The sequence below is a fragment of the Rhinoderma darwinii genome, chromosome 12 (assembly GCF_050947455.1).
Source record: "Rhinoderma darwinii isolate aRhiDar2 chromosome 12, aRhiDar2.hap1, whole genome shotgun sequence".
NCBI classification, from domain to species: Eukaryota; Metazoa; Chordata; class Amphibia; order Anura; family Rhinodermatidae; genus Rhinoderma; species Rhinoderma darwinii.
In genome coordinates, this window is record NC_134698.1 from 73,785,465 (window position 1) to 73,847,293 (window position 61,829).

The following is a 61,829-nucleotide window of genomic DNA, read 5'->3' on the forward strand; positions in this document are numbered from 1 at the left end:
TCATAGGTATGGGGGTTCCTGGTGTGACTCACCGGTTACGCTATTCACTGCACTTAGGTATATAGGTCTTAGGGATGCGCTATTTGTGCAGGACATTGTCTGATCATGTTATAGTGTTCACACGTATGCCACATATTGTTTGTACTGTATGTACCACCATTAAAAAATTTTATGTCGTTTTCTTTTTCCGGATGCTTGACTCTGTGATATGTATGTCTGCTCTTGTATATTCCTAGAGATTTGTATGCTAAACTGATGTAATACTAGCAAAATAACAACATTTTTATTTGTGCAATTATGTATGTACATGACATCTGTGTATGGACTTGTTAACTTTCAATAACACGAGTTTAAAAAAAAATAAATCACGAAAATCAGAGGGTCCAATTTCCTATAACAGGAGGCAGGCAGGGGTGAATTGTGTGCCATTGAAACTGCCCCCCATTCTAGGAATTAGGGTACTGTTTTTTTTAAGGAATGTGTCATATATTTCATTTTCGTTTTATTAATTCAATTTAAATATATAGACCATAAATAAAATATTTGGTCTTTTATAAAAATGGTTTCAACTATATATTTTCTATTTTTAAAACCTTCACTGGGGCGGCCATATTGGAGACACACACTTCCTTCCTGTACTTCCTGTGTAGGAAGTCCAGCAGGATGTATGAGCTTTACTGTCAATAAGTAGAAAAATCTCATAGATAAAAGTAACACCCCAAAATAATTTCTGACAACACATTCCCTTTAAGATTTTTTTTATTTTCCTGAATTCATTAAATCCCTATATGTTCTTTTATATTTTACATTGCAGATTCAAATTTCCTCCTCTTCTTTTTTCGTTCTTGTTTAAATAGGGCTGACCTGCAATACCATACACAGCCCATGAACAAAAGTGGCACTGTTTCCGAAAATACAGCCGACCCTTTTTAATAATCTCAGACAAATTTAATAAAACAGACTGTATTATTTGGGTATTTGGGTGCAGTCACACGCGGCAAATCATGTTGCAGAAAATTTCTGCGACTGGAAATCAGTTCCATTCATCTAAGTGATACTTGAAAAAATCCATATACCTGCTGCAGAAAAAAACAACCACATTCAGATGAATAGAACTGATTTTCAGCCGCATAAATTTCTGCAACAATATCTGCCGCGTGTGACTGCGCCCTAAGGCCTCAAGCACACTTCAGTGAAATGCTCGAATGTGCTATCCGTTTTTTCATTCCTATGGGGCCATGCACACTTCCATTTTTTTTAACTGAACCATGTGGCCGTTCCTCCAAAATTAGAACAGGTCCTGTCCGTTTTCTTTGCGGATCAGTCTCCGGCATTCTATTCATTTGGTCCGTTAAAACAACGGACTGCACACGGAAGCCATCCGTGTGCGGTCCGTGTTTCATGGATCTGTGATTCACTTCCGTATATTTGGCAATGGATGTGTGCTTGAGGCCTAAGGCCTTGTTCACACAGTGCAGATTGGCTGCAGATTCTGTATGTATTTTTTAAGTCTAAACCAGGAATGAAACCTAAACAGAAGAATATTATAAACATTGACCTTATAGATCTGCTGTTCTGGATCCACTTCTGGTTTTGGTCCAAAAAATGCATGCAAAATCTGCGGCAAATCTGCACTGTGTGAACAAGGTCTATTGGTGAATAGCCTATATTTAATGCATACCTAGAAATAATATAGATACCTAGTCTATACCTATAGATACCTACAGGTGTACATATTTAGATATTTAAACCATTGTAATACAGCAGAAAGCAAAGCATCCTTCAGTAGATTTCCTTGCCTACACCCTGAATATTGTCCAGTGCATTTGCATTTGAATATCTGAAACTGGATACGTTCTATATGAATGGGGTCATTATTGCAGCGTGTGTGGCTGGCATTATTCAGCGCCTTTACATATGCAAATTATATCATGTAAATCAGATAGTGACATCATAAGGTCTTGAGCTCATAAAGGAAAACCTCTATAGCAAATTTGTATGTTACCCCTTATAAACAAGCCTCTCTGATTTTTGTGCCTAATTCTTTTTAAATATGTTTCCCTTTTATTTTTTACGTTATTTATCTCATTTTGTATAAATTTGGATTATTTATTTGTATGTTTAGATTAATTTTGTTTCACATCCAGGGAATACAGGGATGTTTATTCTTTGAACCTTACGATAAGGTTTGACGTTCATTTAAAGGCTATGTAAACCTGGTTTTTTTTGTTTGTTTTTTTACTAAAACTATGTATTTTAGTATTTTGTGCAACTTTGTAAATTATGTTTATTAAAAATGATTTTTACTTTTTCAGATACAGCTTCTATGTATCCTGGATACATAGAAGCTGTATCGTGCGCTGAAACCTGAATCTGTCAGGTCAGTGGGACTGATGGCTTCAGTGACAGCAGATCCTGAGTGTCTCTGTGGATTTCTGTGGGCTGTACCCTAAATATTGCTTTTTACATCGTGGGCTTCCAGAGCAATAGGTACTGAATTTCTTGGTGGGATTAGAGGCATGGCTTAAAATTGTACAAAATTGGCGTGACGCGCTGCACGTGTGCCGCATCTGTTGTCCCTCTTTGTGATACTAGAAAGTTGGGAGGTGTGGGAGCGGCTGTGCTTGAGATTGCAGTTCTGGTCCCATTCAAGTGGATGGGACTGAGCTGCAATCCCAGGCACAGCCACTACCCGTGTGTACAGCGCTGTTCCTGGTAAACGATGAATGATCAACACCACAGCCTCTTCAGTCAGCTGATCGGCGGGGGTGCCGGGAGTCGGACCACCACCGATCTACCACCACCGATCTGATATTGATGCCCTATCCTCAATAAAAAAAATGTCCGGACAACCCCTTTAAGTCTTTATCCATATCCGGTGCCTTGGAAATTATTTTCTTCTTTACATCTGTGTTTGTAATGCTACATTACAATGAGAAAACAGTGTAGCAATAAAGACAACCAGAATTTCAAAATTGTTGCAATACATGCCTCATTCTGTCTAGGAAAAATTCATACATTAGATACACTGAGTTTCTTTATGTGTCGGGCCTCAGCCCAAGAATGTGAAAAACACTTCCCTGTTCTTCTGGGGGTGGGGCGCTATGACTTATTGTGCAGCCTGCAGTTCCCAGCTTGGATTCTAGTAATATCTCAAACAGCCTCTGTCCTGTTTCGATACTCAGCTCGGTAGAAGAAGAAGAAATGGGGGTGTGGAATTTCATCACTGAAGCTTTTATTCTGCTCTTGATTCTGGTTGTCATTTGTTTCCTTCTTTACTGTGGATACATCCACTACACCCACATGAAGTATGACCACATCCCTGGTCCCCCCAGAGACAGGTAAGGAGTTCGGAGGTGGTGTACAGAGGAACAGTATTGCATTGGCCGCATCAATAACTTGCAATTCTGCAATATGCTATTGTTTTAGTTTTCATGGGTGCAGCTGTCACATCTCCGTCTCCAATAGTGTAGCAGCAGAGCTTACAATCAAACTGGGCCCCTGTATCTGGGGGAAACACAAGCTTCTTTGCCACATAAGAGCTCTGTAAGTGGATGATCCCAGTTATAGCCTTTGCATTGGGACCCAGGAGCTTCAAGTGACACCTCTGCTTATCTCAAGTACAAAGTAGCAGTAGCAAAACTCAACTGCGAAAAGTATTAGGCTTGTATGGGTTTTTCGCTTCTGAATGTAAAGAAGAATTTTCTTATTCACTGACAGCATGCAGAGATCTTTGTGGAGTATTGATACACAAAAGTATTCTTGAAAGTGGCATAACTGTTCATTGTACAATCAAACTTCTGAAATCAAATATTAACAGCAAGAAATGTTATATAACAACAAAAAAAACTTCTCCAATCCCCAGCCGATCCAGCTGGGACGCTTCAGCGGTCTCCCGGGTTATAGTTTACAAGCCCGGCATTACCGCTTATCGATGGGAGTTATTATGCAAGCAGTACGGCAAGTGACAGCTAAAGCTACTGATTGGCTGCAGCGGTCACATGCTGGCTGCTTGTAAACAAAGAGTGGGGGGCACTACCGCTTCTGCGCTGCGTGGCGGTTATAGAGGTGAGTATTGGTTTTTATTTGGTATTTTATAACATTCGCTGCCGTTAACATTTTTTTTCAGAAGTTGGGTATCCCCTTTAAGTTTTAAGCAATGGAAACTCAGCCCCTAGCAGTTTTATGTATATTAAGAAGTAACTTTCAACAGAGTGGTATTTAAGAATATGAGTATCACAGATTGCTCAGTGTCATTATCCCGTGATAATAGTGCTCCGCCTTCTCTCTATTCACTGTAATAGCAGACCGGCTCCCAATCAGTCATTATATGTACATTGGTGTGTGAAAGGTCAACTGAGTTTTTTTCAAGACATTTAAAAAAATAAAATAAATGTTTCCTCTAAACAATAAAACTAGTCGTCCTGGTTCTAGCAGCTCTAACCAGCTACTGGTAGAAAGAAAAGGTGTAACACAATGTCCTTGAGCTGTTTCATACATTATAATATATCGGGTTTAGGGTATATTTTCTAACCAGTGCAGGTTTCATGGCATTTTTTAAAGTGCTTGTCAGGGTATGTTCACACACACTAATTACGGACGTAAATCGGGCGTATTAACCCCCGAATTACGTCCGAAATTACGGCTTGAAAGCGTTGACAAACATCTGCCCATTGAAAGCAATGGGCTGACATTTGTCTGTTCCCACGAGGCGTATATTTACGCGCCGCTGTCAAATGACGGCGCGTAAATAGACGCCCGCGTAGAAGAAGTGACCTGTCACTTCTTGGGGCGTAATTGGAGCCGTTATTCATTGACCCCAATGAAAAGCAGCGCCAATTACGTCCGTAATGGACGCGGCGTTCAAGCGCCTGCACATGCCGTTACGGCTGACATTACGGGGATGTTTTCTCCTGAAATTTCAGCCGTTATATATAGAATTTCTATGTATCCTGGATACATAAAAGCTGTTTCTTGCGCTCGAATTCGTCAGGTCAGCGGGACTGACAGCTTTGGTGACAACAGGTGGATCGACCTGTTATCGATCACATCTAACTGAGATGTGATCGATAAGAGGTGGATCCTGCGTGTCAGAGAAACACAGGACCTGCTGTCATCGAAGCCGTCAGTCCCGCTGACCTCACGGATTCGGCTCTGAGTGCAAGATACAGCGTCTTTGTGTCCAGGAAATATAGAATGTGTATCTGAAAAGTACATATTTTTTTAAATAAAAAACAATTAAAAAGTTGCTTAAAACTCCATAATACATAAAAAAAAAAAAAAAAAGTGTTCAAAGGTTTACATATCCTTTAAGTTGCAGCATCAATGAAAGAAATAATTACATTATATATAATGTAGGTTGTTGTTGTTTTTTTCAGTTTTCTCTTTGGTCACTCACCCACAATAATTAAGCTGATGAAGAATAATATGGTCATATATGACACCTTTTTGGAATGGTAAGTTATCACCAGACATGTACGTTGGCTGCTATATGATTTGATTTATTATTATGAGGGGCTTTAGGCGTTTTTTTTTACGTCTTCTATGGAGAATGCTATTAGAACAGGAGTCTGGTCAGTGGGGGCTTATCTAATCGACTACATTTCTTATCTCAGGATAAGGGAAGTTCTGCAGTTTCTAGCAGAAAATGACTGAGCAGTCTGACAGATAATAGCCTAGGGCACTTTACATTTTTTTCCTACCTTCCTCTGTTATTTAGATATCGGTGCCGTTATATTTGAGGAGGGTAGGAAAAAAATGTAAAGTGCCCCAGGGTTTGTGCAGCCCTGCCCATTACATGCTGCACTCAGGTGCACATGTATGGGTAAAGGCTGGGTTCACACGACCATATTAACGTCCGTAATGGACGGGAGTATTTCGGCCGGAAGTCCGGGACCGAACTCATTGCAGGGAGCCGGGCTCCAAGCATCATAGTTATGTACGATTCTAGGAGTCCCTGCCTCTCTGCAGGACAACTGTCCCGTACTGTAATCATGTTTTCAGTACGGGACAGTAGTTCCACGGAGAGGCAGGGACTCCTAGCATCGTACATAAGTATGATGCTAGGAGCCCGGCTCCCTGCACTGTGTTCGGTCCGCGACTTCCGGCCGAAATACATCCGTCCATTACGGACGTTAATGTGGTCGTGTGAACCCAGCCTAAGTGAAAGCTTTTTTTTAATTAAAGGGGTAGTTACATGATAAGAAAGGTGTGATCTCACATTGCAGTCTATGCTACATTGTGTTGCAGTTTTGCAAAAATCCACCTAAGTAATGGCATATCCCTAGGCTATGCCATCACTTTTGATCTATGGGCGCAGACTGCCATAACCTCCAGTATCTTCAGAACCAGTATACACCTACATAGTATATACCTGACGCTCCCGTTCACCCTCTGTGCAGGGAACGGCAACACAGCCTCCCTAAGGCATCATTTACACGACCCTGATATACGTCCGTGCGACGCGCGTGCTTTTCACGCGGGTCGCACGGACCTATACAAGTCTATGGGCCAGTGCAGACAGTCCGTGAGTTTTGCGCAGCGTGAGTCCGCTGCGTAAAACTCACGACATGTTTTATATTTCGCCGCTTTTCGTGCATCACGCACCCATTGAAGTCAATGGGTGCGTGAAAACCACGCCTGCCGCACGGAAGCACTTCCGTGCGAACTGCGTGATTCGCGCAACAGCTGTCAAACTCTGAATGTAAACAGAAAAGCACCACGTGCTTTTCTGTTTACAAACATCCAAACGGAGTGTCATAATGATGGTGGCTGCGCGAAAATCACGCAGCCGCGCATCATACACTGATGACACACGCAGCTGTTAAGTGCCTTTTGCGCACGCAAAATGCAGCGTTTTTTGCGTGTGCAAAACGCACACGCCCTTGTAAATCAGGCCTACGGCTGGGTTCACACGACCAAGTTTCAGACGTAATTACACCCCGAATTACGTCTGAAAAAACGGCTCCAGTACGGCGACAAACATCTGCCCATTACTATCAATGGGTTTTACGATGTACTGTGCCGACAAGCTGTCATTTTACGCGTCGCTGTCAAAAGACTCTTGAAAAACGGCTCCAATTACGTCCGTAATGGACGCCGCGAAAAACGCGTGTACAAGCAATTACGTCTGAAATTCAGGAGCTGTTTTCTCCTGAAAATAGCTCCGTAATTTCAGACGTATTTGCCGTTATCGTGTGCACATACCCTAAGGGTTTTCACAGTTCTCTGCACGTCAAGTGGTTGGGTTCATAGCTGTGGAGGAATGAGACAAAGGGACCGAGGTCCCTTTTTTCCCATGATCAGGGGGGGTCCCAGTGGATGAATCCCCACTGATCATAATGGTATGACATATACTAGTGAGCAATGCATGCATTATAAGATGGGAATGCCACTTTTAGGCTGGGTTCACACGACCTATTTTCAGACGTAAATGAGGCGTATTATGCCTCGATTTACGCCTGAAAACACGTCTACAATACGTCGGCAAACATCTGCCCATTCATTTGAATGGGTTTGCCAACGTACTGCGCCGACGACCTGTCATTTACACGTCGTCGTTTGACAGCTGTCAAACGACGACGCGTAAAATGACTGCCTCGTCAAAGAAGTGCAGGACACTTATGTACATTATATGCCGGACACTTATATACATTATATGCAGGACACTTATATACATTATATGCGGGACACTTATATACATTATATGCCGGACACTTATATACATTATATGCAGGACACTTATATACATTATATGCGGGACACTTATATACATTATATGCAGGACACTTATATACATTATATGCAGGACACTTCTATACATTATATGCGGGACACTTATATACATTATATGCGGGACACTTCTATACATTATATGCAGGACACTTATATACATTATATGCGGGACACTTCTATACATTATATGCGGGGCACTTATATACATTATATGCGGGACACTTATATACATTATATGCGGGACACTTATATACATTATATGCGGGACACTTCTATACATTATATGCGGGACACTTATATACATTATATGCGGGACACTTCTATACATTATATGCGGGACACTTATATACATTATATGCGGGACACTTCTATACATTATATGCAGGACACTTATATACATTATATGCGGGACACTTCTATACATTATATGCGGGACACTTATATACATTATATGCGGGACACTTATATACATTATATGCAGGGCACTTATATACATTATATGCGGGGCACTTATATACATTATATGCGGGGCACTTATATACATTATATGCGGGACACTTATATACATTATATGCGGGACACTTATATACATTATATGCAGGACACTTATATACATTATATGCAGGACACTTATATACATTATATGCGGGACACTTATATACATTATATGCGGGACACTTATATACATTATATGCGGGACACTTATATACAATATATGCAGGACACTTATATACATTATATGCAGGACACTTATATACATTATATGCAGGACACTTATATATATTATATGCAGGACACTTATATACATTATATGCAGGACACTTATATACATTATATGCAGGACACTTATATACATTATATGCAGGACACTTATATACATTATATGCAGGACACTTATATACATTATGTGCGGGACACTTCTATACATTATATGCAGGACACTTATATACATTATATGCCGGACACTTATATACATTATATGCAGGACACTTATATACATTATATGCAGGACACTTATATACATTATATGCTGGACACTTATATACATTATATGCAGGACACTTATATACATTATATGCGGGACACTTATATACATTATATGCAGGACACTTATATACATTATATGCGGGACACTTATATACATTATATGCAGGACACTTATATACATTATATGCAGGACACTTATATACATTATATGCGGGGCACTTATATACATTATATGCGGGGCACTTATATACATTATATGCGGGGCACTTATATACATTATATGCGGGACACTTATATACATTATATGCAGGACACTTATATACATTATATGCAGGACACTTATATACATTATATGCGGGACACTTATATACATTATATGCGGGACACTTATATACATTATATGCGGGACACTTATATACAATATATGCAGGACACTTATATACATTATATGCAGGACACTTATATACATTATATGCAGGACACTTATATATATTATATGCAGGACACTTATATACATTATATGCAGGACACTTATATACATTATATGCAGGACACTTATATACATTATATGCAGGACACTTATATACATTATATGCAGGACACTTATATACATTATGTGCGGGACACTTCTATACATTATATGCAGGACACTTATATACATTATATGCCGGACACTTATATACATTATATGCAGGACACTTATATACATTATATGCAGGACACTTATATACATTATATGCTGGACACTTATATACATTATATGCAGGACACTTATATACATTATATGCGGGACACTTATATACATTATATGCAGGACACTTATATACATTATATGCGGGACACTTATATACATTATATGCAGGACACTTATATACATTATATGCAGGACACTTATATACATTATATGCGGGACACTTATATACATTACATGCAGGACACTTATATACATTATATGCAGGACACTTATATACATTATATGCAGGACACTTATATACATTATATGCAGGACACTTATATACATTATATGCAGGACACTTATATACATTATATGCAGGACACTTATATACATTATATGCGGGACACTTATATACATTATATGCAGGACACTTATATACATTATATGCAGGACACTTATATACATTATATGCAGGGCACTTATATACATTATATGCAGGGCACTTATATACATTATATGCAGGACACTTATATACATTATATGCAGGACACTTCTTTAAAACGTAATTTGAGCCGTTTTTCATTGAATTCAATGAAGAACAGCTCAAATGTTCGGCCGTCAAAGACGCCTCGCATAATGCGAGGAGGAGCTTTTACGTCTGAAACGACGCAGCTGTTTTCTCCTGAAAACAGTCTGTCTTTTCAGACGTAAAAGCCAGTTCTCGTGTGCACATACCCTAAAAATTACATCACCAGTTTGTATTGTCCTGCAAAAATTCAGACAGAAATGTTCAGGTTCGGATGGAGAACGTTTGTCGTTCTATACAAGAATTATATCAATTTAAAAAAAAAAACACCTTTTCATATACCCTATGGCCCTGTTCACACAGTTTTCAGGAATTTTGAGGCAGATTTTGAATTGCCTGCGCTTTTTTCCCCTGCGTTTTTCGCCCGCAGCATTGAAGCTAATGCAAGGACCGCAAGCAAAAAAACGCCAGAAGAAATGACCTGCTGCTTTTTTTCCCCACGAGCGGCCACAAGTCGCCTGGGAAACAAACGCCTCTACATCCCATTGAAATAATTTTCTAACAAATTTTGGTGCTGATTCCGACGCGGTTTCCACATCAAAATCAGTGCCCAAAAATTCTGTGTCAATAGGGCCTATTAGCGCTTCACCCTCTATTAACCAAAATGGAGAGCGACTAGCATCAAATTTGTCGCACATAATTTTTTGCAACTTTTTTGGGCCGCAGACTAAGTAAAAAATTGTGTAAATGGTGTAAACTGGTGTAAACTTTACACAGTATATCATTTTCCGATGGCTTTCGCTTGCGTTTATAACCCTGTAGGACTCAGCCCGTCCACCTAGTACATGGTCAGCAATTCATTCAAATACCGCAGTGGAAATCTGTAACCAGCTCATTGCCAGGGTTTCAACAGCCGGAACTGTAGCAATCAGCTGATTTATGGACCATTATAAAAGTGTTTTTTAGATGAGGAAATCTACAGTTTGTTATTAGTCTTCGGCCATTCACATGTATCTATTCAGGTTTCAATGCCATTAGAGTATATTCAGACGGTGCGATCATGTCACAGTTTTTTTACTACGACTGCCACACTAAATCACAGCAAAATGGCAAAGTTTTTTCAAAATTACAGCAAAAACAGGAATAAAACGGCACTTGGCCGCACCGTCTGAATATACCCTAAGGGTATGTTCACACGACCTCTTTTCAGCCGTAATGGAGGCGTTTTACGCCTCGAATTACGCCTGCAAAGACGGCTCCAATACGTCGGCAAACATCTGCCCATTGCTTGCAATGGGTCTTACGATGTTCTGTGCAGACGAGCTGTCATTTTACGCGTCGCTGTCAAAAGACGGCGCGTAAAATTACGACCCGCGGCAAAGAAGTGCAGGACACTTCTTGGGACGTAAGTGGAGCCGTTTTTCATTGACTCCAATGAAAACCAGCTCCAATTACGTCCGTAAAAGACGCCGCGAAAAACGCGTGCACTTGTAAAAACGTCTGAAATTCAGGAGCTGTTTTCTCCTGAAAACAGCTCCGTAATTTCAGACTTATTTGGCGTTGTCGTGTGCACATACCCTAATAGTGTTTTTTTCCTAGGGTTGAGAAGTACGGTCCAGTGATTCGTATTAATGGATTGCACAGTACATTCGTCCTTGTTGCTAGCCCAGAAGGAGTTAAGGCAAGTAACCACACATGTCTATATAGTCCATTTCCCTCTATTTCTGTATTCTCTTGATCTATGTGAATTCTGCATATGAGAAATTCATTGCTTTCCTGGGACTGTGAAAACAACTAATGGGCAGACTCAAATCAGTGCATTCTGCCCCTCATTAGTTCATATCCTGTATTTTCCTATCTCTAAACACACATCTACCCCAATATGACCGTGTATATTTGTAACCTCACACCTTATCTTGGCATACATACACAAATGGTACTTTGTGCACCTATGTATCTCCGCTGCTAGAACCGGATATATTTTGATAATACATTTCTGTTAATTTTCCCTTTATAACCAGCAGTGTAAATGTCTGATCAATACCTTTTTTTTTATCCTATCTTGTATTACAGTTTTGTTTTGTTTCACAGGAATTCTTGATGTCACCTAAATACACCAAAGATGAATTTTATAAACGTATTGAAACTATGTTTGGAGCAAGGTAAAATTGTCTTAAAGCGTATGTTCACCTTTCCAGCCAATGATTTTTTTAACTTTATGTACATATTTTTTTTTATCAACTTTGCAAATAGTTTCCATTGAAAATATCCTGCCATTTGTGTATACAGCTCCTAGGCAGACATGAAGACCTATGTGTCTCCATGGTTACAGACTGCAAACAAACCCTGTGTAGTCTGATCCTGCATTTATACTCGTTTTCTTCTGTTCCTTACTTCTTGCCAACATGCATTCGGTAGGTTAGCATGAAGTAGGGAACAGATAGAAGGAAGTATGACTGCAAGATCAGACTACACAGGATTTATTTGTAGTCTGTAACCACAGTGATGTATAGGTCTGAACAAAAGCTGTAGATATAAAATGGTAGGATATTTAAATGCAAGACTATTTGAACAGCTGCTTAATTTTTTATTTGAGATGCATCGGAACATTAAAAAAACATTGTTTCCAGTTTCCAGTCCACATTCGACTAGCAGAATTGACCGGCCAGGCTATTTTGACACCAAAGGCAAACCTGGCAAATCATGAACCCACTTATAATTCACAATATGGTTTCCGTTTGTTTCAGTCAGTGCTCCATTCTGACGGAAAGCTCGGACGGAACGCCAGAATAGAGCCCTGACGGATATGTGAACGAAGCCTTAGCGGCATCTGGTCTAGTTCCTGGTGTGTCAGTGGAATGCTGTTCAGTCCAGGGAGACTCAGTGGGCAAGTGTACAGTCATTGGTGTTAGTACTGGCTTAGTGTCCAGTCCATGGGGATCCGGTATATAATGGCCCAGATTTACAAAGACTGGCGGTTTTAGAAAAGTTGATAGTTGGCGTGATTGGCACCATATTTATGAAAAAGCACCTTTTAAACAAGCAGAAAATGATATCTACGCCTGCTACGAGGCCAAAATTTTTGGCATTTTCACTTAGTTTTACATTAAAACATGCGGCCCAAACTATCTCTCCTTGAGGACTTCATCCACTTTTCACATTGCGTTCAAAATTTGGCAAGTGAATGGAAACGTTGCATATTTTACAGCAAATTTGTCGTACGTCATTGTTTGCAATTTTTTTGTGGGGAGTTTATGAAAAAAAATTTGCTTTGTAAATGTGGGCCAATGTCTATATAGTATGTAATGTATATATACAGTATATCATTTTCCGGTGGCTTTCCTTTGCTTCTATAACCCTTGAATCAAAACTTGTACATTGACCTTAGTATTTATTTTTAAATTGTCATCTAGTGCAGTGTTTTACACTTTTTTATCATTTTTCCCCTTTATAGATTCATGGGGAAGGGTTTAGTGACAGATCGAGATTATGACCACTGGCACAAACAGAGAAGGATTATGGATCCAGCATTCAGCAGAACGTAAGAACCTTTGTTTAACGCTATCAATATCAATACCAACACTGTTGTTTCGCCACACCCTTTAAAAAAGTCACCCCAATCATAAAGCGACTTTAGCAAACCAGATACGTTCCTGGTGGTCCCCTTCCGGTGGTACAAGTTGGACGTCCATTGAAACACAATTAAATGGAGGGGTGTCCCTTCGTAGTCTAATCTTGGCGTGTGCGCATGATCCAAGCTTACCTCTCCCAAAAATCCCTACCATCAAAGCAACTATTCCTTGAGGTTCTGGATCTAATGATTCCCAAGTTAGGTATACAAGACTGGGTCCCAGGAGGTCTACATCATTTGTCTGATCTCTTGTCAGGGTCACAACTTCGCACATTTTTGCATTTAATGGAGACATATCAAGTACTAGAGAAAGTTTTTTTTATTTGTAGCAGTCTATCTTGGGGCCACCCTGGTGGTTACACTGAGATTACCCTTATTTATTTCTTCTACTATTGCGAATACATCCAAAGGGGTATTAAAAACCTTTTATGACCTATTTTAGATTTATACTAATTACTTTCTTAATGCCCAACTGGGCGTGTTTTTACTTTTTGACCAAGTGGGCATTGTGGAGAGAAGTGTATGGCGCTGACCAATCAGCATCATACACTTCTCTCCATTCATTTACTCTGCACATAGTGATCTTGCTAGATCACGATGTGCTGTCACTTACTCACACATTAACGTTACTGAAGTGTCTTGACAGTAAATAGACATCACTTCCAGCCAGGACGCGATGTCTATTCACAATTCCGACACTTCGGTAACGTTTGTGTGGGACTTACAGCACAGCAAGTGTGATCTCGCTGTAAGCTGTCATTTACAGTGTGATCTCGCGAGCTGTGCTGTAAGTCCGACACAAACGTTACCGAAGTGTCAGGATTGTGAATAGACATCACGTCCTGGCTGGAAGCGATGTCTATTTACTGTCAAGACACTACAGTAACGTTAATGTGTGAGTATGTGACTGCACATCATGATCTAGCAAGATCACTATGTGCAGAGTAAATGAATGGAGAGAAGTGTATGACGCTGATTGGTCAGCGTCATACACTTCTCTCCACAACGCCCACTTGGTCAAAAAGTAAAAATACGCCCAGTTGTCTATTAAGAAAGTAATTAGCATAAATCTAAAATAGGTCATAACTTTTTTAACTAAATAAAAAACACTGCTGTAATCTACATTACAGCGCCGATCACATTATGTAGAAGATAGGGCACTTATAATGTGGTGACAGAGCCTTTTTAAAATCAATTGGCTGTCCGTGTAATTCATGGATGTGCTGGTGTCCTCCAGAGTTAGGGTATGTGCACACGTAGTGTTTTCAGTAGTTTTTCGGGCTGTAAACGTCCCGAAAAATGGCTGAAAAATCGGAAGCAGAATGCCTACAAACATCTGCCCATTGATTTCAATTGGAAATATGGCGTTCTGTTCAGACAGGGTGTGTTTTTACATCTCGTTTTCCAATAACGGCACGTAAAAAGACGATCGCGAAAAAGAAGTGCATGTCACTTCTTGGGCCGTTTTTGGAGCCATTTTTCATTGACTAGAAAAACAGCTCCAAACACGCCGCCAAAAATGTGAGTTGCTAAAAAACCGGCTGAAAATCAGGAGCTGTTCTCCATTGAAAACAGCTCCGTATTTTCAGACGTTTTTGGTTAAGTGTGTGAACATACCCTTAGAGACACGCTTTGTATCATTCTCCACTCTGGCTAATATTTCACTAAACCCGACATCCCATTCTAAGAACTCAACAGGGTATTTGAAGTTTCCATTACATCACTGTTGTTACCTTCTTTTCCAGCTACCTGATAGGATTAATGGGTACTTTCAATGAAAAAGCAGAAGACCTGGTGGACCTGCTGGCAGATAAGGCCGATGGAAAATGTCAGGTTGGAATGCACGAGGTGCTGAGTAGAGTCACACTGGACGTCATTGCCAAGGTAACTATGAATGATAACTATTTATATTAGCCAGTAGTTCTACACAATGCTAAGGTTATGTTCAGACGCAGTGACTAAAAATGTCTGAAAATACGGAGCTGTTTTCAGGCGAAAACAGCTCCTGATTTTAAGACGTTTTTTTATCAACTCGCGTTTTTCGCTGCGTATTTTACGGACGTTTTTGGAGCTGTTTTTCAATGGAGTCAATGAAAAACACCTCCAAAAACGTCCCAAGAAGTGTCCTGCACTTCTTTTCACGAGCCGTCATTTTACACGCCGTATTTTGACAGCAACGTCTAAAATTAAGGCTCGTGGGAACAGAACACCGTAAAACCCATTGAAAGCAATGGGCAGATGTTTGTAGGCGTATTAGGGGTGTTTTTTCAGGCGTAATTTGAGGCGTAAAATGCCCGAATTACGTCTGAAAACACTGCGTGTGAACATACCCTCATAATACACCCACCTGCACCAAATACATCAGCTCTTATATAACAAAGATTGAGCAATTTTCTCAGGTGTCTGAACACCCTCTCGCTGCAGCCATTTTTCAGAATTTCACTTTAGTTTTTTGCTCCCCACCTTCCAAAAGCCATAACTTTTTATTTTTCCATCAATATTGCTGTATGAGGGCTTGTTTTTTACGGGACGAGTTGTAGATTTTCACAGCATCATTTATTGTACCATATAATATAGTGGGAAACTGGGAAAAAATATTTGTGGGGTGGAATAGGAAAAAAACAGCAATTCCTTAATCTTTTGGGTGGTTTTATTTTTACTGCGTTCACCATGTGGTAAAAACGACATCTTAACTTTATTCTGCGGGTCAAAATCATTACAGCGATACCAAATTTATATAGTTTTTTTATGTTTAACTACTTTTACAAGGAAAAAACTGATAGTTAAAAATGACATTTTAGTTTTGTCGCCATATTCTTTTTTATTTTTCCGTCGATTTAGCGGTATGAGGGCTTCTTATTTAGCGGGGCGAGCTCTAGTTTATACTGGTATAATTTTAGGGTATATGAGTGTTAGGGGAATCTTGTTATTCTTATCAATAATCATTCAAGGATTCATCTGAATAAGTTGAGAAGGCGCTTCTTTTATTCTTGCGGCAAGGACACAAGTGGCAGATCAGCAGTTGTCTGGCCTTCATTACATAAGCACAGGTTTATATACACATATCAAGGCGTATTGCAGTTTGTGGCTTTCCTGTCATATGAAATGTTTTACACCTCAGAATGAGATTAGGCCACAGTTGGACTTCCTCTGGAGATTGCAATCTTTATTCAGAAGTTCAACCGTCTCACACACTTGGTAAGTTAAAAAGTAAAGCATATTTAACACTTTGTCTGACTAAAGCATTTTCTGAGAAGCTTGCATAGCTTAATGCATATTTTAATATCTATTATATGAAGTAAAAATAAATTTAGAATAAAACTTTCCTAACATTCCCCCCTGTTGTAAATTTATCAAGAAATGTTCTGTGAGACATCCAGAAAAAGTTCTCTTAAGTTTTCACCAGCCCTTTCATACTTCAGAATCTTGGTAGTCGTCATGGGGTGTTTCTAAATCATCGTATACGTCCTTACTTGGAATCTCTTGATATATAGTCTTTGTCACTGAGGTCTCAATGAACCTTTGGATCAATCCTCTTATGCAGGGTATCACACAACATCCACTAACAGTAAATACACTGGCAACAACGGCAATGGTCATGAGTACAGAGGTTACCAGGCCAGTCCAGTTTCCAAAGTACCCCTCAATCCATGAGGTGAAGATGTCATTTATTCTGGCGTTTTCCGCAAGCTCTTTGGACAGGGATTTGAGTCCTCCAATGCCTTGGTAATACTACCATCAGGAGCTGTATTATAGGGAATAAAGGTACAACAGAAGATACCAAACATTTTGCAGAACCCCCTTTTTCTGCTAGTAACATATCTCCAGCTTCCAGCTTCCACCACTCAGGCTGGCAGGCTTAGGAGTGGGAGAGCCTATCGCAACCAGGCCAGACTCAGCTAGCTCCCGCCCTCGGTCTATTTAAGCCTGCCCTTCCTGTCCCTCGGTGCTTGTGATTCTTTTTGTGTGGTTTCCTGGCCCAGCTACAGCTCCTTCTATTTTGATCCTGCTCCATACAGACCCTGGCTTACTGACTACTCTTCTGCTCTTCGTTTGGTACCTCGCACACTCCTGGCTTGACTCGGCTCGTTCACCTCTCTGGTTGCTCACGGTGTTGCCGTGGGCAACTGCCCCTTTCCCTTGCTTGTATTCCCTTGTATGTTTGTCGTGTTTGTCGTGCACTTACTGAGCGCAGGGACCGCCGCCCAGTTGTACCCCGTCGCCTAGGGCGGGTTGTTGCAAGTAGGCAGGGACAGAGTGGCGGGTAAACTAGGGCTCACTTGTCCGTTTCCCTACCCCCCGTCATTACAGTTATTAAAGATATAGGTCCCAACTGATCTGCAATGCCCTTTATTGCATTTCTGGTATAATTAACAATTCTCTGTTGATTGTGATAAATATAATTAATCCAGTCGACATTCTTATTTATCGTAGACCACCAGCCTGTTTAATCTGATTTTGGGCCTTAAACTCATTTGGCACCCCTCAGGATACTCCTGTTTTCTATGGTCAAAGGAACCTCCAGGGATAGACCGCTTATAGCAATTCAGCTAATCTCCAGGGCTTGTTCTCATTCTCTGAAACTCAGGAATGAAAACAAGTGGAATGGTATCAGAAGCTGAACCAGAGTACAGCTTCCCTGCCACTTGGCCTTCCTGTCTCCACATAGCCATCAGAGATCAGTCCTTGCCCTTGTCTGGTTGGTAAACCAATTAGAGTAGTAATTACCATTATCGGTCACAAAACTCTTCAGTGAGGTTCCCTACTTTCTTACCTTGCCCATTCCTCAGAAAGCAGGTGTAGCTGCCTGGGTAAGCAACTACTAAGGGAGGGATTTCATCTCTCCCCACAGGTGGGTACAATAAAGAGAATGTCTTATATAATTTATCACCTGAATTATATGATGCATTATATAAAGAGAACACACATTGCAGACCTTGTGGGTTCTCCTTATCTGATATACTGAACGGTATAATAGCCAGATGTGGCCTAGTTTTTGCACAAGCGATACAGTTAGTTCTATTATTTTGGATTGCAGTGCATCTCATGCAGGCGAACCATTCATTTTTATCACTGTAACCTGTTTCTAATGTCATTTTATCTTCATAAGTGAAGTTGGCCAGATAGACTATAGAGGGTAGGTCTATCTTCGGGGCTAAAGAACTTTCAGTTGCATCCTTTTTCTTAACTTCAATAAAGAAATGCCCTTTAGGGTCAGTACCTGAAACATCAGTTCCTATAGCATATAGTCCCTTATCCTTTTTATTAGGGTATTTACATAGATAGTACAAATATACTAATTTATAAGCTATGTTTCTATCCTTGCATTGATCTCTAACCACAGCGCAGAAATCTATTTCCTATGTTGCAGTCTCACCTTCAGTGAAATTAAAATATTTAACTCTCCAAACTAAGTCTTTAGGGAATCATACTCCGACCCTGTTTCCCAGGGATCCCATACCTTAGGTTGACACACCTTGGACCCCCATAGGATACCTAGAATAACTAATTTCATTTTTCAAGTTTGAGACCAGTCACTTCTAACAAATGACCACCCTTTGTAATCAGTCTTTTGTAGCCTAGGAGGATAGTGGCAATTCCCTAAGTGTATCCAAGAGCTACAGTACGTTCGGCTATGTTTACGGCCATAGCTGTGGTAAGCAGAACCTGATATGGTCTTTCTCAACTAAAATAATATCCAATTTCCCGGCTTCACAGGTTCAGGTACAGGCTCACCTGGAATACAATTAGAGATAGAAACTTCCTTGTTGGTTAGCATTTTTGCCATATATTCAGCAAGCGTAAAATCAAACTCTTCATCCATCCAAGAGAATGGATATAACTGTGGTATTACAAATGGTCTACCCATTTCGTAAATGCATCAATAATCACTAAGCAATATTTCTTCCTTTTGAGTTTCGCATGAGAAACAAGGTCAAAGATAACTAACTTTAATAACATACAAAATCAGCATTAATATACTTGTCTTAAAGGAACAATGTCTTTCTTATTCTCTACATAAGAACAAGATGGGATCACCAGACAAGATGTCTGCTGCACAAAATGAATTAATTTAAACATTATTTTAATCACTTTCACTTTTCCCACCTTTTGTTTATTTGAGGACATTTTGTACCCAAGCTAGGTACTTAAAAGTGGGCTTATCCCCCTTACGGACTTTATTTCCCAATTTCTCTATATTATGAGAATTCATTACTGCTAAACCTACTAATATTGGCAATAATCTAAACTTCTCCTGCCACGGTACATATTGGTCATAATTGTGTCGCACTGTCACTTACTGTCCTAATGGGACTTTTAACCCTGCGGATATAACAGGTCATGGGCAGTGGCGTAACTACCGCTATAGCAGCCGTAGCGGCTGCTACGGGGCCTGCAGCATGAGGGGGCCCGTGCCACCCGCCGGCACGGCCCCCCCATGGCTGGAGGCTCCACTAGCATCCGCTATGGCTGCTACAGCGCGACGCCACTGAAGGGGTTGTTCCTACAAATTACATGCATCCCCGATAGGGGATACATGTGTGATGGCTGGGACGCCCAGCGATAAGGAGAACGGGGGACCGAAAGTCCCCCCGAAGATCTCCATGACAAATCTCGGACTTCCGGGGTCTGTGTCGGCAGCTCCATAGAAATGACTTGTGCACCGGTCGCGCTTGTGCGCATGCGTGACCTGCGCTCCTTTCATTTTTATTGAACTGCGCAGACCCCGGAAGTCCGAGGTTTGTCATGGAGAACTTCGGGGGACTTTCGGTCCCCCGTTCTCCTTATCGCTGCCAGCGATCACACATGTATCCCCTATTCTGTGGATAGGTGATAGGGATACATCTCTTTTGTAGGACAAACTACAGGCCTTTTTTTTTTGGAGGGGGCTATATGGCATTATCTACAGGGGGGCTGTATGGCGTTATCTACAGGGGGGCCTATATGGTGTTATCTACAGGGGGGCTGTATGGCGTTATCTACGGGGGGGTTTTATGGTGTTATCTACAGGGGGGCTGTATGGCTTTATCTACAGGGGGGCTGTATGGCGTTATCTCAGGGGGCTGTATGGCGTTATCTACAGGGGGGAATTGGGGCTGTATGGCGTTATCTACAGGGGGCTGTATGGCGTTATCTACAGGGGAGGGCTGTATGGCGTTATCTACAGGGGGCTGTTTGGTGCTATCTATAGGGGGGAGCTGTGTGGAGGAATCTATAGGGAGGCACTATCTACAAGGGGGGGTTGTGTGATACCCAGAGGAGGGGGGCCCCAGTCAAAAGTTTGCTATGGGGCCCAGTCTTTCCCAGTTACGCCCCTGATTATACGGTACAATAAATGATGCTGTGAAAAACGACAACTCGTCCCGCAAAAAGCAAGTCCTCATATCGACGGATAAATAAAAAGGTTGTGGCTTTTGGAAGGTGGGGATGAAAAAGCAAACATGAAAAGGGAAAAATGGCAGCGAAAGGAAAGTGATACGTTCCCTAGGTCTGAGTTTTTCCTGCACAGTGGGGCTCCTGACCACCCAGATGTGCAGAGAGCTGCAGCTGCCACTAGGGGGCGTGTGGGAGCTTACATAGTGCGTAGATATTGCATACTGTGTTATTATTGAGTTCAATATATGACAGTATGCAGTAAACACGTATGCTCGCTATTTATTTTACATGTAATAGTTTTGGTTAGACTTTGAAGTCAATGGCGCTCATGTGATTTTGTTATCCTAAAGCCATTCTCTGAATATAACTCAGAATGTTCCCATTCAATGACAGCAATTAGCGGTCTTAAAAACAATGAGAGATTGAAACACAAAGTATATTGTATTAGTTGCAGAACTTTTCATTATGCAATGAATAACTTTTATTTACATAAAATCAGAAAACCCCTTTAATATAGATGGAAATTAGGAATGTATTAAATAAAATAACTTATTATCACTATTTGCATTTACCTATTCCAGGTCGCCTTTGGGATGGAGCTGAATTCCCTTCATGATGATCAGACGCCATTTCCTAGAGCCATTTCAACTGTTATGAGGGGAATGGTTGAGACACGGAATCCTTTAGCGATGGTATGTACTGTCCCGTATTAGTGCCGCAAGGGTCAGACTCATTATAGTGAGGAGACAAATACATACAGTCATCAAGGGGCATATTAAAAATCCCATATTCAAATACCCTATTGGAAACTTAGAGGGAGATCCTATAGTTACGACTCCCATCTATAAGCCAGGGCGGAGTGTGGCTACCAAGAGCGTCTCTCCCTCTGGAGGACCCAGCATTCATGAGCATTACATGGACAGCCTATTGATTTAATTGGGAACTGTGCAATGCATCATTTCTCCTGTAGTGGCGCTGTAGGGAAATTGAACACTTCAGCCGCAGATTACAGCTCATTGCAAGGAGCTTTAGTTGATGAACACCCCAGAGGGGCCAAGCAGGGAGACACCATGCGATCAACTTATCATCGGGGGACCCCTTTAACAAAAAAGGGTTTTCCAAAGCAGACAACCCCATTAATATATTGCATATGATGTTTTACTGTAATAATCAATGACAATATAATGGAGAGTTATGATTCTACTCCAGCTGATGTTAAAGGTGTTGTCCGTGACTAAAAAACACATGGCTGTTTTCTTCTAAAAAACAGCGCCACACATGGGTTGTGTCTGGTGTTGCAGCTTGACGTGAATTGTGCTGACCTGCAATACCCAACGCAACCTATGGACAGGCTTAGCACTGTTTTTGGATGAAAGCAGGCATGTTTTCTTAATCCTTGACAACCCCTTTAAGTTTTTGCATTCTTCAAAAGTTATCATTTAGTTATAAAATAAAACCATTTGTATTTCTTTGCCTAGTATACTCCAGGAAAACAGGCTTTTATCAGAGATGTCAAAGAGAATATCAAACTCCTCAGGAAAACTGGCCGTGAATGTATTGAGCGAAGAATGCAGGCGATTCAGGATGGAGAAGACATACCTATGGATATCCTCACACAGATTCTTAAAGGGGCAGGTATGCCCACAAAAATGTTGATTGTGCAGAAATGAAGGAGTTTTTCATATGGGATTATGTATAATCCATTTACTACAATGAAATATATTTTATAACAACGGAAAGCCGCCTTCCATTCTCTATTATTATTAATGATTTATAATAAAATAATAATAATTTTATGTCTATAGCGAATTTCTGAGTGCCTAAGGGTATGTTCACACGGCCTATTTTTGGACGTTTTTCGGGCCGTAATCGCACGAAAAACGGCCCAAAAATCTGAAGCAGAACACCTCCAAACATCTGCCCATTGATTTCAGAGGGAAAAACTGCGTTCTGTTCCGATGGGCCGTGTTTTTTAAAAAGTGGCTTAAAAAACGTCTGAAAATCAGGAGCTGTTTTCCCTTGAAATCAGCTCCGTATTTTCAGACGTTTTTGAGTTTGCGTGTGAACATACCCCCTCAGTGATGTTGTGCACAGTCACATATTTACAGGCAAATAAACAAATACATAAGAAACAATACAACATCCACTACATAGTGTAACATAAGAAATGCTAATACAGTGTTCAAGGCTATGTAAGCCTTCGAAAACGTTTTTTTTTTAAATAAAAATGTCCATCAGTGTGTTTTGTGCAACTTTCTTAATACTTTTTATTAAAAAATATTTTTCCTTTTTGAGATACAGCTGCTTTGTATACTGTATAGAGAGCAGCTGTATCTAGCGCTGAAACCTGTATCTGTCAGGTCCGCGGGACTGACGGGTTCAATGTCAGCGGGTCCTGACATGCATGATCAAGCTGCCACAATTAAGGTATGTGCTTAGATGTGAATGATAGCAGCTCGATCCTGCATGGACCCACTGACACAGAACCCGTCAGTGCCACTGACCTGACAGATTACAGGATTCAGAGCAGGATACAGCTGCTCTGTACACAGGATACAAAGTACAAAGCAGCTGTTTCTCAAAAAGTTAAAATAATTTTTAATAAAAAGTAATTAGAAAGTTTCACCAAACACACTGATAGACATTTTTATAAAAAAAAAAAAAGTGTGTACATAGCCTTTAATGTGGTTTCCCATTGCTGTAAGTGATGGGATATGACAAGAATATGCCATCACTTACTGATCCGTTTAGGTTCAGGCTGCCAGGACTCCCACTGATCCTCAGAATGAAGGAGCAGCGGTGCTAGTTAACCACTGCTGCTTCTTCACAAATTTTGCTCTTGTACAGCGACGCTCTCTGCCACCCACTGTGCAAGGAACTGTAGCATTGACTCATTCACAGGAAAGGAGTTTTGTTGTAGATCCCTGCACAACGGGTGTACAGGAGCACCACTGTGCAGGGAAAAAGGTGCTTTTGTTACTTTATTCTCAGGATCCAAAGGTCAGACCCTCAACGATCATAATGTTTCGGCAAATATTCAATGAATCTGCAGCAAAATGAGCATATTTGAGGGTTTGCCCAGACGTGACGGATTTTGCAGCAGACTTGCTGTAGATTTCAGCTTTTACATTGCAAAGACTGAAATCTGCAGTGAAAATTTACTGCTTCTCTGCAACAGACTGTCCATGCTGCAGAATGAAAATTTTCCACACTGTTATTTTCCGCATCGTCTGCACTAAAAAGCTATAGAAACCAAAGTTAAAAATGTCCGCGGAAGATTTCCACTGCGGCCTTAGGCCTTATTCACACGAGCGTATTTCACGTCCGTGTTACGCGCGTTAAATAAACGGACGTCACACGGACCTATGCAATTCAATGGGGCCATTTAGACATTCGGTGTTTTTCACGCAGCGTGTGTCCACAGCGTGAAACTAACTGCATGTCCTATCCTTGTGCGTTTTTTGCGCATCACGCACCCGTTGAAGTCAATGGTGCGTGAAAATCACGGACAGCACATGGACGCACATCCGTGTGCTGTCCGTGATTCACGCAACAGTTGCTAAAGGGATGAGAAAAAGAAAAACACCTCCTTCAGTTGTTTTTGCTGACGTGAAAAACGCGTGACATACGGATGACATACGCGCGTAAAAAACGCAGACACGCACCCTACACGGATGTCACACGGAACTGCAACACAGGATAAACGCTGCGTTTTTTACGTGCGCAAACCGGACACGTTCGTGTGAATAAGGCCTTAGGGTGCGTTTAGAGGGTTGAAGAGTGATTGATGACATGAAGAAGAGAATTCCAGATTAGGAGGAAGATGTGAGTGACGCCCTGGGTATGAGAGGGTGACGGTGACTACATAAGGACCGGTGGAGAAGGTCATGAGTGACGGTGTGGTATCTGAAGATTAGTAAGGAAATGATGATCGAGTTGGGATCTAGTTATTATTCTGCATGAGGTCCTGAGCCACAGGAGGTGACATGAGAACAGCCCAAGTCTTGGTCAGATGTATTTGTAATACCGTCCACATCCAGAGCTATTCATTATTCAGTCATTCCGGGGTCCCACCATTGCCTTCTATTTGTCCTTTCAGAGTTGGAAGATGACTGCAGCCTGGAGGATTTAATAGATAACTTTGTCACATTCTTCATTGCTGGTTAGTAAATCTGTATGATAGCGTTATTATTCATCATTTTGTCATATATACACTATCTATCTATCTATCTATCTATCTATCTATCTATCTATCTATCTATCTATCTATCTATCTATCTATCTATCTATCTATCTATCTATCTCATATCTATCTATCTCATATCTATCTATCTATCTATCTATCTATCTATCTATCTATCTATCTATCTATCTATCTATCTATCTATCTATCTATCTATCTATCTATCTATCTATCTATCTCATATCGATCTATCTATCTATCTATCTATCTATCTATCTATCTATCGATCTATCGATCTATCGATCTATCTATCTATCTATCTATCTATCTATCTATCTATCTATCTATCTATCTATCTATCTATCTATCTATCTATCTATCTATCTATCTATCTATCTATCTATCTATCTCTACTTGACTATTGATTTGCAAATGCCTTAAGGTCAAGAAACAACGGCCAACCAGTTATCCTTTGCTGTGATGGAATTAGCAAAGAATCCTGAGATCCTGACAAGGTAAATCAGCTTCATTTATCAATAAACTTGCTTGTAGTTCTACCATTATATTAGCAGCTGATAGAAAAATATTCCTGATTCCACAGGGTCCAGTCTGAAGTGGATGACGTTATTGGCTCCAAAAGAGACATTGAATATGAAGATCTTGGAAAACTGAAATATCTGCCACAAGTACTGATGATATTGTCACTTTTTCATATCTATCACTGACTTCCATCTTGTTTCCTTGCTGGACACATAGTACACAAACTAAGGTCAACAAGCATACAACTTTCTGGTCAAATCAAGAAATTCAAAAAATACTGTGATTACTTTTTTTTTTCAGTCCAAAACATTTATTGTATTAAAATTATTAGCTCAACATTTTGATGACAGATGCACTTCTTTTTTGTCATTTTTCCCCCCTTTTCTTTAAATGTATTCAATAAATATACCATACAGGAAGAAAAAATTTAAGGGATATATACAACTTTTTACATTTTATCTCTTCGGGGGAGTCCTCTCGAGTCAATAATAATTCATAGTGGGAAATTATTTTAAATAAAATCCACCCTTCCCATTTTGTACATCCTCATAGGTATACAAACTTTCCATAACTAATCCCTTTACCACTAAACCCTGGTAATTACTTAATTATACTTAATGACAACTCTAATCTTGTACCAACTTGTAGTATTTGTCATAGCGAATGTTATGTGCATTTTGTGTGCTGTTCTTGGGCAGACTCTGCCGTGTCCAACAGTCCCAATTCCTGGGCAGACTCTGCTGCTCTTCCTAGCATCGTCTTTTAGCCATTTCAGTGTCAGAGCTCCCTCCAGCGGTCGTGTCCGATGCTGCATGTCGGAGCTCCCTCAAGTGGTGAACGTGCGGTACCACACACTGGTTCTTCCTCTAGTGGTCAGCTTGAACTACCTTCAAATTAGAAGACCTCTCTGTCACGATTCAATTGGACTGCCTCTTAGAACCCTTTTTCTCTATAAGCCTCTTTCTATGCACAAACAGGTGCCAAACTATTACGTCCCATCCTGAATCTGTGATTGACCACTGACCTGACCTTGACTAGTGACTCTGTTTCTGAACCGGTGCTTGTGACCCTGACCTCGGCTTCGTTCGACAAATCTCTTGGATTTCAATTTGCCACTGTATCCTCATACTGTCATCTTCCCACGTTAAGTGGGCAGTTAGAGGGCTGGGATCTGTAGGTCCCTGGCAGCGAAGTCCATACTGACTTGTGGTGGTTCCTGGTGAAGACCGGGGGATCTGTTAGACACCTATGCTGCCAGCGTTAACCCTAAACTGGCGAAAATAATTCCAATATGTCCTGCCAGGTTTGTGACACCTAAGAGGAACCTAAGAGGAACCTCAGATTGGTTGTTGGGCTTTTGTTGCCTGGCGTCATGATGCTACTTCAAGGAGTTCTACACTAGAAAGTTGCACCCCATCCTGGTTACAGCTTATTAAGCAAGGGAGATTTAAGTTATTGGTCCTTTGGGTTGTCTGACTCAAAAGTTGATTTATGGATTTTGTCCAGCAAAAAACTATTGTGTTGAGTTCTTTCTAACAAGGATGAGGGCTTAACTTTAAAGATAGTTTCTGTTGACATTTTGTAACAGCAAAACAAAATTTTCTGTTTCCTACCAGGTCTTAAAAGAAACCTTGAGGTTGTACCCAACAGCTCCTGGGACATCAAGAACGCTTAAGGAGGAAATGGTCATCGAAGGAGTGAGGATTCCTCCTGGAACAACTATGATGGTAGGCAATGGACTATGTAGATTTAGAGTATTCCAAATCATGGCCCAGTATTAGTCCAGGACATTCAGTGTTTCCCTAGTTTTGTACAGGATGTGTTTGAAATTTTTCATAACTTTACGATAGTATTAGTTCTTCAGGCATAATGAATTTCAAATAAAGTGATGGGTCTTGGGGCCGGCGTCAGCACCCAGCAAATCCAGGCAAGTGCCGGGCCCACTACCCTTGGGGGGGGGGGCCCACTTGGCTGCTGGGTTCTGACGCTGCCGACATAGCTCCTCCAGGAGTGAAATCCCCGGCCAGATCGTTGCCGACGCTCTTGTCGGGGATTCCACTCCTAGAGGGAGCCCCTGTCTAGGAGCGGAATCCCTCCTCCCTGGTAGTGCCACCCCCCTTATAGATTGCGCCTTTGGGGCTCCCTCTCAAAGTGGAATCCCCAGCCAGAGCATTGCTGACCCTGTGGCCGGTGATTCTGCTCCTGGAGGAGCACCTGGAGTCACTGTCCATATATGGACAGTGGCGTCAGGGGCTCCTCCTGGAGCGAAATCCTTGGCCACAGCGTTGCCAACGCTCTGGTCGGGGATTCCACTCCTAGAGGGAGCCCCTGACATCATTGTCCATATATGGACAGTGAAGTCAGTGTTTCCTCCTGGAGCGGAATCCCAGGCCAGAGCGTTGCCGATTCTCTGGCTGGGGATTCCACTCCTAGAAGAAGCCCCAAAGGTGCTAGCTATAGGGAGGGGGGCTGTGTGGTACTATGAGGGAGGGAGGTTTTGTGGCACTACGAGTGATGGGCGCTGTGTGGCAGTACCTATGAAGGGGGCTGTGTGGCCGTACCTATGAGAGGTGCTTTGTATCAGTACCTACGAGGAGGGCTGTGTGGCACAATCTACAGAGTGCACCGTGGCACTAAATATATGGGGGCACTAAATATAGGGCACTAAATATATGGGGGCACAAACTGGGGTCCTAACTTCTATATGGGGGCACAAAGTTTTCTGCCATTTTTTACTCCTGCCGTGAGTTCCCCCGTAAAGGGGTCCACAAAGTCTGTGTCGCCCAAGGGGCTACATAAACCTGGAGCTGGCCCTGATGGGTCTACCTAGTTACCAAGCACAATGATGGGGTGATAGGTGGTGGCATTACACAAACTACTAAGACTTTTCGGAATATCTGGAATTTCTTTTCTCTAGTTCAATTCTTACATCATGGGTCGGATGGAGAAATTTTATGAAGATCCCTTGGTCTTTAATCCAGACAGATTTCATCCTGATGCTCCGAAGTAAGTACCGTAGTATAATCTGTACGGCCCTTTATATCACAATGCACAGTGCATTATGCAGTGAATATATTACTTGTTTTTCACAGGCCTGGCTATGCATACTTTCCATTTTCACTTGGACCACGATCGTGTATTGGGCAAGTATTTGCTCAGGTAGGTGCATGGTAAAAACTAAGGAATAGGGGTATAGATTGTTCTAGTATAGAGAGCAGAATAATATATCAGCAGCTGGTATGGCATAATTGATATGTACTATATAGATTTCTCGCTTTATGAAGTAATGTGATCTCCTTTTGTTTCCACCATCTACTAGACTACCAAAACCTGATGCTTCAATTTCAGTGTGGGGTACTACCATAAGCACTACTCCTAGGCAGCACACCCACAGTCTTGGGGTTAGGTTTGATTAAAAAAACACTAAGTCTACACAGCAATTGGAGGATTATCTGGGAAACATTCAATTGTCTATCCTGGGTTCTGAGGACAGAGAACGTTTGGAAGCACCTATTTCCCTGGAGGAACTGGAAAGGGCGATAGGGGATATGGCAAATGAGAAGGCTCCAGGTCTGGATGGTTTGCCTGGGGAAATTTATAAGGAATATAGAAATGAATTGGCTCCACAATTCTTAAATACCCTGTTGGATAGTTTTGAAAGAGGCAAATTACCTGATTCCTTATATGAAGCAACGATAGTGGTCTTACCTAAGGAGGGGAAAGATAATCAATTACCGGAATCATATAGACCGATATCCTTGCTGACGTCAGACATTAAAATACTGGCGAAGGTCTTAGCGCTAAGGCTAAATAAGGTGGTGCAGCAGGTTGTGCACGACGACCAATCGGGGTTCATGCCATCCAAGTCAACGGCTGTAAATCTTAGAGTTTTAAGCGCGCCCTCAGAACCTGAGCCCTTCATTCATCCGTATCACCCACACTCCTTGCACCCCTAATGCACTTGATATCTGTGCATACGCTGGGTGACCGGCTCATACAGCTTTATGCTAAGCAGCACCACCCTACTTAGTATAACATATGGCTGGACCATTGCAGAAAACAATGGTTATATCACCCCTTTTTCCTCATAGATTGTAAGCTCTTGCAAGCGGGGCCTTCACTCCTGTTGTTTGAATGGCTAATTAGTTATAAAGTGCCGCGGGATATGTTGGCGCTATATAAATAAAATTATTATTATTGATGTGGCTGAGCCAGCAAACCAACTTAATGGCGAACATAGAGACAGCAACCTGTCCTCCGGGTCTATCTATTAGTTTAGGAAGAGGAATTTATTTACGTAAAGGGGTCTCTACTGGCCTAGAAAATACCAGTTCATCTATTATGCCATAAATACACATTGGTGGGAATACAAAGAGATGATGTAGTATCGATTCATACATAGCTGACACATGTGTTGAACACCAATATGGAGCTTCCCCACAATTAATATTTGGCCTTGAAACTGTAGAGTAGTAAAAGTGTTATCAGGGGGAAAAACGTGTCTTGTAATCTAATGGTGTGCAAATGTAACGACCCGTCCCATATAATGTCTATGTTCTCTCTGTACAGATGGAGGCAAAGGTCGTCATGGCCAAACTCCTGCAGAGATTTGAGTTTGAGTTGGTGGAAGGGCAAAGCTTCAGGATCTTGGATACCGGGACCTTGCGTCCTTGGGACGGTGTGATCTGCAGACTGAGACCTCGAGCGGAACGCAAATCCAAAAAAATAATCAACAAATAAAGACATTGACAGTCAGACATTACATTTATATCTTATCCCTACATGATCACACAAATTTTTGACCAAAATGACAACCCATTTAGATTACTTTTTATTTTAATTTTGAGTCTACATAAGTTTATTTTGAAACACACAGTGATAAATGTAGTGCAAAATTATTACAAAAATATTGCAGTTTTGTTTTTATTGCAATTTTTTTTTCGATTTTAGAAAGCATAACCCAATCAGCAGGTTGTCTTTATTGTACAGGTCTCAATGTCTATAGAGATACTGAATATAGGTATTTTAATATTTGACCTGCTAATAGCCATAGGCTGTAAATGTATAACGTGTGGCCCTGAGCTTTACACCAGTGCCATTGTAAATGTTTGATAAAAGTTTAACCCCTCAATTCTGCACATATTTTTATACCTAAAGGGTAACTAAACGTTCATAGTGACATGTCAGAAGTTTTGATTGGTGGGGGTCCGAGCACTGAGACCCCCACCAATCGCTAAAATGAATCGTCAGAAGAGGTCCTGTGAGCGCTCATTCGCTTAGTTTCTATTCGGCTTTTTCCGGAAATCAATGTATCGGAGTACGGGCTCAATAGAATGTCTATGAGCCCGTACTCCGATACATCGGCTTTCCGGAGAAAGCCGAACAGACACGAAGCGGCTGAGAGCTCACACGAACACTTCTGCACTTCGTTTTAGCAATGTATTTTTTTGCGTTACAGATAGGGATTTGTTTTATTTTTCTTTTACTATTTGTACATTTACATAGTATTTTTTTTTTTTAGAATTATTGTGCTTTAAGGCTACATTCGCACGAGCGTGACAGATTTCCGCGCGTAAATCTGTCCGTGTGTGGTGCATTATGCATCAGTGTTCTTTGCGAGTGGCATGCATTTTTCACGCACTCGCAAAGCTCATCTTTTTTTTTTCAAACGAATTGATTCGTAAATCACGCATCACACATGGATGTGCATCCGTGTGCTGTGCGTGGTTTTCACGCACCAATTGACTTCAATGGGCGCGTAGATGCGTGAAAACGCACCAATATAGGACATGCAGTGAGTTTCACCCAGCAGACTCTCGCTGCGTAAAAACTCACACATGTGTTAACGGCCACATTGAAATCGACGGATCCATGTGCTGTGCATGATTTCCATCCGCAGCCCACGGATGATCTTCACGATCGTGCGAATGGGCCCTTATTCTGTTAAGAATATTTAACAAATATATTTTTTTTCAAATTCAAACAAATTTGACTTAATAAATATATAGAGAAACCCACTTTAGTCTACTGTTTTTTTTAAAATAATATATAACATTACATGACTTAGGGGAATTGTGTGTCGGAGCAAGGGCTTTAGACACGGTTGGGGTGATATTAGGGGTTTTTCAAATTGCACCCCAGAAGGTTAGGAAAGACCTTTTTTTTTTTTACACTATATATCTACTGGGTGTTTGGCTGCACAATTCCCCATGCAAGTGATATTCTACTGAGCCGTATTTTTGCGGCACTGCAAAATAAAGCCCCTTGGCGGCTGCCATAAAAACACATATGGGCGGATGTTAAGAGGTTAATGGAGTTGTCTCTTAAATGCAACTCCTGCCCGTATGCCCTCTAAGGGTATGTTCACACGGCTTATTTACGGAAGTAATTCGGGCGTTTTACGCCTGGAATTACGTCCGAAAATACGGCTTGAAAGCGTTGACAAACATCTGCCCATTGAAAGCAATGGGCTGACGTTTGTCTGTTCACACGAGGCGTATATTTACGCGTCGCTGTCAAAAGACGGCGCGTAAATAGACGCCCGCACCAAAGAAGCGTCCTGTCACTTCTTCAGACGTAAATGGAGCCGTTTTCCATGGACTCCATGGAAAACCAGCTCCAGTTAGGTCCGTAATGGACGCAGCGTTCAAGCGCCTGCACATGCCGTTACGGCTGAAATGACGGGGCTGTTTTCTCCTGGAAACAGCCCCGTAATTTCGGCCGTTACTGACGCTGCCGTGTGAACATACCCTTAGGGCATATAGATCTCATAGAGGACCCCATCTATGAGCCAAAACAGAAAGCCGCTCTGGCGAACATGAGCCGCCCATATATTACATGGAGGCCATACATCTTGTTGTCCTCCATGTAGTAGATTTCCCCTGCAGTGGCCGCTGGAGGGGAAATGCCGGGCTAGCAGATGCTTCCTTCGGCAAAATCAGCTGTTTGCAGGGGATGACAGGAGCTGGACTGATGATTGGGCCAGATCCAATATGAAAGGGGTTGTCTTTGATTAGACAACCCCTTCTAAGGGGTTTTCTGACCGTTAAGGCCATGTTCACACGTTACGGATTTCCGGCAGATTTTGGGTGTGAAAATAAAAAATACAAAGCAAAGTCCCGTACAATGCAAGTGAATAGCGTTCTACAAAACCCCATTCAAATACTGCAGAAAGAAATCAGTGTCGAATCTGCATTGGCTTTGTTCTTGATTTTACTGTTGATTTCACTTTGCCATTGCAAAGGGTTAAAACCTGCTGCAAAATTATGTCACAGATTTGCTGGTCTGTTTCACTGTGGGAAAACAAAAACACTTTTTTTTTTTTCAAAATGAAAAAAAAAATGCTTATTATTTATATTCTGCCTTATCTTGTTCCATTGGTCAGCAGAGGGAGGACATGTCATCCAGCGCCAAGTGACCATGGAAGCCACGAGCTGGTCGCTGCGGTGATATCAAAATATACGTCACATTAAGGCCGGATTTACACGAGCTTGTGCGTTTTGCGCGCGCAAAAAACGCTGTGTTTTGCGTGCGCAAAAGGTACTTTACAGCTCCGTGTGTCACCCTCGTATGATGCGTGGCTCTGTGATTTTCGCGCAGCCGCCATCATTATGACACTCTGTTTGTATGTTTGTAAACAGAAAAGCATGTGGTGCTTTTCTGTTTTCAATCATACTTTTTACTGCTGTTGCGCGAATCACGAGCGTCACGCGGAAGTGCTTCCGTGTGCTGCGCGTGATTTTCACGCACCCATTGACTTCAATGGGTGCGTGACGCGTGAACAACGCAGAAATAACGGACATGTCGTGAGTTTTACACAGCGGACACACGCTGCGTGAAACTCACGGACAGTCTGCACGGCCCCATAGACTAACATAGTTCCGTGCGAAGCGCGTGAAAATCATGCGCGTTGCACGGACGTATATCACGTTCGTCTAAATAAGCCCTGACTGTTTATAGAGGATGGTGGAGAGAAGCAGCCAAATATTTTTTACATAATGTACAATAAATTTCTTCACACTATTTTCCTTCCTTTGGAGAAAATAATACAAATTAAGAATTTTTACCCTTTAGTGACCGCCCATTAGTGTTGTTATGGCGCCTACTAACGGGCTTTATTCCGATGCAATTGCCTTTTTACAGCGCTGCATCGGAATAAATAAATGCAGACATGAGCAGTTAAATCTCCCTGCTGGGAGGGCTGGGAGAAGAACTGCTCGACCGGGGGTATCTAAATAAGTATCGATCTCGCCCATTTAATCCATCAGATACGGCGCTCAATAGCTAGCACCGCTAGTGATTTTGGAGGATGCTCCCTCTCACTCCACCGGCACCCTGCGATAAGATCGCAGGGTACAGGTGTCTTCTATGGCAACCGGGGGCCTAAAAAAAGGCCCCCAGGTTTGCCTCTAGTTAAGTTGGAGTCTTGGCCTATCAGATGCCTTTCCGTTTTACACAGAAAGTATTGTACAGAAGTATTGTAGTGTATTACAAAAGCGATCGGATGATCGCATAGTGAAGTCCCCTAGTGGGACTAGTAAAAAAGTTTAACAAAGTAAAAAAAAAAAGAAAAACACATTGCCGCATCCGTGACGACCCCAACTATAAAGTTATTACATTATTTAACCGGCTCCGCGAACGTAGAAAAAAATAAATAAAAAAAAATGCAAGAATTGCTGTTTTCTGTGAATCCTGCCTTAAAAAAAGTGAAAAAAAGTGATCAAAAAGTCACATGTTCCAATAAAAACTACAAGTCATCCCGCAAAAAAAAAAAGCCATCATACAGCTGCACAGACAGAAAAATAAAAAACTTACGGCTCTTCAAATATGGAGAGACAAAAACAAGTAAATTTGAAAAAATGTGTTTTTACTGTGTAAAAGTAGTAAAACATAGGAAAACTATATAAATTTGGTATCGTCGCAATCGTAACAACCCGCTGAATAAAGTTATTGTGTTATTTATACCACACGGTAAACGGCATAAATTTAGGACGCAAAAAAATGTGTGGCGAAATTGCTGTTTTTTTTTTCTATTCCCCCTGAAAAAAAGTTAATAAAAGTTTTAATCAGTAAATTATATGTACCACAAAATGGTGCTATTAAAAAATACAACTTGTCTCGCAAAAAACAAGATCTTATACAGCTGCGTCGGCGCAAAAATATAAGTGTTATAGCTCTTTGAATGAGACAATGGAAAAACTTCAAAAATAAATAGCTTGGTCATTAGGGCCTAAAATAGGCCGGTCACTAAGGGGTTAAAGTCGTAATGTAATTTATTCGACTACAGAAGAAGTTTGTGGTTCCTCCAGAATCCCTTCTCCACTCAGCTCTTCAGTGTTTCCCTTATTTGTTTGAACGTTCATCATACCACCCCGTCCTTCTGGGGGAGGGATGCTCTTACTTGTAGTATATAGTGCAGTTCCCAACCTGGTGACAGATCACAAACAACCTCTGTCCTCCTCTGACGCACAGCTTAGTGTCTCCCCAACAGGGCAGAACAGATTTAATGAGATGGCATTTTTAGGTTTTATTACTGGGGCTATTTTGCTGCTCCTGCTTCTGGCCGTCATAGGTTTCCTTCTGTGCTTTGGATATATCTACTACATCCACACAAAGTTTGACCACATCCCTGGACCCCCCAGAGACAGGTAATTCTGCAACTTTCTATTATACTTTGTTTACATTTATCACTATTTTTCAAGAGGGTTTCTACTTGCTCTCAGTGAATGGAAACACTGTTGTTTTGGGACCTGTCCCGAAAACCTGTCCTGATCATGTCCAGTTGACACAGCTGCGGGGCTTAGTTTTATATTCTGTAACTAGTTGTGCACCTGTGTCAGTTGGACAGGATCGGTGCAGGTTTTCCGCCTCTTGATGTAAACAATGTTTTCATTCATTGACGCCAGCACTGTCTGATTCTACCTATGAAATGATCAATCAAAAACTTAAACCAGTTTAACTTTTTGGGGTGTCTTCGGTCCTATTTTGCAAAGCTCATAAGATCTTAACAACCTTTTTTCGCTTCTTCCAACTTTTGGTGGACTTTGGCCCCTTGTAGATAGCTGAGAATTGGTGTGGCTCCAAGGTACAGAACTGACTGCTATTAACCGCCTATTAACAACTACAGCCCACTATTTGAATCCCATCTGTGTGTCATTATTATTAATATTATTTATTTTAAAGCACCATTTATTCGAGAAGGGATTTAAATATATAACATTAACAATAAAAACAACAAGTACAATAAAAAAAAGAGCTAATAATGGACAGGTAGGTACAGAAGGAGAGAGGAGCCTGGCTATAAGGGTTTACAATCTACAATGGAAAAGGCAAGTAGACAGAAGGTGATGGTAGAAGCTATTCATCCGGTAGAGGAGTGGTAGCAGGGTTATTGCAGGTTGTAAGCTTTTTGGGAAGAGGTGGCTATTCAGGCTGCTTTTGAAGGTTTGGATGGTGGAAGAGTCTGATGTGTTGGGATAGAGTGTATCAGAGTATGGGGGATGCACGAGAGAAATCTTGGAGAAGATGATATGAGGAGCAGATAAGAGGAGAGCAGAACAGAAGGTCTTGTGAGTACCGGGGATTACGTGTGGGGAGGTGTCCGGAGATTAGAGCAGAAATGATGGTGGGGGGGCAGGTTGTGGACAGCCTTGTATTTAATTGGTAATATTTTGGACTGAATTCACTGGCAATAGGTAGCCAGTGAAGGGATTAGCAGAGGAGGAAAGGCAGGGGTTAAATGAGGTGGATTAACCTGGCAGCAGATTTGAGGTAGAATTGGAGAGGTGCAAAAGTGATGGGAGGCCAAAGGGAAGGATGTTGCAGTAGTCTAGGGGGAGATAATGAGGGCATGTACTAGCATATTTCTTGACTCAAGGATGAGGAAAGAGCGGATTTGAGAAATATTTTTGAGGTGGAGGCAACAAGAGGTCATAAGAGCTTGGATGTGCGGTTTGAAGGACAGGGCGGAATCAAAACTTTTGAGATTGGGGAAAGTGAGGAGCCATTAATTGTAATTACTTCTGTTAAGGTGAGATGGGGGAATAATGGTGAATTCAGTTATCACCATGTTGAGTTTAAGGAAGCAGGAGGAGAAGAAGTAAGGATAACCAGTTAGATGCTCTGGAACTAAAAATAGCAGGTAGGTGACATCTGGGCCAGAGAGGTAAATTTGTGTGCTGTCAGCGTAAAGTTGGTACTAAAGGCCATGGAATTTTATGAGCTGTCCCAGGCCAAGGGTGTAGATGAACACAAGCGAGGGTCCCAGGCAGAGCCTTAAGGGACACCAACAGAGAGAGGGGGAGATGAGGAGATGGTATGTGAGTTTGAGACACTAAATGTTTGGTTGGTGAGGTATTGGTAGATCCAGGAGAATACCAGTACTGTGATACCAAGAGATGAGAAAACTTGTAATAGGAGGGAGTATTCGACGGTGTCAAAGGCAGAGGACAGCTTTAGAAGGAGACGCACAGAGTCATGTTGGGAGGCTTTGGCAGTTAAATGATCATTAGTCACTTTGGTTAGGGCCTTCTCAGTGGAGTGATGGTGTCAGAAGCCAGATTGTAGATGGTTGAAAAGAGAGTGTGATGAGACGTGGGAGGACAGTTTAAGGTAGACATGCTGTTCAAGAAGTTTGAAGCAAATGGGAGTAATGAGATGGGGCGATAGTTGGACAAAATGGTTGAGAGATGGATTCTTAAGGATGTGTGGGATGGTTGCATGTTTGAATGATGAAGGGAAGATGTCAGTGGTTAGCGATAGGCTGAAAAAATGGGTTACGGCTGGGATAAACGCAGTATTGTGGTAAAGGATGGGTGGGTATGGAATTGGGTCAAGTGCATGTGGTGAGGTGTGATTTGGAGAATAAGGTGGAGAGCTTTCCATCAGTGAAGCAAGTTATGGGGTGTTACGCCGGCAGCCTGTTCCCTCTGCTGTGCGTGGCCACCGCTGTCTCCATCCTGCCTCGTATGGGCGCGCCACTTCCCCTGTTAGCGGCTACATCGTCCCTAGGGCGCCACCTTAAAGGCCAACATGCGAATTTAAAAAACCTCCCCTTCTATTACACCATGCCTGAGCAATAAGGTTCATCCTAGCAAGTCTAGTGATTCCCTACCTTATACTCTGTTAGATTTTCCTGGCATTGACCTCTGCTTGTGCCTTTGACTATTCTCGCCTTCTGTCTGCTCTGACATCTTTGCTTGTGACCTGTAGCGAACCTCTGCTATTTCCGCTGACTTTTGCTATACCTGACTTTGCATACTATCTACTGATTCTGTACTATACCTGTTTATATTCACCGTTACCAAGGTAGACTACTCTGGCGTAGTGACATGGGGATCCCCAGCAGAAAAAGTCTAGATCCCTGTATAGGAGTGAATACCTGGGTTGCCCTTAGACTCTTCTCCCTTGTTTAGCCCTACCTCAAACCCCTTGGTGAAACAATAGGCTCACACCATCCTCTACAGCCCCGTGACAGTTTCAGTTTCCACGGGCCGTGCATCAGTGTGGGGCAGTTGAAGAGAAAAGGGAAGAGAATGTAAGTAGATTGTTGTCAGATAGGTGGAGAGGCGAGTTTGAGAGGTTATATAGGGAACATAGGCATGTGAAAATAAGGCTGTGTTCACATCACCGTCTGTGTTCAGTTGAGGGGTTCCGTCTGAGGTTTCCGTCGGGTTAACCCCTCAGTGGAAAGGCAAACGGCAACCTCCGCTTCCGTTTCCCTCACCATTGAACTCAATGGTGATGGAAATCTAGCTAATGATTTCTGTCACCGTTATGACTGGGTTCCGTCGTTTTGACAGAATTAATAGCGACTGCGCTATTGGTTCCGTCAAGAACAACGGAACCCTGTCACAATGGTGACAGACAGAAACCATTAGCTAGGTTTCCGTCACCATTGATATCAATGGTGAGGGAAACGGAAGCTTAGGTTTCCGTTTGCCTTTCCGTTGAGGGGTTAACTCGACGGAAACCTCCGACAGAACCCCTCAACTGAAGGGCAACGGTGATGTGAACAGGCCCTAAGGTCTAGTGCGTTGCCCTCTTTGTGAGTGGCTGTGGAGGACCACTGGGAGAGGCCAAAGAAAGAGGTGAGTGATAGCAGATTGGAGGTAGCTGAGTGGTATTTGAAATTGGTGAGATTGAAATCACCCTTGATGATGGTGGCGATGTCAGTAAGTGTAGGAGCCAGGTGGTGAAGTTGTTTATAAAGGTGGTGGCAGTGCTTTGAGATTGGTAGATGATGACCACTTGGAGGAAGAGTAGATACAGACAGCATGTTCTTCAAAAGAAGGGAGTGTGAAGGTGGTTAGAGGTGGAGTTGGGTAACAGGGGCAATTCTCAGATAAGATAATACAGACTCCACCATGTTTGTTGTCGGGGTGGGGAGTGTGAGTAAATTAAAGGCCGCCATGGGAGAGGGCTGCAGAGGAAGTTGTGTCATCTATATATCTATACATCTATATATCTATACAACTATATATCTGTAATTTTTCCTGTAATGAAATTATATATTCTATTTGATCTTCAGTTTTTTCCTCGGGCACTCACCCACATTGATGAAGCTGATAAGGAATAATATGATCATTTATGACCCATTCTTCGATTGGTATGTATCTTATTGCCAAATATTTACTCATAACTAATGTCTTAAATTATTACTTTGACTGTTATAACCCCATTTACACAGGAGATTGATAAGGAGCTGATCAGGAAATTCATCGGGTGATTGTATCGTTTATGCAGCACAAAATATTATCGTTGTCGGCAGCACATCTTTCTGTGTAAACAGAGAGATGTGCTGCCGACATAATGGAAATGTATGGGAACGAGCAATTGTAGTAATGATCCCTCTTCCCCACACATTACTGATCATAGCTCCTTGTGAAAAGAGCAAAGGAACGCCGATCAACAAGCTGTCTCGTTAACCTGCACTCGTTTTTACGGCCAAAATTAGCCGATGTAAAAGGACCCTAAAAGACAGTTCGTTGATCGGCACTCGTTTGCTCCTTTCTCGAGCTAGTATGGGGACGAGCGCTCGTTACTACGATCGCTCGTCCCCATACATTTCGACAATGTCGGCAGCGCATCTACTTGTTTACACAGGGAGATGTGCTGCTGACAACGCTAAAAGTTTAAGCATTTAAAACGATGCGATCACCCAATCAACGAGCGTTTGTACGTTCATCGGCTGATCGTTGCCCTGTTCACACAGGGCAATTATTGGGAACGATAATTGGCCAATGTAAAAGTGCCTTAAGTCAATATGCCTGATCCTTTGTTCCCGCAGATGAAAGGTCGGTGGCAGAGGTATCTATCTGGCTTATTCACCCCTCCCCATTAAAAAACATGCCCGCTTCTCATCCTCATCTTGTACTAGATTAGATAGAATAGGTATGTCTAAAAAGTCCTGGAAGGCCAACAGAGCGAAAAAGTAGATACAGATTAGTAAGTAAAAGGGTTGTCCACAGCATTAGCTTGAATTAGTTGCTTTGATATTACAGAGTCTATAGCTAGCTAGGAAATGTCTTGATGCCTCAAGATACTGTAACCCTCAAAGGGGTTATCTGCTTTGACAATTTATACTTGTTAGAAGGGTCGCTTGACAATAAACAGATCACAATAAACAGAAGTGTCCCCTTGTTGGGATCCTCAGTGATCAGCTGTTATCTATGAGGAAACCTGTCAGTAAGTGTTTAATTTACCTACAGCACCACTACAGGGGAAATGAAGCATTACACAGAGCCCATTCATATCAATGGGTTGTCTGCAGCACTGGTGCTCTAGATTGAAAGTCGCTCTTTGTACCTGCTCTCTTCTCTGACTAAGAGATTAAAATACTGAACAGAGAACCCCCCTCTAATAATTCAGAATTCCCTAATAGGTTATAGGGAAATGGGTATTCTGAACTGTAAAACCCCTTTAATCCTACATTGTCCAAATACAATTGAGCCTATAGACCAGGCCATTTCATGATTCCTTCATTCCACTGAAAAAAAAGTTCATTAAGCACCAATAAAGTCAGATACACATATTTTCCAGGATCTCCAAACTCATTCAATTTCCAAATCTGCTAATTTGTTTAGTACCTGGGTAAAAAAGATCCCATGGTATATTCCATTTTTATGATGCCACCAGTTGGAATATATAAAACTGGGAGTGTTGTTCAGTGACAGGGCCACCTTATTCCCAAACTTCAAAAGAAAGTTCCATTGTATGATGTCTTTCGACTTTTGAAAGCTTTTTGAAATTAAGAATCTGAAGTTCTCATGATTCTTATGCACGGGTTACATTTTAGACGTGCAGACATCAAAATCTGCTTGTCTGGGCAAGGAGCTGATCATAAGCCTGTAGCCCTAATATTTAGATTGATGATACTTTTGCTCTAAAGGGCGGTGCTCTACTCTAAGCCTATGACAGTGTTGTAGTGCTGGGTCTTTGGACAGATGAGGCATGCAGTCAGTTACTTTGAATTGAGTAAATCTATGTGCCACACCTGTGGGGTATGTGGACCCACTAGGCCGCTCTGCCGTGGCAGAGAAGCAGCTGGCCATATAATAGTCAATAACAGTCACAGTCCAGGAGTACCTGGAGGGCTAGGCGGACAACACCAGACGTGGCAGGTGACCTCGGACGTGGCAGGTGACCTCGGACGTGGCAGATGACCTCGGACGTGGCAGATGACCTCGGACGTGGCAGATGACCACAGAAGTGGCAGATGTCCCTGGACGTGGCGGATCACCTCGGACGTGACAGATGATGCAACATGACTCCATCAATGAGTTTAGGCACAGGAACAAACGTAGCAACAGGCTACAGGATACAGGGAGCACGATATGGGAACCCCGGGAGCAGGAAACAACTAAGGGACAATTTGCTTAACTAACATGGGTAGACACAACAACGCTCTAGCAAGAAGTGAAAGAGCAGAGCCAAGGTTTAAACTGATTGGTGGGACCATTTTACTAGGTGTGTGCGCTGGCCCTTTAAGGCCGGGAGTGAGCGTGCGCGCTCACCCTATGGGAACGAGAAACAAAGAGAGGCAGTACTTGCTGGCATCTCGGGAGAGGAGGAGGTTGCTGGCGGACCGGTGAGTTAAGATGGCGGCCGCCATGGGAAGCCGGGTAGCGGCGAACGGCAGCCGTCATCGCTACACTAAGCCTAGACAGAAAAAGTTCAGTACGCGTTGGTATAGGATCCATCTTGGATGTTACCTTTCTTAACTGTTAACGACCAACTGAAGGGAAAAAACGTAAGGCCTAGTTCACACTGAGTTTTTTGGCGCTGTTTTTGACGCTGAAACCGAGACGGAAACCGCACCAAAAACATCCGAAATCTCCTCCTATTGATTTCAATGGGAGGTGGAGGTGTTTTTTCCCGCGAGCGGGATAAAAAAGCGACATGCTCTTTCTTCCCGCGTTTCCGTCTCTGATCTCCCATTGAGATCAATGGGAGGCAGAGAAAGCGGTTTTCGCTGCGTTTTTTTCCTGCGGCGCTCAATGGCCGCGGCCAAAAACGTCGCAAAAAACATGGCAAAGAAAGTGCAGGCAGGTCAAAATCTGAAGGAATTTTGAGGCAGATTTTACCGTCTGCAAAAAACTCAGTGTGAACATACCCTAATTGTGAGGTCTGCCTATGCCGCCCAAAAGTCCTTAGTGTTCCCTGTCCTATGTATATCTCCCATGCATAGGTTTTGCTTATATTGTAGAATGGTTTAAATATCTAAAGCCAGCCATAGAAGGGAGAGTGTAATAAACCTAGATACATTATATGACTCTAATATAAATTGTTCCCACATAGATCGTAGTATTAGATTGTTAAACATCCACATTACTGTGATGATACTTTACACTATTTATTTTCTAGGGTAGAGAAGTACGGTCCTGTAATACGCCTTAATGCTGTTCACAAAGTTATGATCTTTATTATTAGCCCTGAAGGAGTTAAGGTAAGCAATTAAATATTAAATATTCCTATATATAATCTTATTTTCCCTGCAATACTCAGGATACATGTTGAATCTGCTAATTTCATGAATCCCATTGTTTGCTTTCCTAAAATTGTGAATTCCTTTAATGAACATACCTTATGATGTGTACGTAAGGCGGCATATAGATTACTGCCATTTGCATGACTGCTTACCAGTGGTCTGACTAATGCCTATCAATATGTTTGCCCACATTCGATCTGGAAGTTGCTCTTAGACAAATCTGTTTGCGTTAAAGGGGTTGTCTCGCCAGAGATATCCCCTTTCACAACAGATCCTCCCTCGTCTGGCTTTTTGCACCCCTGACAAATAGCTAATTTTGTTGGGGGGAAACCGTGGCCAGCCAGGAAATAAAGTTCTACATGACGGCTGCTCTTACAGAGCGGCTCTGCGTTCTGGCTCATAGACAGGGGTCATATTGGGCATATGGACAGATGTATTAATGAGACAACCTGTTTAAGAGGTCATCATGATCTGAAGGCGATCAGGATTCCTCTCATGCACTTTTCTTATAATTCTATTACAGTAGATTACAGTATGTCTTAAGTTTTACACTGGCCGATTATCGGGGAGACAATTGTTCATATAACGCTCGTTGCCGATAATTGCCCTGTGTAAACAGGGCAGCGATCATCAGATGAACGAGCAAACGCTGGATCATCTGCTGTTCGTATCGTTTTAAAAAACTTAAATATTATCGATGTCAGCAGCTCATCTCCCTGTGTAAACAGGGAGACCCCTTGCCGACATGATAATAATGTATGGGGACGAGCGACCGGAGTAACGACCGTTCGTCCACATCCATAGCTCCTTGTGACCGGAGCAAATGAGCGCCGATCAATGATGTCTCATTGATCGGCGCTCGCTGCACCGGCCGATTATCGGCCGGTGTAATAGGGCCTTTACAATGGAGTTATCCACCAAACTGAATCTGGGTATCAAAGCAGAAGACCACCATCAATAGGCAACCTTGGGTTCCCAAAAATTAATCTTCTCCAACCCCTGTTCTCCTTTGGTAATGCACTGGAACTACTTGATATTTTGGTCTCCTATGATATACCCACAGTAATATAATGTATATTTTTTTATAGGAATTCTTGATGTCACCAAAATACACCAAAGATGATTTCTATGATCAGTTGCAAAACATGTTCGGAATGAGGTAACTAACCACTGGCTGACATAGATAAAGTAATGTCTCTAGTATTATTTATTAAATTATTAACAGTGGCTGAGCTGTTTGGGGCTACAGACATTGCAGTCATAACCGGACATAGGTGCCCAAAGACCCCACTACCACATAAGGGGACAGCAATACCATAAATAGCAAGTAACTGCAGGCCGGAGGGGGCTGGTGCCGATTTTGCATCGGTGCCCAGGAGCTTCAAGCTACACCTCTGATTACAAATCATAACTAAAAGAAGATTGTAATTGTTCATGGTTCGTCAATTTGCTCAGTCCATATTGAAACCAAGGTATACTCTGTGAAGTTAGATACTGCCTAGATAAAGTGTTATACTATGCATTATGTGATAATCCATTGGTACGTTGTCCATAATCTGGTAACCTAGTATGATAAGGAAAGTTACTTGTAAAGCTTTGGCCGTTTCCAGTCCCTGATGACCCTTTTGGATGCTATCCATACCACCATGATCCAATGGGCAAGTGTACAGTCCTTGTAGACTCAATGGCATAATGTCCTCTCCTTAATTTCCAGTAGGTTGTATCCAGATTCTGTTGATCTAATGGTTGACGTCTGACCTCAGTTTGTTTGCTGTTTTGCCATTGCCTTACTCTCATGTGATAATCTCTACTTTTAGAACTTTGGGAAGAGGTTTATTGACAGATCGAGATTATGACCACTGGCACAAACAGAGGAGGATTTTTGATCCAGCATTCAGCAAAACGTAAGTACCTGATATCCCTACATATCAGAATGTCATCAGGTCAACCATAATGTTGTAGGTTAGAAGTGGTTGCTGGCATTACCTAGAAGACAAAGACTTATGTACGTCACCAAGTTCTTCTTGTGTAAGTAGCAACAATGTGCAAGGGCAAACACATGAAAATCCCAGATTACTTCTAAGAGATGAACTTTCCAGAAGAGCAATAAAATAATGACATATGATGTGACTGATAATAAACATTGATCTATCAGTCATCACTAGCGTTATGTATTTGGTAACTTCCTTTCCAGCTACCTGATAGGATCAATGGGGCCTTTTAACGAAAAGGCAGAAGATCTGATGGAAAAACTGGCACAAAAAGCAGATGGAAAATCTGAAGTAGTAATGCACAATCTGTTTAGTAGAGTGACACTGGATATCATCGCCAAGGTAACTCTAAGCATCCCATAAAAAATTGTGGGGTGGGACTGATGACATCATTATGATGTGACGTAATATTAAATGCCTGGCCTATTGGAAATGTTAATCTACTCCACTGCTTCTCTGTGAGATGGTTGGAGACCTCGAGACCTCCTTAGGGCACTGTTTGATTGACCAACCACTCAGTCCATCACTGGACCCCCTCCTTATATCCCGCAGTTAATCTTATGAGAAGATGACATTGTTCATAGTCTCATAGAAGTCACCTGTGGTCATTTTCCAACCACCGTCTTACATGTAGCCACACTTTGATGAGGAAGTGTCGAAAAAGAAGGAAAAAGTTCAGGTCATGTAGGATTTCAGAAGATCTTACCTTATTTTCTGTGTTCATCTTTTTAGGTTGCCTTTGGGATAGAGCTCAATGCTGTTTTTGATGATCAAACACCATTTCCACAAAATGTTTCAATGATTATGAAAGGAATGGTTGAAATACGGGATCCATTGTCAGTGGTTTGTATTACATCCAGGGCAATATTTTTACCTATATTAATATTGGGCACGTGAAGGCACTGGAGCTCCGCTATATTACGCAGTCACTTTGATTAGAAGATGACCATATACATAGTCTTTTCTAGTGATGGAAGAGAGGGAGGCTTGGTTGCCATAGATTACATCTTTTTTATTTTTTTTTATTTTGTTTATTATACTTTTTGAATATGGGGTACAGGAATAAAAAGGGAGGGAAAATAAAAACAAACAACAAGAAAAGAAAAAGGGGGGGGGGGAATCCCCAGAAGCAAATTTGGTTACAAGAGTTTACAGATGTGATAGACTACACAGCCATCAATAAGTAAATCTTGTATTATTAGTCGGGGGAAGGGAGGGGGACAAACATAAACAAGTTAGCCTGTGTTCAGAACAAAATCTCCTAATGCATTGATGGCATACAAAAGTAGAAAGCATGCTTCTCCTTCTCTTAATCAAGGCTTAATGCAACGATGGATAAAGAGGTGGGGCGGGGACCAGCAAACCGCCCATATCCGTCCACACCACTGTAAGCGCTGCACGGTTGTCCGAGAGAAGAGAACACGCCAACTGAGTGCACGACTCCCTCCAACACCTCAACCACTCCAGAATCCTGTACACCCTCACGGCTAACTTTAATTCTAAATTGCGTATTTCAATTCCCGTAAAAATCTGAGTTTGCACTAGATGATGTAACAAGGGATCGATGGTGAGATTAAAAAGTAAAGGGGAAAGAGGGCAGCCCTGTTTTGTGCCCCTAAATATATCTATAAGGGGACAGCTCAGCCCATTGACCACACGCCAAGCGCAGAAACTGTACAAATTGAGAGAAAACCATGCCAAATTGTGATTTGGAGAGGACCGCGTCTAAAAATGGCCATGCCACTATGTCAAAGGCCTTCTCGGCATCCAGGCTCATGAGCATGGTGACCGGTTGTGCCGGGTCCTGTGCCAATACAGTCGCAGCTACCGCCGTTCTAATCTTTTTATTCTGGTCCTACCCTTTGTGAATCCAGTCTGGGCCTCACAGAGGAGACTGGGGAGAAAGCACTGGAGTCTATCTGCCAATATTCTAGCCAAAATGTTACAATCCTGGTTTAATAGTGATATCGGGCGATAAGATTGGGGTAAGGATGGGTCCTTATCTGGTTTCGGTATAAGGACCGTGCAAGATTCTGTGAAGCGGTCAATGGGCTTGTTGTGTATGAAGGTGTCATTATATAGACTCGTCAGAAGTGGTACAATTTGGGGACCTAGCACTTTGTAATATTCTGCTGGAAATCCGTTTGGACCCGGCGTTTTCCCATTAGAGGTCAAAGAAATTGCCTGTCTCACCTCTTCCTCCTGTATCTCAGAGTTCAACAAAAGCTGTTGTTCTGAAGAGAGAGTGGGCAAACCAACCGAATCCAGAAAGGAATCTATGTCAGAAAGAGAAGTCTGGGTGGCCCTATAAAGATCCTCGTAGTATGCTGCGAAAATTTGTGCTATCTCAGTAGGGTCTGTGGAAACGGTTTTCGTGGGGGGGGGGGGGGTTAAGCAAGGAGAGGATTAAAGGGGTGTCTCTGTTTAGTAAGTGCGGCCAGGAGTTTGCCTGTCTTGTTGCCCCATCTATAAAACTTATTGCCGATATTTCTTACATGCCAGTGAGATTCATCATGGATGAAGGTGTCCAGGAGGTGCTTAGCTGTCTGATACGCTAGATTACTTTCCGGGGTAGAATCATTAGCATGGGTCCTTTGAGTCGATAATAGAGAGGAATGTGAGGCAGTGAAATGATCTCTTCGTAATTTCCGCCTCCGAGACAGTTTACTGATGACATGTCCCCGCATCACAGCCTTCGATGGAGCCCACAATAGAGGGATATCATCTGACTGAAACATGTTGTCATCCAAGTAGTTACCCCAGTGCATTTGAAGGTATTGTTGAAACTCAGAGGAATCTGTCAGGTAGGCAGGAAATCTCCAGAATTTAGATCTCTCAGTTGGGGAGGATAAGGCCATAGTAAAGGTAATCGGGGCATGGTCCGATATAGCAATCGGGTGAATCCAGGAGTTTTTATGGGAATCAAACAATGAGGTGGAGATTAGGAAATCGTCTATTCTTGAAAATGTGCCATGTGAACTCGAGTGACACGTATATTCCCTAGCTCCAGTGTCAACTACTCTCCGGGGGGGTCACACAAATTAAGAGAGTCAACGGAAAATTCTAAGGAAGATACAGCCATTTAGGATTGCGGGTTTGGTGGGGATCGATCCATAGAGACATTTCGGACTAGATTAAAGTCCCTGCCAATGATTAGGTCACAGAGCGGAAGACCCAGAATTATCTGAAGAACCTCCATGTAAAATATGTGTTGGTCCTGATTAGGGGCGTATACATTAACCAATAAATAGGGAGTGCCCTCCACCGTGACGCGCAAGATAATGTATCTGCCTTGGAGGTCACTAATGGATTGTTCTAGCTTGAATCATAGGGTTTTTCTAAAAAGAATCACCATGCCTCTTGAAGAAGAAGAGTGCAAGGCGGAATGACATTCACCCAACCAGGGGGCCGTCAATTTCCCTTGGGTGCCCAGTCTCCAGTGAGTCTCCTGCAGAAATATGACATCTGGGGAGAGTCTCTTGAGGTGGTTAAGCACTTTCATAGATTACATCTTATTGTATGTTGCGTAGATGATTGTAGATGGTTACTAAGTGACAACAGTCGCCGTTCAGTCATTATTAATATTTTTTTTCCCTATAGTTTTATCCATCAAAACAACCCTTCATCAGAGAACTGAAAAAGCATGTCAGACATCTGAGAGAAACGGGAAAAGAATGCATTGAGCAAAGGATGAAGGCGATTCGTGAAGGAGATAACATTCCTACTGATATCCTCACGATGATTCTTAAAGGAGCCGGTATGTTGCCATTTTCTCCCTAAATAATACAAAACACCAGTAAATTTAAATTCAGTGAGTGAAGTTGTTATCTGGTCCTGGGAAAGCTAGGTGACAACCAATGTGGGTGCATCAGACTCGTGTCGGCAACAGTCTCACTGTATAAGAATACATTGAGTTGACAGTAGGGTTTATATGTGGTACCACAATAGTCTATGTGTAGCCCTATCCTTGTAGATGTAATGACATCCCCTACTTGCCTATGGGAAAGCTCAATGACAACTCCCTATGGGAGATCTACTGGTGGCCATATTGGTTGTCATTCAGAAACAGATATAACCAAGAAACGTCTGAATCGAATTTTCAAAAGCTTAAGTGAAGAACACGACTCATGATCTTGTATTTACTAGAAAATCCGCTTGAGGTATGAAGAAGACAGAATTAGTCTTGGTGCAAATTGTCATATGATGTGTCCCTATATTATGCTTCTTCTTTGGAGACTTTCATAGTACACTATACACGGTATCTCATCATTTCCTTTCATTGTCTTTTCAGAACAGGAAGAGAGTTGCACTCTGGAGGATTTAATAGATCAGTTTGTGACTTTCTTCATTGCAGGTTTGTAAATCTGAGTGTTATGGTTCTATCTATCTATCTATCTATCTATCTATCTATCTATCTATCTATCTATCTATCTATCTATCTATCTATCTATCTATCTATCTATCTATCTATCTATCTATCATCTATCTATCTATCTATCTATCTATCTATCTATCTATCTATCTATCTATCTATCTATCTATCTATCTATCTATCATCATTTATCTATCTATCTAGTGGCGTAACTACCGCTGTAGCAGCCATAGCTGCTGCTACGGGGCTCGCGACTTGATGGGGCTCGTGCCGTCTGCCGGTACAGGCCCCGCGTGCCCAGAGGCTCCGCTAGCAGCCACTATGGCTGCTACAGCGGTAGCGACGCCACATTCAATCCTTCGGACACAGATAATATTGACAGCTATAACACAGCAGGGAGGTATCTCCCTGCCCTGCCATAGGCTACCTCCCAATCGTCCCGGATTCAGCGGGACAGTCCCGGACCCCGGGCGGTGTGCCGGGCAGCCAGGGGTATGTCCCGCTGTCAACTGTATCCTGAGTCCTCAGGATGTAGATACAGTTGATCCCAATTCTGAAGCAGGGAACCATCAACTCCCTGATTCAGAATTAGTTCAGAGCGGAGGAGCAGAGGGAGCTCCTCCGCTCGCCATGGAATCCCCGGGTACAGTGCTACTTTAAGCGCTGTGCTCGGGGAAGCCCTTGGCGTTACTGTCCATATATGGACAGTGACGTCAGTGGCTACTCCTTGAGTGGAATCCCCGTTGCCGACTCTGGCCGGGGTTTCCGCTCCAGGAGGAGCCCCTGACGTCAATGTCCATATATGGACAGTGACCTCGGGGGTTTCCTCTAGGAGCGGAATCCCCAGCCAGATCATCGGCGACGGGGATTCCACTCAATGAGTAGCCACTAATTCGGAAGCAGGGAACAATCAGCTCCCCGCTCACCCAGGACTCCCCGGGCACAGCACTACTTTAAGCACTGTGCTCGGGGAAGCCCTGATGACACAGTCCATATATGACATCAGTGGCTACTCCTTGAGCGGAATCCCCTTTGCTGATGATCTGGCCGGGGATTCCGCTCCTAGAGGAAACCCCTGAAGTCACTGTCCATATATGGACATTCACGTCAGGGGCTCCTCCTTGAGCAGAATCCCGGCCAGATTCGGCAACGGGAATTCCGCTCAAGAAGTAGTGACCGACGTCACTGTCCATATATGGATCATGACATCAGGGCTTCGCTCTAGGAGCGGAATCCCTAACCTATGCTCTGGCTGGGGATTCCGCTCCTAGAGGGAGTCCCAATGGCGCAATCTACAAGGGGGGGTGGCGCTATCTTCAAGGGGGGGGGTGTCACAATCTACATAGACACTGTCACTATCTACAAGTGCACGTGCACTAGGGGCAGCTAAGGGGGCATTATACTGTATAGGGGCAGATAGGGGCATTATACCCTATGAGGGCAGTTATGGGGGCATTTTGCAGTGTGGGGCAGCTTTGGAGGTATTATACTGTGTGTATGTGTATATATATATATATATATATATATATATATATACTGTATATTGGGGCATTATACTGTATGAGGCAGCTATAGGGGCATTACACTCTATGTGGCCGCTATGGGGGCATTATGCTGCATGAGGCAGCTATGGGGCATTATGATGTATGGGGGCATCTGTGTGGGCATTATACTGTATGGGGGCATCTGTGTTGGCTTTATACTGTATGGGGCATCTATGGGTCAGTATACTGTATGGTGGCAGCTGTGGGGGCATTATACTGTGTGGGGACAGCTATTTGGTATTATACTGTGTGGGAGGCACTATGGGAACATGATATTGTGTGGGCGGAACCGGGTGTGTATGGACGGGATTGGGTGGGATTAGAGGCATGATTTAAAAGGAAATAAAATGCTGCGCTGCTCGCAGCATCGGTTATCCCTCTTTGTCATACTTGAAAGTATAGCACTGTCTACAGGGGGGGCTGTATAGCATGGTCTACAGGGGTGGCTGTATAGCATTGTATGGGGAGCCTGTATATCCCTGTCTACAGGGGGCACTGTATAGTACTGACTACAGGGGGCGCTGTATAGTACTGTCTACTGGGGGGGCTGTAGATCACTGTCTACAGAGGGGGCTGTATAGAACTATCTACAGGGGGGCTCTACCTACAAGGGCGAGCTGTGTGTGGCACCCAGGGGAGGGGGGCCCAGTCAAAAGTTTGCTATGGGGCCCAGTGTTTCCTAGTTACACCCCTGTATCTATCTGTCTATCTAGCTATCTATTAATTAATTATCTATCTATCTATCTATCTATCTATCTATCTATCTATCTATCTATCTATTTATCTATCTATTAATTTACAAATGGTTTTAGGTCAAGAAACAACGGCCAACCACATAGCCTTTACTGTGATGGAATTAGGACGGCACCCAGACATACTAGCTAGGTAAGTCAATTCTCATACAAGGGACCTAGGCTATTTAACTGAAAGTTCCCATATACGACACTTCTCCTAAGCGTTGATATTGTGTACGTATAAATGTTGTTTTGATCTGGCCATTTATATCGACTCCTAAAAAAGGACCTGTCATCTCTCCTGACATGTCTGGTTTAGTAAATAATTGTATTAGCCATGAAATAACAATCCTGTAACATCTTTTCTTAGAACCCTGCATTGTGCCGTTCCTCTGTTATTCCTTCTAGAATTTTATGAATAAAATGACAACTGGGTGTTACAATTCCATTCATCAAATGGGCGTGTCCCTACAGTCTCACTCTGTCAGCACTGATTGGCCAGTATCAGTCTGTGTAGGGACACACCTCCAACTGGTAACTCCTACGGTAGTTGTCAATTTATTCATAAATTTTTAGGATGAATATCAGAGGAACGGCACAACGTAGAGATCTAAGGAAAGATGTTCCAGAAATGTTATTTCATGGGGAATACAATTATTTACTAAAACAGACATGTCAGGAGAGGAGACAGATCCCCTTTAATGATGTACCCAATTTTGGTCCTTAGAACCAGTGGACTTTTTTTGTTATTGCCTTCCTGACAGACATGACCTTTTTATTTGGTGCCTTGATGTAGCTGTTTGAGGCTTTACTTTTAGCAGATAGAGTTGGAATTGTTCTCTTTGGCTGATAATTATCTAATATCTATGGCCAAATTGAGGGTATAAATCCACTTTTTCAGTGAAAGCAAAGAAATATATCTATTTCTTTTTTTTTTATATGGTGTATAACCATTACCTTGGTGGGACAAAGCAGCAAAATATCAGGAAATGGATTAGGTGGTAACTTAGGCCTCAGGGTATGGTCTATGTCAAATTAATCCCACCTCTTGATTGGTTTAAATTTGTGTTTGACTTCCACCTTCCCGCATATAATATTGTAATATTATCTTGACAGTAACTTCCTATCTCATAATTGTGCCCCTTGCACAGGGTCCAGGCTGAAGTGGATGAAGTTATTGGCTCCAAAAGAGACATTGAATATGAAGATCTTGGAAAACTGAAGTATCTTAATCAGGTATTTATTAGGATTAGTCTTCATTTCTATGACTTTACAATCTAATTTCCTTCCTACCCACGTGTTCCCTTACAAACTGTGGGCAATATGAGTTTTAAAGAGGCTCTGTCACCAGATTTTGCAACCCCTATCTGCTATTGCAGCAGATCGGCGCTGCAATGTAGATTACAGTAACGTTTTTATTTTTAAAAAACGAGCATTTTTGGCCAAGTTATGACCATTTTTGTAGTTATGCAAATGAGGCTTGCAAAAGTCCAAGTGGGTGTGTTTAAAAGTAAAAGTCCAAGTGGGCGTGTATTATGTGCGTACATCGGGGCGTTTTTAATACTTTTACTAGCTGGGCGCTCTGATGAGAAGTATCATCCACTTCTCTTCAGAACGCCCAGCTTCTGCCAGATCACGCTGTGACGTCACTCACAGGTCCTGCATCGTGTCAGACGAGCGAGGACACATCGGCACCAGAGGCTACAGATGATTCTGCAGCAGCATCGGCATTTGCAGGTAAATCGATGTAGCTACTTACCTGCAAACGCTGATGCTGCTGCAGAATCAACTGTAGCCTCTGGTGCCGATGTGTCCGACACGATGCAGGACCTGTGAGTGACGTCACAGATCTGCACTGCCAGAAGCTGGGCGTTCTGAAGAGAAGTGGATGATACTTCTCATCAGAACGCCCAGCTAGTAAAAGTATTAAAAACGCCACGATGTACGCACATAATACACGCCCACTTGGACTTTTACTTTTAAACACACCCACTTGGACTTTTGCAAGCCTCATTTGCATAACTACAAAAATGGTCATAACTTGGCCAAAAATGCTCGTTTTTTAAAAGTAAAAACGTTACTGTAATCTACATTGCAGCGCCTATCTGCTGCAATAGCAGATAGGGGTTGCAAAATCTGGTGACAGAGCCTCTTTAAGGCTTAGGCTATAGATCTGCTAAATGTTTTTTGCTACCAAAAACACTTAGAATTTAACATTATTTCTTCTTTAGGTTTTAAAAGAAACCTTGAGGGTTTACCCAACAGTTCCAGGAACATCAAGGGCATTAGAAGAGGAAACGATTATCGAAGGAGTGAGGATTCCTGCTGGATCTAATCTAATGGTAGGAGAGAGACATTGCTGATCGTAAATATACCACCAGGGCTGAATCACGACCCTGGTGGTATAAAACCGGGAGATCACATGAGACAAGAGAGAGATCCCTAGTCTCAGAATGAATGCTGGGAGGGAATAGAAATTGCTTAAAGTTTACTTCCAGTTACCTCCTGCCAAAACTGACTTCGGGCATGGAGAGGCGGTCCTACATGATGGGCAGTACAGATGTAGCCAAGGTTGTCTTGACTTTGATAACTTGCTGCAGAGTGATATCCCACAACAAAAGCCATTGAAAAAGTCACTCCCACAGTTCCTTCACTGGAGCGACGGGAGAATGACCAGACATCACCTCCAGCCGTGCCAGGACTGCTGCTGATTAGGATGATTGTCCTGGCACGGCTGGAGCTGATGTCTGGTCATTCTCCCGTCGCTCCTGTAAAGGAACTGCGGGAGAAAGTGACGTCACAGCATGATCTCGCGAGATCACGCTGTTCTGTGAATAAAGCTGAGCATGAATGAAGAGAAGTGTATGACGCTGATTGGTCCACGTCATACACTTTTCTTTACAACGCCCCGTTGGGCTTTTACAAAATATTTGCATAAATGTAAAAATGATCAGAATTTTGTCACTAATAAATGTTTGTTTTTTTAAAAACAAGACTGTAGTTACCTACATCAAAGCGTTTATTAGATTAGGTAGGAGATACGGAAGTATTAAACTGGTGACAGCGCCTCTTTAAAATTTCTTAACAATGTGTGATTTAATGCATTAAAAGTCAATATAAAGATGGCTACATCTGTACATTAGACCCATGAAAAATACGGTCGTGTGCATGGGACCTTATCCCGCAGAATGAACTCAGGGTAGGTAGGAACCAGCATTGCTGAAATTACAAACAGCTTTGGGCAGTGGCGTAACTACTGTTGTAGCAGCCGTAGCAGCTGCTACGGGGCCCGCAGCATGAGGGGGCCCGGGCCACCCGCCGGCACAGGCTCCCCCTCCCATGGCCGGAGGCTCCGCTAGCAGCTGCTATGGCTGCTACAGCGCGACGCCACTGAAGGGGTTGTTCCTACAAAAGACATGCATCCCCTATCCACAGGATTGGGAATACATGTGTGATCGCTGGGACGCGCAGCGATAAAGAGAACGGGGGACCGAAAGTCCCCTGACCTTCTCCATGACAGACCTCGGATTTCCGGCGTCTGTCTGCAGCTCCATAGAAATTACTTCCGCACCGGTCGCGCTTGTGTGCATGCGTGACCAGCACTCCTTTCATTTTTATTGAACTGCGCAGAGGCCGGAAGTCCGAGGTTTGTCATGGAAGAAGTTCTCCTTATCGCTGCCAGCGATCACACATGTATGTCTTTTGTAGGACAAACTATAGGCCGTTTTTTTTTATTTTTGAAGGGTTGGGGGCTGTATGGCGTTATCTACAGGGGGGGTTTGGGGCTGTCTGGCGTTATCTACAGGGGAGGGCTGTATGGCGTTATCTACAGGGGGGCTGTATGCCGTTATCTACAGGGGGGGCTGTATGCCATTATCTACAGGGGGGGCTGTATGACGTTATCTAAGGGGAGGGCTGTATGGCGTTATCTACAGGGGGGGCTGTATGACGTTATCTACAGGGGAGGGCTGTCTGACGTTATCTACAGGGGAGGACTGTATGGCGTTATCTACAGGGGGGGCTGTATGCCATTATCTACAGGGGGGGCTGTATGACGTTATCTACAGGGGAGGGCTGTCTGACGTTATCTACAGGGGAGGGCTGTATGGCGTTATCTACAGGGGGGCTGTATGGCGTTACCTACAGGGGGCTGTATGGCGTTATCTACAGGGGGGGCTGTATGGCGTTATCTACAGGGGAGGGCTGTATGACGTTATCTACAGGGGGCTGTATGCCGATATCTACAGGGGAGGGCTGTATGGCGTTATCTACAGGGGAGGGCTGTGTGCCGTTATCTACAGGGGAGGTCTGTATGGCGTTATCTACAGGGGAGGGCTGTATGACGTTATCTACAGGGGAGGTCTGTATGGCGTTATCTACAGGGGAGGGCTGTATGGCGTTATCTACAGGGGGGCTGTATGCCGTTATCTACAGGGGGAGGGCTGTATGGCGTTATCTACAGGGGGAGGGCTGTATGGCGTTATCTACAGGGGAGGGCTGTATGACGTTATCTACAAAGGGAGGGCTGTATGGCGTTATCTACAGGGGGAGGGCTGTATGGCGTTATCTACAGGGAAGGGCTGTATGACATTATCTACAGGGGGCTGTATGGTGCTGTCTATAGGGTGCGCTGTGTGGCAGAATCTATAGGGAGGCACTATCTACAAGGGGGGGTTGTGTGATACCCAGGGGAGGGGGGCCCCAGTCAAAAGTTTGCTATGGGGCCCAGTCTTTCCTAGTTACGCCCCTGGCCTTGGGTAGAATGCACGACCAAAGTGGAGGCAGTCACCAACCCCAAATGTACAACATAAAACACAAAAAGTTGGTCGGGGCTGTTGGGTCACACAGTTTGATCATAATGTGCGCTAAGAACCTCACATTTATAAGTATAGGAAACTTAGCAGTGATGCAAAATAATATACATATAGTATTGGTGTCTTGGCGCTCGCAGAGAATGGTTTTTAGTTTTGTATTTTTTGCAGTCACAGCGTACGTGAAGTTGCTGCACCGCTGTGATTTTCTACATTTGTAATAACATCCCAGTGTCTGTACTAGTCTTAAGTGCTGTCATTTTTTTCTCTTTGAAGTTTAACACATACATCATGTGCCGGATGGAGAAATATTTTAAAGATCCCTTTGTCTTCAACCCAGATAGATTCCACCCTGATGCTCCCAAGTAAGTAGCCACATCATGACGAGCATACTCTTAATGCTAATCGTGCGGGCCCAGCTCCTATGTAATAAGAAGCGGGGCAAGGGCTGTATTATACCGCTGCAGCCCCGCTACAATGGCAGAGATGTGAGAAACCTCTGATCTCCGCCATTGAAATTCTTTTTTTTTTTTTAGTTAAACAGTTAGTGTATAAATGATTAAACATTGTTCTCATTTTTTTAATTTTTTCACGAGTCAGGAAATTTTATAAATTAGATTCTAATTTATAATATTTCCCAGTGCTGGTCACTAGATGGAGCAATTCCCAAAATTGCAGCATTGGCATGTGGTAAAGCAACCACATTGCTTTATGCTGCAAAATTTGAGAAGACACACTCGCTCTAGTGAGCTCACAGAATCCCCCCTCCCTTATCCTAGCTAGTGCCAGGAGAAAGGAGGGGATTGAACGTTCAAACCTCCTACACTGTGTGTCGCCATTTTTTGAGCGAATACACAGTGTAGTAAGCTTACATACAGTGGTAATCACACACTAAAACACGTACATACACAGAAATAACTTACCTGCTCCTGCCTCCGCCGCTCCCTCCGGTCCGTCCGCTCCGTCTGCTTCCTCCGCTCCTAGTGCTTGCATTAGAACACATGTCCGGAAGCCGCGACCGGAAGTAGTCATCTTACTGTCTGGCCGCGGCTTCCGGTCCACAAGAAAATGGCGCCGGACGTCGCTCGGCCGAAGACCTTCCATTTGGACTGTGTGGGAGCGGCGCATGTGCCGTTCCCACACAGACGGCGTACAGCATAGTGAATGGAACGGGTCCCGTTCGTATTCTCTATGGGGCTGTATGTGCCGTATTCCATGTCTGTATGTGTCGTTAATCGACACATACAGAGATGAAAAAAAAAATGGCAGCCCCCATGGAGAAGTAAAAGTTCAAAAATAAAAAAAAGTAAAACACAAACACACAAATAAATAAAACATTTTTTAATAAAACACTAAAAGCAAATGGATATAAAAAAAAAATTTTTCGCGACACCCTTCCTTTAACCCTTTGCATGCCACAAATAACGGTGATCGTGGGATATAAAAGGAGAGACTGATCCTCTTTGATTGCTTTACAGGGAAATCTTTGGAGATCAGGGCCCATACCTTGAAAATGCAGACAGCTCAGGGCCCATTAACCCTAACCCCTGGGCTGTCTGACCATATTCCATGTTAGTCCTAACAACTAGCTGTGTACTATTAGTGCACAGCGTAATATGTTGGCATATACATAGTTACTGTATATGCCAGTACAAATTTTAGTAAAAAAAACGTAAATCGAAAATCAAACCTTTAATCGATCATTAAAAAAAAGTAAAAAATAAATAAATGTAATGATTAAAAAAAATCAGTAAGAAAAAAAGACAATACACAAACACTTTTTTTTTTACAATAAATAAACTTTACTAATTAGTCTCAAGACATAAAAATAAAAAGTTATGACCGTCAAAATGCAAAGAGGCAAAATGAAAAAAATTGTTCAAGTTCTCAAGGCCAAAATTGACCAAATCTGTAGCTAAAGAGTAATCCTGCCCACAAAATAAGAAAAAAAAATCACCTGGGAATATAAACTTTTAAAGTGAAAGTCCACTTTTTAACACTGCATCATTTTTTATATATATATATATATATATATATATGTATATATATATATATATATATATGTATATATATACTTATATATTTTTTGATATACACAGACCTCAAATTCCCCTGTGTGGCCGTAGAGATAAATAATATAGTTGCCAGCCGACACCACAAGGGGGAGCTTAGGAGCCAACTCTTTACTGTTTTAATATTGAATTCAATGTATAAACAGTATGCTTCTAAGTTCCCCCGATGGGAGTTGTGGTAATGTCTATATGAGTTGTCAACTAGCTTTTTCTGAAACAGATATAGCTAAGAAATGGTAGGACAAATCCTTTATAACAGTATGACAGAAAGCACCAGAACTTATATTTACAGGTGATTTCTTCATTTTAGGTGGAATTATTCTTTAGGTCCATCTGATAGTTGATTTATATAGGTTATCATGCACTGGATATACCTTTATCTTGTTTTATATAAACAGGCCTGGTTTCTCCTACTTTCCGTTTTCTCTTGGACCGCGAACGTGTATTGGACAAGTCTTTTCTCAGGTAGGTGAATAGTAAAAACTAAATAAAGAAGAACGAGGGATTAAAAAATGAGCCTGGAAACTATAAACTTGTAAATTTAATCTCTATTGTGGGTAAAATGTGTGAAGGTTTTCTAAGAGATTCTATCCTGGAGTACAGTATCTCAATAAAAATAATGGTATAACTCAGTGTCAGCGTGGGTTTATAAAGGATCGGTCCTGTCAAACTAATCTGATCCCCTTCTATGAGGAGGTAAATTCTAGACTGGTCTGGGGTGAGTAGTTGGATGTCATATATATTTTTCCATAGCATTTGGTACTCTACCACATAAAAGGTTGGTACATAAAATGAGAATGCTGGAACTGGGGGAAAAAATGTGTAAGGCCCCATGCACACGACCGTAAAAATCGTCCGTAATTGCGGCCTGCAATTATTGTCCGCAATTGCAGACCATTCACTTCTATTGTCCATGGACACCTTCACATTTATTTACGGGAAGGTGTCCGGGCCTTAGAAGTTTACAGCAAAAGCTAGGACATGTCCATTCTTTTGCTTTTCACGGACCATGCTCCCATACTTTGCCGAAAATGCGGGCGGCCTGCCTTGCCTGCAATCGCGGCCCGTGATTACGGGCACGGCTGTGTGCATGGGGCCTAAGTGGGTAAGTAACTGACTCAGTAATAGAAAAAATAGGGTGGTTATTAAGAGTACATTAATATTGGGTCACCGTCACTAGTCGGGTACTACAGGGGTCAATATTCAGCCCTTTGCTATGTAATACATTTATTAATGGCCTTGTAGAGAGATTGCACAGTTAAATATACATTTTTGCAGATGATACTAAACTGTGTAAAGTAATTACCACAAAGGAGAACTGTATTCTTTCACAAATGGATGTGAAGAAGTTGGAGGATTGGGCACAAAATTGGCAAATGAGGGTTAATATAAAAAAAATGTATGGTTTTGCATGTGAAAAGGAAGAATATATGTCACTATTACATACTAAATGGGAAAAACACTGAGTAAAACTGACATCGAAAATATTTTCAGTTGACAGTAAAATGTAGCAACCAGTGTCAGGCAGCTGCTGCCAAGGCAAATAAGATCATGGGGTGCACCAAAAGGGGCAAAGATGCACATGACGAGAACAAAGTTCTACCCCTTTATAAATCATTAGTCAGACCACACAGTGTGTGCAGTTTTGAGCACCTGTACACAAGAAAGTCATATAAGAGCTTGAGCAAACATACTGTAAGAGCAGTGAATCTATGGTACTCTGTGCCAGAGGAAGTTCTTAGGCCCCATGCACACAACCGTAGATTTCGTCCGTAATTGCGCACCGTAATTACGGACCCATTCATTTCTATTGACCACGGACACCTTCCTGTATATTTGCGGGAAGGTGTCCGGGCTGTAGAAAGCCTCCCCAAAAGATAGGACATGCCCTATCTTTTGCTTTTTACGGACCGTGCTCCCATACTTGTACTGCTGCCCATTTTGGCGAGTGTACAGTAATATACAGTGCTTGCATCAGATTTACGTGTGCTACACATGCCCAATTACCTGCGATCTGGGGATATATAGTACCACCATGTCCCTTGTCACATATATTTTGTATGTTCTCTCTGTACAGTTGGAGGCAAAGGTCATCATAGCGAAGCTCCTGCAGAGATTTGAGTATGAGCTGGTGGAAGGACAGAGCTTCAAGCTCTTGGATACCGGGACCCTACGGCCTTTGGATGGTGTGATCAGCAGACTGAGACCCCGAGCGGAACACAAAGCATCAAAGAAATAATGTTGTAATTTTATTTAATAAAAGAAAAAGAGAACATTTTGATTAGACGTCATTCATACAAGCATATATGTTCTGCACTTTGGTTGATGTTAAGGCTCATGCACGGGACAATGTTACCGAAGTATTCTCCCCTGCAATACACAGCATGTTCTCTATGCGGTCTGAAAAAAATTTAACTGTATTCACTTCCATGTTTACATCTATAATTGATTTGTATGTGTGACAGGGCAATGAGAGAAAGCAGGTGCGTGGAATGGGCCTTATCTCCATTGAGAGCACTGCCAAATGCACTGTTTTTTAAAATTAAAGCTAGTGACTACCATCATTTCATTTTAACAAATATTTATAGGAGTTGCAGATTTGTTTTTGTTTCAGGCCGTCATAAATTTAAAAATTCTAACTGCTTGTGGTAAGAGCCAAAACCTGGAGTGACTATAACACGAACGAGTGCAAACTCAGACGTGTAAAATGGACGTTTTTCACGTCCAAGTTGCACCCATGCGGGTCCTGTTTTAATCTGTGAAAACGGAAGAAAATAGGACATGTTCTATTTTTCAACGGACCCTTCACAAGGTCCATTCAAACAACAGCCCCATTGAAATACATGCGTCCGTGTGATGGGCGTTGTTTTAAAGGCCGTCACAAGGACGTATACTACGGTCATCTGAATTTGGCCTAAAAGGAAGAAAAAGTGTAAATTAAAGCCTGAAACATCACTTGTCTTATGTATCCACTCCAGGTTTTGCCTACATAAACAACTGCATCAAATCTGAATGTGTGAATCTAGCCTTATGTTGGTATTTTTGTAAAATGTTTATTCATAACACAGTAGGAAAAAACAATAATTAATTTAAAAATGAGCAATTGTAAGTTAGAGTTACTTAAAAATTCTAGTCTTATGTTTTTTATTTACATTTTCAATGTTTTTTTTATTAAAACAAAGTAAGAATTACAATTTTACCAATACAACTTGTATAAATAAAAAAATAAAAGCCCATAGACAATTGCGTTTATTATTTCAAATTTGAGTAATATTAGTTTGTAAACTTTGCTGAAGCAAACAGAGAGGATAAACATTATTTTCTGATACCATTATTGTAACTGTAATTAACAGGGCTCTGGATACAATTATTAAACCTAAAAAATAATCTGTCAGCTTTCCTCTGTAGTGTAGTATAGAGGATCTGTCAGTTCTCCTGTGTGGTGCAGTATAGAGGATCTGTCAGCTCTCCTCTGTGATGTAGTATAGAGGATCTGTCAGTTCTCCTGTGTGGTGTAGTATAGAAGAGCTGTCAGCTCTCTTGTGTGGTGCAGGATAGAGGAGCTGTCAGTTTTCCTGTGTGGTGTAGTATAGAGGATGTGTCAGTTCTCCTGTGTGGTGTAGTATAGAGTAGCTGTCAGCTCTCCTGTGTGGTGTAGTATAGA

At 42.2% G+C, this 61,829-nt stretch overlaps 2 protein-coding genes across 3 annotated transcripts; both read left to right on the forward strand.

The window, feature by feature from the left end:
• The first annotated feature begins 3,102 nt into the window (after nucleotides 1-3,102).
• Nucleotides 3,103-31,665, forward strand: CYP46A1 (cytochrome P450 family 46 subfamily A member 1). Of its 2 annotated transcripts, XM_075844046.1 has the most exons (15): nucleotides 3,103-3,341; nucleotides 5,379-5,456; nucleotides 11,523-11,604; nucleotides 12,015-12,085; nucleotides 13,378-13,464; nucleotides 15,300-15,438; nucleotides 21,513-21,623; nucleotides 22,410-22,566; nucleotides 25,031-25,093; nucleotides 25,557-25,629; nucleotides 25,716-25,800; nucleotides 27,271-27,381; nucleotides 28,572-28,660; nucleotides 28,747-28,813; nucleotides 30,224-31,665. In XM_075844046.1, exons 1-15 carry the CDS (start codon nucleotides 3,205-3,207, stop codon nucleotides 30,392-30,394), a joined length of 1,521 nt encoding a protein of 506 aa, XP_075700161.1. In that variant the 5' UTR covers nucleotides 3,103-3,204; the 3' UTR covers nucleotides 30,395-31,665. The 2 variants fall into 2 exon arrangements, with proteins under 2 accessions (XP_075700161.1, XP_075700162.1); XM_075844047.1 differs by lacking the exon at nucleotides 28,572-28,660 and having other exon boundaries at nucleotides 30,224-30,356.
• A 3,420-nt stretch (nucleotides 31,666-35,085) lies between these two features.
• LOC142664750 (cholesterol 24-hydroxylase-like) lies at nucleotides 35,086-60,442 on the forward strand. The gene is made up of 15 exons (XM_075844050.1): nucleotides 35,086-35,301; nucleotides 39,183-39,260; nucleotides 42,518-42,599; nucleotides 43,730-43,800; nucleotides 44,459-44,545; nucleotides 44,836-44,974; nucleotides 45,365-45,475; nucleotides 48,233-48,389; nucleotides 48,924-48,986; nucleotides 51,361-51,433; nucleotides 52,434-52,518; nucleotides 53,514-53,624; nucleotides 56,370-56,458; nucleotides 58,564-58,630; nucleotides 60,243-60,442. The coding sequence occupies exons 1-15, from the start codon at nucleotides 35,165-35,167 to the stop codon at nucleotides 60,402-60,404; spliced, it is 1,512 nt and encodes a 503-aa protein (XP_075700165.1). The 5' UTR covers nucleotides 35,086-35,164; the 3' UTR covers nucleotides 60,405-60,442.
• Nucleotides 60,443-61,829: the final 1,387 nt, after the last annotated feature.

Excerpts from the sequence above, each read along its gene's own strand:
- CYP46A1 (XM_075844046.1), top strand. The coding sequence starts at position 3,205 with ATGGGGGTGTGGAATTTCATCACTGAAGCTTTTATTCTGCTCTTGATT. Across the intron at positions 25,094-25,556 it reads TGTCACATTCTTCATTGCTG|GTCAAGAAACAACGGCCAAC; the intron begins GTTAGTAAATCT and ends AAATGCCTTAAG. Across the intron at positions 28,661-28,746 it reads TTTCATCCTGATGCTCCGAA|GCCTGGCTATGCATACTTTC; the intron begins GTAAGTACCGTA and ends TGTTTTTCACAG.
- LOC142664750 (XM_075844050.1), top strand. The coding sequence starts at position 35,165 with ATGGCATTTTTAGGTTTTATTACTGGGGCTATTTTGCTGCTCCTGCTT. Across the intron at positions 44,975-45,364 it reads CACTGGATATCATCGCCAAG|GTTGCCTTTGGGATAGAGCT; the intron begins GTAACTCTAAGC and ends TCATCTTTTTAG. Across the intron at positions 58,631-60,242 it reads TTGGACAAGTCTTTTCTCAG|TTGGAGGCAAAGGTCATCAT; the intron begins GTAGGTGAATAG and ends CTCTCTGTACAG.